The following is a 72,089-nucleotide window of genomic DNA, read 5'->3' on the forward strand; positions in this document are numbered from 1 at the left end:
CATACATACGCGCACCCCGCTACCATTCATTTCTATGGGGCCGACGGAAATAGACAAGCAAGCACTCGGCTATTTTTGTCGGCCCCATAGAAATGAATGGAGGGCGGCTGCGCATGCGCCCTCCACTACTTTCCCCGCTCTGTTCTCCATATAGGTCCTAGCAATATGCCCCCATTGTCTGTGATGGCAAAGACTCTTTAAGCCCTGCCACATTTCCTGCGAAGTCCCATCCCTTTCAGCCTAGCTTCAAACCTTGTCAAGCATGTCGAGAAAAAGTGTACAGACTAGTGTTGAGTGAAGTTTGGAAAAATACAATTCGGCTGCTTTGCCAAATTTCACAAAGAAATTTGCTTTGTGATGAATTACTTCGTCATGAAGCGCATTTGTTTGTAAGTAGCAGGCGCAATGATGGGGGGCGGCGAATGCACCTTCCCCCATCATTGAACCCCTCAGATGCCGCATTCACAATCCGTGTAGTGGACACCGCTGTCTCTGCAGCTCCGCTCTGATGGCTTTAGGACCACAACAGTTTTGTAGAAAAACACTTTTGCTTTGCCACAATTATTAAAACTGCAGCAAAAAAAATGAAAAAAAAATGACTAATCAGCAACGTACTTTTCACAAAATGCTTCATAACCTACGGATTTCCCAGCCTCTCGTAATGTTGGAGCTTATTATCTATGGTGAGGGTGCAGCATTAACCATGACTTGACATGGCCTCCACTGCTACGCTTCTTCTGCACTTGTTTTCCTTTTTTTGGTTGGCCTGGTTTTCACATTACATTACAGCTGATAGCAATACTGCATCTTATCTCTACACAACATATGCGAACAGTGCACTTGGGTGAGATCATTAGTGCTGGTGCTTATGTCAGAATGACAGATCTCATAGAGAGCACTGGGATCTCCACATCTTCCACAGGCCGAAGCCATGAAGGTGCATTTGATGTTGTTGACAGCCTGGGCCATCAGTAAGCAGCATTTCTTATTCATCTATTGTCTTCTGTTGTCTTCCTCTATACTGTCTCTATATTTACGGTAAAGCAGCCCAACAGGAGGAACATCTAGTGAGGAATATCAGCCCTTCTGGACATAGGAAAGTTCTCTTTAGGAGATACACAGGAATCTTCCCTTTTCCAATAGAATAGGAAAAGGTGATGTGCACTTTTCGCAAGGTTAAGAACGGGTGGATAGTCTCTTACATAGGATGTAAGTTCTTACATAGGATGTAGGTTCTGCTCTTTCTCCATCTTCTTGTAAGGTTGAGTTTCTGCAACTTTTTTAGCCCAAGGACCCACACAAAATAAAAATAAAAAGATACAGAAGAATCCACCAGGAGTGATAAATTGTGAATTGGTCATGGATCTTTTGTGTGATCTTCTACCTGTGTCATATTTCTTCTTCTATATACAAGAGGAGATTTATCAAGGAAGTTGCAGCAGTTTTCTGGCAATTTTTTTTTGTGTGCAAGCAATATTTGTATCAAAATTTGCAACTTTAAAAAAATAATAATCGCTGTTGCCACTTTTTGGACAGGTTTGGATTATACGCGCATTGCATTTTAATATTGATGGTCTATCCTCAGGATCGTTTGAACACCCCACATCCCTGCGAAAAGCGGTTTCAGAGTTTAGCCGATGCAGGCACTAAACAATTTGTTCCATTGAAGTCAATGGGAGCAGCACTGCAGTTACAAGCTCTATCACATCTATCAAAATGACCTAGGTGGTGGATCCCATTCAAAGTCCAGTGAACCCTGGTTGCTGCCTAGGCTTTGTCTGGTTCTTACTTCTATTTCTTCTTGCTTGCAGCTGGCATTGATGCCAACACAACGTTAGCAAACACAATTGTCACAGAGCACCATACAAGTCATGTTTCACATGCAGGTAAGAGACCTTGTTATGGTTGGCATAATGGTGGAAATGTAATGAGGAGTCAGAAATGTAAGGTCTAACAGATGCTGTAATGTGACTACTGACACTTATCTGGCTGATAGTGTTCATTTTAGGACATGGTCAGAGATCATTGTCAAGTATCAGAATAATGCCAGTGTGACACCTGAACCTGACTCTGACACGTGACCCTGACTATGACATCTGACATCTGACTCTGACACCTGACATTAATCTGATATGTATCCTGTCCCGGAGATGAGTCCAGCGTGAAGGAGCCCAGCACCGCCTCACATCCTCAGAATCTCATTCTTGCTCCCCGACGTCAGAAAGCTAGAGCGCCCTAATCTCGCGATGCGCGAGCTAGCGCATGCTCAGTTCCTTCCGTGAGGCTGATGCCAGCACAGGGAAGGAACACTATGAGGACACTGCGCATGTGCTAGTTCTCGCATTGCGAGATTACGGCTCTCTAGCTTTCTGACGTCGGGGAGCAAGGAGGAGATTCTGAGGATGTGGGGAGGTGCTGGGCTCCTTCACGCTGGACTCATCTCCGGGACAGGACACATATCAGGTTAATTTGTATATGTATAAAATTGTTTTTTTTTTACACAATAAAAGCACACAGAGCTATGGGGACTGGGTATTGCGGATGTGCTAGCGGCCATCTAGCAACCCATGTCCTCAACTCTATACCCCAAATCCTGGTGACAGGTTCCCTTTAGGACTAGCATATGAAACACAGTGGTCTTCTCTTACCCTATAGCTTGTTCATTCATCATCTTATGCCCCAGACTGACTCCAGGAGAATGTGGATGAATTTACTCCACCCACTTGATCATCATAGAGCAAGCTTACCTAGATAGCCATGGGCCCCGTTCAAAGTCCAGTGGACCCTGGTATCTGCCCAGGCTTTGTCTGGTCCTTACTTCTATTTTTTGTTGCTTGCAGCTGGCACTGATGCCGACACAACATTAACAAAAACCATTGTCACAGAACACCATACAAGTCATGTTTCACATGCAGGTAAGAGACATTGTTATGGCTGGCATAATGGTGGAAATGTAATTAGGAGTCAGAAATGTAAGGTCTAACAGACACTGTAATGTGACTACTGCCACTTATCTGGCTGTCAGTAGATGAGACTGCGTGCACCCCTATTATACATAGTAACATAGTACATAAGGCTGAATAAAGACATCTGTCCATCCAGTTCGGCCTATCATCCTGCAAGTTGATCCAGAGAAAGGCAAAAAAAAAACCTGTGAGGTAAAAGCCAATTTTCCCCACTTTAGGGGAAAAAAATTCCTTAGTGACTCCAATCAGGCAACAGAATAAGGGCGTAATCCGTGATGCGGCATGTACACGGCCGATGCCTGTATATTGCAGACCCGCCGTATGCGGGCCACAATACGGCCACGGAGGGAACACGGTTGTGTGCATTAGCCCTAACTCCCTGGATCAGCAACCCCTCTCTAGTAGCTATAGCCTGTAATATTATTACGCTCCAGAAATACATCCAGGCCCCTCTTGAATTCCTTTATTGTACTCACCATCACCACCTCCTCAGGCAGAGAGCTCCATAGTCTCACTGCTCTTACCGTAAAGAATCCTCTTCTATGTTTGTGTACAAACCTCCTTTCCTCCAGACGCAGAGGATGTCCCCTCGTCACAGCCCTGGGGATAAATAGATGACGGGATAGATCTCTGTACTGACCCCTGATATATTTATACATAGTAATTAGATCTCCCCTCAGTCGTCTTTTTTCTAAAGTGAATAACCCTAATTTTGATAATCTTTCAGGGTACTGTAGTTGCCTCATTCCAGTTATTACTTTAGTTGCCCTCCTCTGGACTCTCTCCAGCTCTGCTATGTCTGCCTTGTTCACAGGAGCCCAGAACTGTACACAGTACTCCACGTGTGGTCTGACTAGTGATTTGTAAAGTGGTAGGACTATGTTTTCATCACAGGCATCTATGCCCCTTTTGATGCAAACCATTATATTATTGGCCTTGGCAGCAGCTGCCTGACACTGTTTTTTACTGCTTAGTTTGCTGTTCACTAAAATTCCTAAGTCCTTCTCCGTGTCAGTGTTACAGAGTGTTTTACCATTTAGTATGTACGGGTGACTTGCATTATTCCTTCCCATGTGCATAACCTTATATTTGTCAGTGTTAAACCTCATCTGCCACGTCTCTGCCCAAGCCTCCAATCTATCCAGATCCATCTGTAGCAGTAAAGTGTCCTCTTCCGTGTCAATTACTTTACACAGTTTAGTGGCATCTGCAAAAAATTATATTTTACTATGCAAGCCTTCTACAAGATCATTAATAAATATATTGAAGAGAATCGGGCCCAATACTGACCCCTGAGGTACCCCACTAGTGACAGTGACCCAAATCTGAATGTGTACCATTAATAACCACCCTCTGTTTTCTATCACTGAGCCAGTTACTTACCCACTTACAGACGTTTTCTCCCAGTCCGAGCATTCTCATTTTATATACTAACCTTTTATGTGGTACAGTGTCAAATGCTTTGGAGAAGTCCAGATATACGACATCCATTTATTCGCTGCTGTCAAGTCTAGAACTTACCTCCTCATAGAAACTGATTAAATTAGTTTGACATGACCGATCCCTGACGAAGCCATGCTGATACAGATATTAAACTTACCGACCTATTGTTTCCAGGCTCTGTTTTTGGACCCCTTTTGAATATTGGCACCAGATTTGCTATGCGCCAATCCTGTGGAACACAGGTATAGAGTCATTAAATATCAGAAATAAGGTTCTGGCTATGACATTACTAAATTCTCTTAGGATACGGGGGTGTATTCTATCTGGTCCCGGCCATTTGTCTATTTTAATCTTTTTAAGACGCCGCTGTACTTCTTTCTGGGTCAGACACGGCACTTTTAATAGAGAATTTACTTTTACATTCTGCATTTCATCTGACAGTTTATTTTCCTCAGTGAATATAGGTTACTAGTGTTGAGTGAGCATGCTCGGCCGAACACTAGTGTTCAGCCGAATACCGCGTGTGCTCGAGCACAATGCTCGAGTCTCCTCCCCGCACATTTGCAGTCAATAAACGTGCAGGTAAGTACTGCCATTCACTGTAGTGCCGTAGCCATGTTGGCTGCTGGCATTACAGTGATTGGGTGGCCGGAACGCGTCATCGGGTGCTATATAGCACCCGATGACACGAGTTCGGCTCAATATTAGTCAGGGAGAGCCGGAGAGCAGAAGGGAGAGAGATTATAGGGATTTAAATAGCAATATTTTAGTTTTTATACTTGTTATAGACCCAAAAGTCCTTTTAAGGACTCTTGTATGTGGCAGCAATATCTATTTTTAATGCAACATGCACTAAAATTGCTAAAACTTGTTAGAGACCCAAAAGTCATTTTAAGGACTATAGTTGTATCAATATATTTTAAGTGCAACATGCGCTAAATAGCTTGCAATTGTTTGGCCGCTGCAGACAGCGACATTATCTGCGCTAAATCTCCTGTTTAACGTGTGCGCAGCCTAAAAATATCAGTGACATCCAGTGTACTTTTTCCGTAGACGGAGTCTGCTGCGGACAGTTACATTACCTGCATTACATCTCCTGTATAACGTTTGCGTATCAGAAATATCACTGACATTGTCTATTTTTTTTGCTGCTGGTGGCAGCGATATTACCTGTGCTACATCTCCTGTATAACGTTTGCCCATCCTAAATATCAGTGACATTAATTCAGTGTAATTTTCTATTAGCCGGTTGTGACAGCGACATTACTTGCGCTATACCTCCTGTATAATGTTTGGGCATCCTAAATATCAGTGACTTTCATTCAGTATCATTTTGTATTAGGCGGTGGTGACAGTGACATTATTTGCGCTATACCTCCTGTTTAACGTGTAAGGGACGTGGAAGTGGCCGTGCTGCTGATGGTGCACGTGGCCCTGTGTGCTGTGAAACTGTGCCTGCTGCCAGAGCACAAGAACCACACTCATCCACGATACCTAGCTTCATGTCCCAGTTTGCAGGGCGGCACAGGACACCACTCTTGAAGTCAGACCAGTGCGACTAGGTGGTCGGTTGGATTGCAGCAGATAATGCTTCCAGTCGGTTAAGCACCACCCTGTCTTCCACAAAGTCCAGTCTCAGTAGCCAAGAGTCTGGTCAACAGAATCCTCACCCTGATACTCCTTTCACTCACCATGGAGAGTCTTGGCAAACAAGTGATCCCACACTCGGATATTCCGAGGAGCTCTTTTCATCGCCATTCCTTAATTCGGTCCTTTCGCCAAGCCCGCTTGAAGAGGGACATGAGGAGATCTTGTGCCCTGATTCCCAAACTCTGGAGAATCTAGTCAGAAGAAGATGACGGTGGTGAACGGCAATTAGTGTTTCATGAGGTGGATGATGATGATGATGATGAGACACAGTTGCCAATAAGTCAACCACAATAAGTGTCTCAAGAGGTTCCTGATGAGGATGAGACACAGTTGTCAATAACTGAGATTGTTGTTAGGTCAACAAGTCAGGAGGATGACCAGAGTGAGGAAGTGGAAGAGGAGGTGCTGGACGATGAAGTCACTGATCCAACCTGGGAAGGTGGCAAGCTGAGCGAGGGCAGCAGTACAGAGGGGGAGAGATCTGCATCACCGCAACAAGCTGGAAGAGGCAGTGGGGTGGCACAAGGGAGAAGGTGGGCCACACCAAACAGGCCCGCAACTGTTCCCCGGAGCTCCCCCTTGCGGAAATTTCCCTTGCCAAGGGGTAGGTGTTCCGCAATCTGGCACTTTTTTTAGGAAAGTCGGACGATAAAAGAATTGTCATTTGTAACCTGTGCCGTACCAAAATGAGCAGGGGCGTGAACACTAGCAAACTCACCACCACCAGAATGATCTGCCACATGGCATCAACGCACCCTAATAGGTGGGCCGAACGCCTGGGTCCACAACCAGTGTCTGCGGGTTACACCACTGCCTCCTTTTCCCCTGTGTTACATGCTGGCCAATCCCCTGTCCAAGACGCAGGCCCGGATGCCTCCCGCCATGCACCTGGACCTTTGCAAGCACCATCAGCTAGCACATACACTTCTGTATCCCAGCGCAGCGTACAGATGTCTATATCCCAGGCCTTTGAACTTAAGCACAAATACCCAGCCACCCACCCACAGTCCATAGCACTAAATGCCCACCCTTCCAAATTGCTGGCCCTGGAAATGTTGCCATTTAGGCTTGTGGACACTGAGGCTTTCCGCAGCCTGATGGCGGCGGCTGTCCTGTGGTACTCTGTCCCCAGCCGCCAATATTTTTCATGGTGTGCAGTCCGAGCCTTACACCAGCATGTGTCCCGTAACATCACCCGTGCCCTGACCAACTCAGTTATTGCGAAGGTCCACTTAACGACTGAAACATGAACAAGTGTTTTTGGCTAGGGACGCTACATTTCCCTGACGGCACACTGGGTGAACGCTGTGAAGGCCGGGAGCGAGTCGTACCCTGGGATGGCACAGGTGCTACCGACCACAAGGATTGTGGGCCCTACTTCCATCAGGTTTTCCGCTGCCACCTACGTTAGTGGCTGCAACCCCCCTTCTTCTCCTCCGCCTCCTCCTCTGATTTATCATCTTGTAGCACCAGTCAGCCATCAGTCAGTAGCTGGAAGCAGTGTAGCACTGCAGTGGGGAAGCGGCAACAGGCCGTGCTTAAACTTATTTGCTTAGGTGACAAACAGCACACTACTGCAGAGCTGTGGCAGGGGATAAGGGACCAGACTGAGCTGTGGCTCTCGCCAATCAACCTACAACCAGGCATGGTTGTGTCTGATAAAGGCCGTAACTTGGTGGTGGCTTTGGAGCTCGGCCAGCTCACACACATACCATGCCTAGCCCACATGTTCAACCTAGTGGTGCAGCGTTTTCTCTGAACCCCAATTTATACAAATATATGTATTGGACAAATCAGTGTTCACCATGATGAATGGGTATGTGCAGGCACTCTTATCAGACCACATTTAAAGAGAACCTTTCATGGGTCCAGACTTTGTTAACTATTTAGCAGGACATGTAGAGCGGCGCCCAGGGATCTCCCTGCACTTAATATTATATCTGGGCGCTGCTCCGTTCGCCCGCTGTGGCCCTGTTACCGTCTGCTGAGCTGTATGCTAATTACTACTATCTTCGCACAAGGGAGGAGACATCAGCTTCTGTCCCTGGGCGTTCCTTCTCCCTGCGCTGCGTTCTGCGCGGCGATTGGACAGCGCTACAGCCAGGAAGAAGGAACACCCAGGGATAGAAGCTCATGTCTCCTCCCTTGTGCGAACATAGTAGTAATTAGCATACAGCTCAGCAGACGGTAACGGGGCCACAGCGGGCGAACGGAGCAGCGTCCAGATATAATATTAAGTGCAGGGAGATCCTTGGGCGCCGCTCTACATGTCCTGCTAAATAGTTATCAAAGTCCGGACCCATGAAAGGTCCTCATTAACCGCCTCCGGACTGCCTAACGCAGGATTGCGGTCCGGAGGCGGTCGATTCATTCTTCCTTGACGCGCACACAGGAGCGCACGTTTACAGGAACGGCAGGTAAACGAGTGCATCTACAGCCTGCCAGCGGCGATCGTTCGCTGGCAGGCTGTAGATGCGATTTTTTAACCCTTGAAAGGTATACCAGACACTGTTTTGTTAACAGCGTCTGATATACCTGCTACCTGGTCCTCTAGTGGTCCCTTTTGCTTGGATCGACCACCAGAGGACACAGGTAGCTCTGTAAGTAGCACCAAACACCACTACACTACACCCCCCACCCCCTGCCACTTATTAACCCCTGATCACCCTATATAGACTCCCTGATCACCCCCCTGTCATTGATCACCCCCCTGTAAGGCTCCACGGATCTGCAAAACACATACAGACGTCTGAATGGAGCCTTACAGGGGGGTGATCACCCCATATAGACTCCCTGATCACCCCCCTGTCATTGATCACCCCCCTGTAAGGCTCCATTCAGACGTCCGTATGTGTTTTGCGGAATTTTTTTTTGTTGTTGTTTTTTCTTACAAAGTCTCATATTCCACTAACTTGTGACAAAAAATAAAATCTCACATGAACTCACCATACCCCTCACGGAATCCAAATGCGTAAAAATTTTTAGGCATTTGGATTCCAGACTTCTTCTCACGCTTTAGGGCCCCTAAAATGCCAGGGCAGTATAAATACCCCACAAGTGACCCCATTTTGGAAAGAAGAGACCCCAAGGTATTCCGTGAGGGGCATGGCGAGTTCCTAGAATATATTTTTTTTTTACACAAGTTAGGGGAAAATTATTATTTTATTTATTTTTTTCTCTTACAAAATAATTTTCCGCTTACTTGTGTAAAAAAAAATATATTCGAGGAACTCGCCATGCCCCTCACGGAATACCTTGGGGTGTCTTCTTTCCAAAATGGGGTCACTTGTTGGGTATTTATACTGCCCTGGTATTTTAGGGGCCCTAAAGCATGAGAAGAAGTCTGGAATCCAAATGCCTAAAAATGCCCTCCCAAAAGGTACTCATTGGAATTTGGGCCCCTTTGCGCACCTAGGATGCAAAAAAGTGTCACAGATGTGGTATCGCTGTACTCGGGAGAAGTTGGGGAATGTGTTTTGGGGTGTATTTTTACATATACCCAAACTTTGTGTGAGAAATATCTCTGTCAAATGACAACCTTGTATAAAAAAAATGGGAAAAGTTGTCTTTTAGAGAGATATTTCTCTCACCCAGCATGGGTATATGTAAAAAGACACCCCAAGACACATTGCCCTACTTCTCCTGAGTACAGCGATACCACATGTGTGACACTTTTTTGCAGACAAGATGTGCAAAGGGGCCAAAAGTCCAATGAGTACTTTCAGGATTTCACAGGGCATTTTTACGAATTTGGATTCCAAAGTACTTCTCAAGCTTTAGGGCCCCTAAAATGCCAGGCAGTATGAATACCCCACATGTGACCACATTTTGGAAAGAAGACACCCCAAGGTATTCCGTGAGGGGTATGGTTAGTTCATGTAAAATTTTATTTTTTGTCACAAGTTAGTGGAATATGAGACTTTGTAAAAAAAAAAAAAAAAAAAAAAAAAAAATCATTTTCCGCTAACTTGTGACAAAAAATAAAATCTTCCATGAACTCACTATGCCCATCAGTGAATACCTTAGGGTGTCTACTTTCCGAAATGGGGTCATTTGTGGGGGGTTTCTACTGTTTGGGCATTGTAGAACCTCAGGAAACATGACAGGTGCTCAGAAAGTCAGAGCTGCTTCAAAATGCGGAAATTAACATTTTTGCACCATAGTTTGTAAACGCTATAACTTTTACCCAAAGCAATATATATATACACTTATTGCATTTTTAAATCAAAGACATGTAGAACAATACATTTAGAGAAAAATTTATATAGAAATGTAGTTTTAATTGAAAAATTTTACAACCGAAAGTGAAAAATGAAGTTTTTTCGTTAAATTTCGATTAATAACAAAAAAAAGTAAAAATGTCAGCAGCAATGAAATACCACCAAATGAAAGCTCTATTAGTGAGAAGAAAAGGAGGTAAAATTCATTTGGGTGGTAAGTTGTATGACCGAGCAATAAACGGTGAAAGTAGTGTAGTGCAGAATCGTAAAAAGTGGTCTGGTCATTAAGGGGGTTTAAGCTAGGGAGGCTGAGGTGGTTAAAGGGCTTTTCCAGGATTACTATGGTTTTTAACAGATATCATATAGTTGCTTCCCTCATGTACATCTTCCCCATGGTTTTTTCAATTTAGACCTTCTTGACCTGTTTTCACCATGAAAACCAATCCCTCTGGTTTGTTTCCATCCTGTATGTAGCACTTCATGTTGCTGCATCCAACCAAACCCATGATGCACTTCTCCTTTCTCTGCCACAGGTACAGCCCCGCCCAGCTAGTTTATAGCCCCTCCCTCCCAGCTAGTCACATAGACTCCTCCATACCTCCCAACTTTTACAAAACCCAAGGGGAGACGTCACCAGCTGCACACCTAACGTGTTGGGCAAACATTTTTGGACAATAAGTCACAGCTCTAACTCCACCCAATGTCTATGTATACATGCCCCGATCCTGCCCATTTCCTTTAGTGCCCCCACAGTAGATATACCCCCCTTAGTACTCCAACTCAGGATTGCCCTCTTAGTGCCCCCACACAATAGATATGCCCTTTGACTGCCCCCAAATAGTAGATACACCCCCTTAGTGCCTCCACACACAGTAGCTATTCCCCTTTAGCGCCCCTTAGTAGTGCTGGCCCCTGTATTCTCAATAAAATAAGAAAAATAACACCTAGCCACGTTCCCCAGCGAATGTAGCTCATCCTGCTCTCCCCTGCAGCAGGCCTAATGAAGTGACATCATCGTGCCTGCTGTGCTGAGTGCAAGACCGCAGAGGCCGGGAGTTGGTCATTGTTTCTTGGCCTTGGCGCTCTGTTATTCCACCCACCAGGCGCGATGACGTCACCGCACCAAGCCTGCTGGGGACACATCGGCTGCCAGTTGAATGGCGGAGCGGGGAGATGTTGGCTCCCTGCTTCACCATTCTGTTCAACTGCCTTTGTGTCCTCAGGATGCAGAGACAGTTGAGAGTGGGACATGCCACCACCATTCCGGCACTGCAGGACAGCCAATGAAATCTAGGAATGTTCTGCTAGATCTGGGGGTGTTGGGAGGTATGAGTCCCCTATCACTGACAATTTTTCTGGTTCAACATGCCCAAGGAAATAACATCACAGGGAATAAGAAAGAGCAGCATGGACATGGTCATGTGATCACAGCCTAGAACAGATGATAGGAGCAATAAAGGTAAAAGAAATGCATTACATATTATTTTAAAGGATGTTGATGCAAACCAGAAAACCCCTTTAAGGGTAGAGGGAAGCCACATAGATAATCTGAATAACTAGGTAAGGATGGAGCAGAATATTACCATGACAGGACAACATAAGATTTATGGTGAAGGGTAAAGATGGGCGAATCGAATCCACGAAGTGGAATTCGATCCGAATTTAAAGATAAATTCGATTTGCCTCAAGACGAATTTTCTCATGCTTCGTGTCAGCGAATCGATTTAACAAAAAAACTCAAACTTACCTCCTCCATCTTGATTGAAGATCTTGGCCGAAATCCTGTGCGTTGTGATGTACCACGCCGGCCGGCTTGATGATGTAATCTTGCACCGCACGAGATTTTGCTCCAGATCTTCAAGCAAGATGGCGGCAGTGTGGCCCGTTGCCTGCAAACAGCGGCTGTAAGTTTGATAAAAATTTTTTAAAATATATTAAAGGGGTTGTCTGGGTTCAGAGCTGAACCCGGACATACCCATAATTTCACCCAGGCAGCCCCTCTGATGTTAGCATCGGAGCATCTCATGCTCCGATGCGCTCCCGTGCCCTGCGCTAGATCGCGCAGGGCACGGGCTCTTTTGTTTACAATAACACACTTCCTTCTCCAGGGGATGCACAGGTGAGTAATTCGGGTGTGGTTGTCAAATTAGGAGACTATAAAAACTCAGCAGTGTGAGCAGCACAGCCTCTTTGATTCCAGAGGGGAAACAAACCAGGCTGCTGTAGTGAGCTGCATCTATATTTATTTATATAAGGAGCTATATAACGCGAGTTTGACCGCGACGCGTGGTTGATTAAGTGTGGTTGCGTAAGTGTGACTTAAGATTAAGTGACTTTAGATTCAGGGACTTCAGTGGGGGACTGTAATTAGCCAGTTTCTTAGTACTACATTATATTGTATTTTTTGCTTTGCTGGTGTAATCCCCATTTAGTATGTGTTGCACAATTGACAATGCAGTCCAGTGCACATCTTGCATGATGTATGCAGTCCTGGAACAGGAGTTCAAGGGTGCATATCTTTGTTCAAGATGTGAGCAAATTACCAGTTTGGAATCGCTAATCGAGTCTCTAAACGGGCAAATTGCAACACTGAGAGGCATTGACAATTTGCAAAAGAGTTTGCTTCTCACCGAGCAAGCACTCTTTGGGGTAGATGAGGGGGAGGGTGACAGAGAGGAGGCTGAGGAAAGTGAGGTAGCTAGCTGGGTAACATTAAGAAAGCGGGGTAGAGGGAAGAGTGTCAGGGAGGCTAGCCCTGATCTGACACACCCCAACAAGTTTGCACGTTTGGCAGATGAGGGGGATGTCAGTCCAGGGATGGCACTGCCGCAGCCAGACACTTCCTCTGCCAGTCAGGGGAATGTCAGCTCCGGTAAGCAGGGGCCCAGGAGAGCAGGGCAGGCCAGACAGGTGCTGGTAGTGGGAGACTCAATTATTAGGGGAACAGATAGGGAAATCTGTCACAAAGACCGTAATCGCCGAACAGTGTGCTGTCTTCCTGGCGCTAGAGTTCGACACATCGCGGATCGGGTTGACAGATTACTGGGAGGGGCTGGAGAAGATCCAGCGGTCATGGTCCATATCGGAACCAATGACAAAGTTAGAGGTAGGTGGAGAGTCCTTAAAAATGATTTCAGGGATTTAGGTCAAAAGCTGAGGGCAAGGACCTCAAAGGTAGTATTTTCCGAAATACTACCTGTACCACGGGCCACACAAGAGAGGCAGCGGGAGATTAGGGAAATTAACAAGTGGCTCAAAAACTGGTGTAGGAAGGAGGGGTTTGGGTTCCTGGAGAACTGGGCCGACTTCTCTGTCGGCTACAGGCTCTATCGTAGGGACGGGCTGCACCTCAATGGGGAAGGGGCAGCTGTGTTGGGGAGGAAGATGGCTAGAAGGTTGGAGGAGTGTTTAAACTAGGGACTGGGGGGGAGGAAAATTACATTATAGGAGGGGAAGATAGTGCAGATAGGGACTGGGGGAGGGTAATTATGTTATAGAATGGGAAGATAGTGCAGATAGAGACCGGGGGCAAGGTAGTGAGACTGGGGGAGGAATGGAAGGAGGGACTAGAACAGTTCAGAAGGAAAGGTGTAGAGTAAAAAATATACATAAACCTCTCAAATGTATGTATACTAATGCCAGAAGCCTGACTAATAAAACTGGTGAACTGGAATTAGTGATGTGTGAGGAGGACTATGACATAGTGGGAATAACTGAGTCATGGCTGGATGATAGCTATGACTGGGCAGTTAATGTGCAGGGTTACAGTCTGTTTAGAAAAGATTGTCAAAATTGGAGAGGGGGAGGGGTCTGCCTTTATGTGAAGTCCGGTCTAAAGACCACACTCCGTGAAGATATAAGTGAGGGACATGAACATGTGGAGTCACTGTGGGTAGAGATACATGGCGCTAAAAACAATAATAAATTACTAATAGGAGTTTACTATAAACCACCTAACATACCAGAGTCCACAGAAAATCTACTACTAAACGAGATAGACGAGGCGGCAAATCATAATGAGGTGGTTATTATGGGGGACTTCAACTACCCAGATATAGACTGGGAAACTGAAACTTGTATATCTCATAAAGGAAACAGGTTCTTGGCAATAACTAAAGACAATTACCTCTCCCAACTGGTTCAGGACCCGACTAGAGGGACGGCCATACTGGACTTAGTATTAACCAATAGGCCTGACAGAACAACAGACGTGCAGGTTGGGGGACACCTGGGAAATAGTGACCACAAAGTAATAACCTTCCAATTATCATTCAAAAGAGTGTTTCTACAGGGAGGAACAAAAATACCAAACTTCAAAAAAGCTAAATTTAGCCAACTAAGAGAGGCCATAGGCCTAACTAAATGGGATAAAGTCCTCACAAATAAAAATACAGCCACAAAATGGGATATCTTTAAAAGCATCCTAAAATCTCATTGTGAGAGGTACATACCGTATGGGAATAAAAGGTTAAGGAACAAAAAGAAACCAATGTGGATAAACAGAACTGTAAAGAAAGCAATAAATGACAAAAAGAAAGCATATAAAACACTAAAACAGGAGGGTAGCACGGAAGCACTAAAAAACTATAAGGAAAAAAATAGAACATGCAAAAAACAAATAAAAGCGGCCAAACTAGAGACCGAGAGATTAATTGCCAAAGAGAGTAAAACTAACCCTAAAATGTTCTTCAATTATATAAATGTTAAAAAGTATAAATCTGAAGGTGTCGGCCCGTTAAAGAGTAATGAGGGGGAAGTCGCAGAGAGCGACGAGGAGAAAGCAAAGCTGTTAAATATTTTTTTCTCCAATGTATTCACTGAGGAAAATAAACTGTCAGATGACATGCCGAATGTTGAAATAAATTCCCCATTAAAAGTGTCCTGTCTGACCCAGGAAGAAGTGCAACAGCGACTTAGAAAGATTAAAATAGACAAATCGCCAGGACCGGATGGCATACACCCCCGTATCCTAAGGGAATTAAGTAATGTCATAGCCAGACCCTTATTTCTGATATTTGCAGATTCTATATTGACAGGGAATGTCCCACAGGATTGGCGCATGGCAAATGTGGTGCCAATATTCAAAAAGGGTCCAAAAACAGAGCCTGGAAACTATAGGCCGGTAAGTTTGACATCTGTTGTGGGTAAACTGTTTGAAGGTTTTCTGAGAGATGCTATGTTAGAGCATCTTAACGGAAATAAGCAAATAATGCCATATCAGCATGACTTTGTGAGGGATCGATCATGTCAAACAAATTTAATCAGTTTCTATGAGGAGGTAAGTTCTAGTCTTGACAGCGGCGAATCAATGGATGTCGTGTATCTGGACTTCTCCAAGGCATTTGACACTGTACCACATAAAAGGTTAGTATATAAAATGAGAATGCTCGGACTGGGAGAAAACGTCTGTATGTGGGTAAGTAACTGGCTCAATGATAGAAAACAGAGGGTGGTTATTAATGGTAAATACTCAGATTGGGTCACTGTCACTAGTGGGGTACCTCAGGGGTCAGTATTAGGCCCTATTCTCTTCAATATATTTATTAATGATCTTGTAGAAGGCTTGCATAGTAAAATATCAATTTTTGCAGATGACACTAAACTGTGTAAAGTAATTAACACTGAAGAGGACAGTATACTGCTACAGAGGGATCTGGATAGATTGGAGGCTTGGGCAGATAAGTGGCAGATGAGGTTTAACACTGACAAATGTAAAGTTATGCACATGGGAAGGAATAATGCAAGTCACCCGTACTTATTAAATGCTAAAACACTCGGTAACACTGACATGGAAAAAGATCTAGGAATTTTAATAAACAGCAAACTAAGCTGCAAAAAACAGTGTCAGGCAGCTGCTGCCAAGGCCAATAAGATAATGGGTTGCATCAAAAGGGGCATAGATGCCCGTGATGAGAACATAGTCCTACCACTTTACAAATCATTAGTCAGACCACACATGGAGTACTGTGTACAGTTCTGGGCTCCAGTGAACAAAGCAGACATAGCAGAGCTGGAGAGGGTCCAGAGGAGGGCAACTAAAGTAATAACTGGAATGGGGCAACTACAGTACCCTGAAAGATTAACAAAATTAGGGTTATTCACTTTAGAAAAAAGACGACTGAGAGGAGATCTAATTACTATGTATAAATATATCAGGGGTCAGTACAGAGATCTATCCCGTCATCTATTTATTCCCAGGACGGTGACTGTGACGAGGGGACATCCTCTGCGTCTGGAGGAAAGAAGGTTTGTACACAAACATAGAAGAGGATTCTTTACGGTAAGAGCAGTGAGACTATGGAACTCTCTGCCTGAGGAGGTGGTGATGGTGAGTACAATAAAGGAATTCAAAAGGGGCCTGGATGTATTTCTGGAGCGTAATAATATTACAGGCTATAGCTACTAGAGAGGGGTCGTTGATCCAGGGATTTATTCTGATTGCCTGATTGGAGTCGGGAAGGAATTTTTATTCCCCTAAAGTGAGGAAAATTGGCTTCTACCTCACAGGGGTTTTTTGCCTTCCTCTGGATCAACTTGCAGGATGACAGGCCGAACTGGATGGACAAATGTCTTTTTTCGGCCTTATGTACTATGTTACTATGTTACACTGCCGGGCGGAAGCCGCTTTATTGGCTAGGGAAGTGCTAAAGCCAGCCCATCAGTGCCGGTGACGTCATCGGGCTTCCTGGCAGCCCCATGGAGAGCCCGGTACGTCACCGGAACTCCGGAAAATGCCTTTGCCCTGCATGAACTGCTCCGATGCTCAAGTCAGGGGGGCTGCCTGGGTGAAAATGGAGGTATGTCCGGGTTCAGCTCTGAACACGGACAACCCCTTTAATGTCACACTGTTTTTACACTCAGATACTGCAATCATCTGAGGGGTACAATGATGGGGGGCGGCGCTATCGCTGCTCCCTCTCATTGCACCTGCTGCTTACAAATAAATGCACTTTGTGACAAAATTATTTGTCACGATGTGAATTTTTTTGTAAAATTCAACGAATCAGCCAAATCTAACTTTTCAGAAATTCACTTATCTCTAGTGAAGGGTAAAGTCTTTGATATTATTGTACAGCGTATTTCGTTCTAAAATAATCTTACTGTACTCCTGTGCACATGTGCCAATTCATGCTAGGTCGTGTGAACTTGTATAAAAATGCCTAGTCATTTTCTGCTTCTACTTTTAGTTTTCAGATGTCTTATCATGACCTATGATCAGACCTTGGACGTCACTGTAGGATATTAAGAAAATAGAACTGTAACAAATAAAAAATCGCCATCAATATCTCTATTAAAAATGCTGGAAATTCATGGAGTTTGCTTTATAAGTGTTAAAACAATGTTGGTGCATCTCAGATCCTAAACTGCGCCTTTATCTGAGCTGGCATATATTTCAGCTATAATCTATACCAGTTTCCTGATGTAAAATATGATGAATATGCCGGGCCCCCATTGCCTGGCCCCCTCCTGTCCCCATTTAAAAAAAATATATATTGGTGTGTGTGGTGCACAAGAAGGAAAAGTCTCAGTTTTTGCCATTTTCACTTCCAAAAGTTGGAAAAAATTTACATTGCCACTTTTTAAAAATAAAATGGGTTAACAGCCCATGATACGTCAGACAAAAGGAGGACATTTATGAAACCTCTGTACGGCAGAAAGCTGGCATCAAAAAGTTTGCCGGATGGTATACTTACGCAAAATTTAGCAACTTTTTGAAGCTTTAGAGCACCGCTTGCTTATTTCCAAACAGTGGGTGGAGTGGGGCAAGGAGTGGGATGTGCAAGGGCAGCCATAATTGGCCCTTCACAAGTATTATAATCTTTGCTAGGAAACTGGGGTAAATTATACCAGAAAACAACGCGGCAGTTACACGCTCCATCCCCTATACAAGCTATGTAGAAGCTATGTGGTTCCTACGTAGACTTCCGGTGTCAGAGCAACTCTGAAACAGATGTTCAACGAGGGTGGGGTTTGTCGGACCCCGCCAGAGGAAATGCCATCAATATAAAAATACTGGCAACCCCTTTAAGACTAGCGTATGAAACACAGTGGTCTTCTCTTACCCTATAGCTTGTTCATTCATCATCTTATGCCCAAGACTGACTCCAGGAGAATGTGGATGAATTTACTCCACCCTCTACTTGATCATCATAGAGCAAGCTTACCTAGATAGCCATGGGCCCCATTAAAAGTCCAGTGGACCCTGGTATCTGCCCAGGCTTTGTCTGGTCCTTACTTCTATTTTTTGTTGCTTGCAGCTGGCACTGATGCCGACACAACATTAACAAAAACCATTGTCACAGAACACCATACAAGTCATGTTTCACATGCAGGTAAGAGACAGTTTTGCTGCTGGCATAATGGTGGAAATGTAATTAGGAGTCAGAAATGTAAGGTCTAACAGGCATTGTAATATGACTACTGCCACTTATCTGGCTGTCAGTAGATGAGCATTCTTACCTAGATAGCCATGGGCCCCATTCAAAGTCCAGTGGACCCTGGTATCTGCCCAGGCTTTGTCTGGTCCTTACTTCTATTTTTTGTTGCTTGCAGCTGGCACTGATGCCGACACAACATTAACAAAAACCATTGTCACAGAACACCATACAAGTCATGTTTCACATGCAGGTAAGAGACAGTTTCGCTGCTGGCATAATGGTGAAAATGTAATTAGGAGTCAGAAATGTAAGGTCTAACAGACACTGTAATGTGACTACTGCCACTTATCTGGCTGTCAGTAGATGAGCATTCTTACCTAGATGGCAATGGGCCCCATTCAAAGTCCAGTAGCCCCTGGTATCTGCCCAGGCTTTGCCTGGTCATTATGTCTATTTCTTCTTGCCTTGCAGATGGCATTGATGCCGACACAACATCAACAAAAACCATTGTCACAGAACACCATACAAGTCATGGTATAGAAGCAGGTAAGAGACATTTTCATGGCTGGCATGATGGTGAAAATGTAATTAGGAGTCAGAAATGTATGTTCTAACAGACATTGTATTGTGACTACTGCCACTTATCTGGCTGTTCCTGCAGAGTTTTTGCAGGGTTCAGTGCATGTGTCTAACATGTTTTTCCAGCTCGTCACAGGTTGATGCATCTGGCAAGCAGCTTTCATTAGTTTATTGTGTATAATATGACTGTTCATGTCCTGGTTGTAAAGGTTCTGGTGGCTCCCTGAAAATAGGTATAATTCGACCTGTGCACGCTGGGCACCATTATCAGTTGTGGGTGACACACCAGTAGAGCATGAGAAGACATAGGTAGGTGTTTTTCACTGGTCAATAAGGATATACATGTAGGTAATGGACGGAATGGCTCGGCTGCTGATTTGAGAGATCTATCTTGATTGGCCGCAGGAGTGAGGGTTGCAATTTACTGTGGGCGCAGTCAGTTCTAGTTACAGCATTAGTTGGAACAATTCACTTATTGTGGTACTATAGTATTCCAGATGGTAGAAGGCCACTATGTGTGCTCATAATATTCTCCCTCTTTAAAAGGAAAAGAGACTAATCTTCCTATGGGAGGCCATAAGGAAACATCAGAGGCTCATGGTAAGTGTTATCAATTGTTTTACTCTTATTATATTCATGTCCACTGCGATTTTGTTACTCGTACAGTATGTCCTAGATGTTAATTTTGGAAAGATGCCAATACTAATGCAGCCTCATCGATTGGGATTATTACATGAATTTATGATACTATCAAAATGTGTGTAGACAAAAGTGTAGTAGTGTAGACCCATTTGAATTGGTACAGGTTAAACCCAGGAACATGGCCTAAGAGGTCCTGGCATTCAGGGGAACTGTAACTCTTACTGCAGGATATTCCAAGCTGGAGGCTCCAACCAAGAGCAGTGTTCCTGGCATGTCAGAACCCGGCGCCAGCAGTATGACCCATAGTCAGAGGTGAGACTGTAGAATAGTATGCGATAGGGGTCAGCAGCTCCAATCTTGACTTGAAAGTCCAAAAGCATGTTTACCTAGATAGCTAAAGACCATTTTCCAAGTCCAGTGGCCCCTGGCATCTGCCCCAGATTTTGCCAGGTCCTTACGTCTATTTCTTCCTGCTTACAGTGGCCATAGATGCCCACACACCAGGTGTAAAACACGTCAGCATCAAACCACTTACTGGACATGTTTTTGATACTACAGGTAAGGGTCAGTTTCATTGTCAGTATGGAAAATGTAATTAGGATTCCAGAATTGAGAGGTATCGGGGCAAATGTATTAATCCTGTCAAAAATGTAGACAGTGCAAACGTGCGCCAAAATCAGGGAACTTAAAGTGGCCCTGGAAAAAAACCTTAAAGTTGCCCCTTTCTTGAAGGTAGGTCAAAATTGACCGAAGGCGGGGCAACACAAGTAGGCAGGGCCAACATAAGTAGGCAGCGAAACTGAAGTAGGTGGGGTTAGAAATACACAAAAATCACAAATACAACATAATGTAGACAAATACAACGTCATATATTTATGGCAGACCTTGGGGCTTTTGTTGGACCTCCTACCACCACCATAAAGCATCGGACCCCTGCAATCACATTGTGGTGGACAGATGAACTTCCTCACACTTTAGATGCAGAGGTCTCTATGGACAGCTGCATCTAAAGGGATAAAACAGCCGGAGATTACATGTATTGGTATTAAATTAGTGCCCCAGTGCGAGACTTTTTTCAATAGCCAGGACATTGGGACTCAAGTGTGTATTGCATTGCAGTCTTTATAAGAAGTCCCTTGAATGACCGCCATAAATTGTTTTAAAAATACAGTGTTCGTATTCACTATGAGTGGTCGATCAGATTCAGATTTCTTTACACAATGTTATGGAATGTGTGAAATCATTAAAGGGGTTCTTGCAACCCCAAACCAAAGTTAATAAGTTACAGGAATGGCTGCAGCTGTCCACTTGACCATAGATGGAACCTCACACTTCCAGTCCACTGGGGACCAGAAGCAGCAGAGATGGGACTCTCGGTGCTAGAACAGAACTGCTTTCAATAACCTTTTTTTTCTTTTTACTTTATTTTACCCACATTAGCGGTGGTAATACATTTTGGTTTAGGGGTCTGACAACCCCTTTAATATTATTGCGACTGATCCTTATATTTTTGGGTTAATCGTTTAGGTGCAAAACAATAGTGCAGACAATATTGGATCATTAACTCATTTAAACCACGTGTCATTTGTAACAAGATTATTAAAATTGCATTTTCACTTATTGTCCGGCATTTCCCTTTAAGAATGTTGTACTGTAGTATTTCAGTATCATTATGTTATAGGAGTTGACAATGTATGCTCTGTCTACTTATTCTTAAAAAGCAATAGATAATGCTCTTCCTCCAGAAGACCCTAAGAAAGATACTTCAGAGCCTCATGGTAAGTCTTAAACATCATTCTAGTCTAATTACAGTATATCCATGTTTGCTGCTATTTTGTAGAATTTTGAGTGGATGGCAACTTTTAAAAATTTGGTTCCTTGGAGGTTTGCAGTGCCAATTTTTGTTCATAGACAACATGGCTTTTTTTGTGACACAGCATCACCTCAATGTAGATGATTGGGCTTGCTAACATCCGGGGCTGCTTTCTAGGAGGTACTGTCTTTGGCAACACCCAAGAGATTTGTCAATTCTTCCAGGAGTCTACAACATCTCCTCGTTTTCTGAGAGCCTCCCAATCGTGGGAGGTGCTGCCTGGCTTTGTCAGTTTTAACTTATTCCATTCAAAATGACAATATAGACACTAACGATACATTGAAAAAAAAAAAACACCATGCCTAATCAATAGAGAAACATGTGGTGGCACCAGAATTGACCTAGTCTGGTTGAATAATGAAAGTTGGTTCCAAAATAAAGTTGGGGTCTATCCTCCTGTAAATGAAGGCACTAACCCTATAGTACCCTATAGATTAGGTGGTGGACCCTATTCCACCCTACCTATCTAAATACAGAGCACCCAACCTGATAAGTGCAACCCCGTCTGGAACCTCACTATAACATACTCAATGTGCCCTACAATATGACTGACTTTCTGGAATTACATTACCTAGTAACTATACTTATTTCATGATCGCATTATATGAACGATTACCTTTGTCTATAATAAACACAATACTTCATATAATTTCCATTTTTATACCTATGTACGTACTGTATATGCTGCTTTGTTACTAATTTCTTTTTAACCTTTTACTTTGTTTAAAATTAATAGAAAAATTTATGAAAATAATTGCCCACTGCTCATGCTCTGACGCTTCGTGGTCTCCACTGGTCTCTCCTTCTCGACACACAGGAAATGACTACTTAACAAATCATCGGCTGCAGAAGTGACTCACATCAGTCAGTGATTGGCTGACTGTTCATTTCCTCTGTGTCAAGCAGGACAGTAGACAGACCAGTGGAGACCTACGAAGTGTTGGACCAGGAGTGGCAGGGGATCTAGTGAACATTGTTTCTTTTTTGTTTTGAACTATTTTTGAGCCTTTGGTAAAAAAAAAAATATATATAATAAAACTAGTCATCAGAAACCCCCTTTAAAGAGGATGCCATGTGAAAAAAAAACGTTATTTTAAATAGAAGCCAACCCAGCGATCAGATGATTGTCCCGGGTCCGGCTTCTCTAGTGACTAACTGTTACTCCTTGGTGACCATTGTCACAGAACACCATACAAGTCATGTTTCACATGCAGGTAAGAGACAGTTTCGCTGCTGGCATAATGGTGAAAATGTAATTAGGAGTCAGAAATGTAAGGTCTAACAGACACTGTAATGTGACTACTGCCACTTATCTGGCTGTCAGTAGATGAGCATTCTTACCTAGATGGCAATGGGCCCCATTCAAAGTCCAGTAGCCCCTGGTATCTGCCCAGGCTTTGCCTGGTCATTATGTCTATTTCTTCTTGCCTTGCAGATGGCATTGATGCCGACACAACATCAACAAAAACCATTGTCACAGAACACCATACAAGTCATGGTATAGAAGCAGGTAAGAGACATTTTCATGGCTGGCATGATGGTGAAAATGTAATTAGGAGTCAGAAATGTATGTTCTAACAGACATTGTATTGTGACTACTGCCACTTATCCATTTTTTCCAGCTCTCATAACCATGCCTATTCTTATTTAACTTTTTAGTTGTTACAGACTCTCTCTCAAAACCAACCATGAAGTACATCCCACTTGGCAAGAATGAAATGCATATAACTTGTTTCTCTAAGTCCAGAGTTCTACCCATCCGGTATCAGCTCTTCCTACATGAGCGCATCCTACAGGAGAAGATTGTTTATAAATCAGAACCTGCAAACTTCACCATGCGAATGACCCCAGGAACTAAAGTTTATCTCATCTGCACTGCAATAAGCCCAAGTGGTGAAAAGTCAAGTAACGAAGTGACGCTACGTGTAGGTACGGATAGGTACATAGTGACTGATTGTTTATCCACTTTGGACACATTCTATTATATTGATCATATATGATAGCATACCCTTGGATAAATGGGTAGAGGCTGGAGTTTGCTTTCTAGAGATAATCCATCCATGTGGAAGCTTTGTAGTACACATTATTCTATGCTTTAAGGTCCATAATCATGGGCTGAAGGTCATCTGAACGAATGTATAAACATTTGTTCTCAATCATTGCCCCATGTAAGCATGTCCACCAATCCAACTGCTCGTTATCCCTTGATAACTTTCATGTGGACATAAAAATCATCATCTGTCTGGAGCACATCGCTGAGCGTGTAATGCTGTGAACGATGATTCTTTTGTTCAACTTGCTATTGTGTTGGTGCTCGTTATTTGTTCATGTAAATGGGTCCTTATACTACTGGTGAATGTACTACAAGGCACTATAGACAGATGACTAGGGCTCATGACAATTTCGGGACCCTTTGTCAAGAAAGACAAGGATGCAAGATTTATCTAAGAGACTTGCTCCTGCCTCCTCCTAAGTAGTTCTTGAGTCAATGAATATCTATTACAAACTGATGGTGGTGGAGCTGTCAAATATTAAAGTGGTTGTCCGGTGTAGCTAGTTTTGGAAAAGGGTTTGGTTGAATAAATATAGGCAGTGATTCTCACCTCATTGGTCTCCATGCTTACTGTATAACCTTTGTCATCTAAATATCTGTAAAGAATAAATCAAGGCAACTGGACGTACTGTAGATTTCTTGAAAACGTTTCACTCGTTCTTCCAACGAGCTTTCTCAATTCTGAGTGATTGTACAAAAAATTCTGGGAATAAATATGTAACTGAATCCACATCTGGTAATTATACCCAGCATTGGGTCAAAGGTGTTGATTCCATTATCATAATTGGAGTCAGTAGGTGATAAAGACTTCCCAGAAAAAGGTGTCAAGACAGCATTATACGTGGCAGACAATAGATGTCTAACCCCCCCACCACTATTCAAGCTTGGCTTCTCCATTTTTACGTAGATGGCCTCCTTTACAGATATATACCATGACCTGGATAAATGAGAACCTTCACAGACATTTGTCATCTAAAGGTCACAATAGAAAGTTTCTATCAAGTAGCTATATAGTACTTGCGCTGCTGGTCCCAGAAGTGAAGTGGGTTGTGTTCACACAGAGAAAACAGAAGTAGTATTGGAACCGCGCTGCTCAGTCAAATAAGACCTTTTCTTTCAGTGCACATATCTACATGGCGAGACACAAGACAAAGATACTTTTGTTGTTTGTTCCACAAACTTCTAGAGGATTCTCTATAGAGTATCATCAAAAATCACACAATAGTGAAGTACCTCCGATGCTTTTAAAATAAAAGTGGTTTTATTATACTCACAAGCATGTTAAAATTGCCGGCATATCATAAAATTTGATGCGTATCACAGCCCGACCCGGGTTTCGCACAAGGCTTCGTCAGGGGCGATATCTAAAGTTCCCCTGCGGTAAGTTTGTTATATCTAAACCATCCCCCAATTCTTGAACTTGCAGAAAGATCCACCCCAAACCACACTTAAAACAAGGGAGTTAACCCCTCCATAGCCTACTTACTTATCCCACATACCTAGAAGATATTAGCTGCATCCCTCTCATAGAAAACATCGATTAACATTTTTTTAAATCAGTATAACGACGTCAATCTAAAACAATGTATAAATATAAAAGAATAAAATACATACAGCATTATTACAACTACCATTTGCTTTATCTTCACGCAACCCATTCATTAAAGGTCACATCTTCTAGTTGGCCAATAGAGACAGGTGATCGTTCTTCATTCACAGTATGGTAACATGTTTAAACAACTGCATAACCCTCCTCCTACACAATAGTAGTCATGTGTCTAAAGCGACCAATGGATACATAGTATTACTCTTCATTCGTAATCTCATCCCTTCTCCGCGTTTCCATATAGAAGGTTGTCCTAGTTCACACCTACAGTTTCTTGACATCCTTCTAAATGCCTACATCGACACTACCAGTTGCCATCATGACCCATGGTTAAAAAATATTCCAAAGGGCCAATTTAGAAGTTTGTCAAGAAACTGTACAGAAGTAATGGATTATAGGGTACAAAGTAAGGTCATACAAGAACGTTTTCTAGAGAAAGGTTATGATGAAAAAAAACTGAAAGAATGTATGGGAAACATCGAGGAAAATAAGAATAAAACAGAGAGTGGAAAAAAGAAAATAGAAAGGGATTTCCGAATCACTTTTATGACGCAATATAATACTGATGTGGGCTATATAAAAAATGCTATAAAAAAAAAATTGGTCTATTCTCAAAAATGACCCAATACTAGGGAAAAACATCCCGGATCGCCCAGACATTGTGTATAAAAAAAAGCTCAGAATTTGCAAATGCACCTAGTAAATAGTTCTATTCCAGCCATTCAAAAGATAAAAAATGTACATAAGTTCACATGGTGCGGTTTTTGTGGTGGGTGTAAATAGGACGAAGCACGCGGAAAGTGTAAAGTCGTCAGCTAATGGGCAGGAGTTCAAGGTGACTGGGGGGTCTATCCTGTGAGAAAGAAGGGGTCATCTACGTTTTGGAGGGCCCTTGTGGCCTCCAATACGTGGGGAGGACATTGATAAAGGTTTGGTCACACACAGCCGTTTCTCTGCACTTCAAGGAATTCCATGAAAAAAATCCTAAAGGTCTTAAGTTTATGGGAATTGAGTCAGTAAAAACATATTGGTGAGGTGGTGATCTTGATGCGCAGATCAATAAGCGTGAGGTAGAATGGATATATAAGCTTAACACCGTACAGGCAAAAGGGATAAATATAGAATTTGACCTGAAACCATGTTTGGTCTAATTCCGTTAAAAAGCACTCTACCTCAAATAATAGAAAAATATACCGCAAAAACTTAAATGCTTTAAAGGCGTAACAATGTAATTACCATCAGTCCTTTGGTGTAGCTCTAACCACTATCCAGTGTGCCGATGATATATCGGGCACTGTAGAGAAAATACGTGAGAGATGATGAAGCAAATAGGTGTGAACTAGGACAACCTTCTATATGGAAACGCGGAGAAGGGATAAGATTACGAATGAAGAGTAATACTATGTATCCATTGGTCACTTTAGACACGTGACTACTGTTGTGCAGGAGGAGGGTTATGTAGTTGTAGTTTAAACATGTGACCATACTGTGAATGAAGAACGATCACCTGTCTCTATTGGCCAACTAGAACATGTGACCTTCAATGAATGGGTTGCGTGAAGATAAAGCAAATGGTAGTTGTAATAATGCTGTATGTATTTTATTCTTTTATATTTATACATTGTTTTAGATTGACGTCGTTATACTGATTTGAAAAAATGTTTATTGATGTTTTCTATGAGAGGGATGCAGCCATTATCTTCTAGGTATGTGGGATATGTAAGTAGGCTATGGAGGGGTTAACTCTCTTGTTTTAAGTGTGGTTTGGGGTGGATCTTTCCGCAAGTTCAAGTATTGGGGGATGGTTTAGATATAACAAACTTACCGCAGAGGAACTTTAGATATCAACCCTGACGAAGCCTTGTGCGAAACCCGGGTCGGGCTGTAATATACGCATCAAATTTTATGATATGCCGGCAATTTTAACATGCTTGTGAGTATAATAAAACCACTTTATTTTAAATGCATCGGACGTACTTTACTATTGTGTGATTTTTGATACTCCATAGAGAATCCTCTAGAAGCTTGTGGAACAAACAACGAGAGTATCTTTGTCTTGTGTCTCGCCACGTGGATATGTGCACCAAAAGAAAAGGTCTTATTTGAATGAGCAGCGCGGTTCCAATACTACTTCTCTCAACCTTTGTTATCTGCTTCCTGGTCCTATCAAGGCACACAGGAAATGCCAATCGCTGGGCGCAGTGGTGATCATTGGCTGAGCATTTCCTGTGTATCAAGATGGGACCAGGAAGTAGAGACCATCATGGGACTCAGCATCAGAATGGGAGAGGTGGGAGGATCATTGTGTTGAGTATCACTTCATTTATTATTATTTTCTTCAACTCACTTGGACCCCTTTCCTAAAACTTTTTCCCACTGGATAACCCCTTTAACCCCTTAAGAAATACGGTGTGACATGGTTCAAGGGATTTCCCCATTTTTAAAAAAAGAATGTATAGAGAAGGTATATGACATTGGGTTTCTTGTTGGTGTTGCCACTCTATAGTGTCTGATGCTTAATATGGTTCTTCTTTCTATTCAGATGATTCTGCAGTCCCAGAAAAAGATTCTGAGCCGGATCAAAAAGATCATGATAGTGGACATGAGCATCTCATCTCTCCTCAATATATCCTGACATCAGTGACCCGAGAAGCTCGAGAATGGAACAACTTGGTGCTAATCACCTGTGGTCCCCTTCTCCTTCTAATCTTGGTCATTGTAATTGCTGTTTCATATTTACGTGAGTCCTGTTCCTATTCTGTAGATGTAGCAAATGGAGGCTTAGGAAACTACATGGACACTACTATGAGACACTAGTATAATGTGTGCGTGACCTACTATATGGACATTTTTAGAATGACAATTATTATAGATCTTGGGGTCATTGGTTCTCCTTACAGAGATTCAGCTGGTGCATTTATTAAAAGTGGCATCGTTTTAGCTAAAGCTTAACTAATTTTATTGACATTCACTGAATGCTGCAACAAATTTATCACGTGCCCTAATTAATAAATCTATCCTAACATACATCAATGCTATTAACTTTAACACTGGCTAAAATTATGGCACTTTTTCCAACTGGAGAAAAGACTTCATAAATGTATCTAAAGACATGCCCCACTTTTACAAGCCAACATGCATGGAGCAAGTGGCTCTAAAATATGGCGGAAATGATTATACATATGTTGTGCAGCGTACACAGACGCTATTTCAAAATAAAATGCACAAAAATAATGAATATACATTGATAAATTTTGGCATTGATGAAGAATTTGGCTGAGATGATGACTTCAGAGAAGCTGTTCATACTGTTTTATCTTACTGGATTGTGAAGCTAGGTTTACATGGGCCGATGGAACAGCCGATTGTCGGGAAGGAAGTGTTCCTTCCTGACAGCTGGCTGCTCGTTCAGTGAAGAAGACAACTGTATTTAGTTGCCACAATCTCCTTCACAGTTTGGGTATGAGGGATCGCTATTGTGATCGCTGGTCTCCATACTGCTGCATTGTTTCTGGACAGAAGATGTTTAGCTAGCACAATCTGCTGCCCAGGAACAATGATTGGAGTGCCTGCACAAATTACAGTTTCACCTGATATAGGAGCATTTCACTCGTTCTTCGGTGATCGGTGGCACATTTAGATGGCCAGATTATTGGGAACAAGCGTTTGCAGGAACGGTCATTTCCAATAATCTGACCGATTATTGGTACATGTATATCCACCTTAATTCTGTAAACTATCCATCTGTGAGATTTCTATTTTTTTTGTCTTTAAACCAGGAAGCCAAAAGGAACAACTTATACAAGTCTGAATCCATATTGATTGGCAGCAGGTAAGTGTCTTCTACATCAGCTTATATATTCTTCTGACTATTAAAGGCCAGGGCTGTTCTGCCTGGTGTACAACTGTGTTGCTGCCCACCTCCCCAGATCAGAAGCTTCTCTGTATCTAATTTGGTGAGAGACTGTAACTCCTCCTTTCAGTTAATTTCACAGCCATGCGGCTTTCTCAAGCTTGAGAAAGACCCCTAATAAGATTGAATTTTTTTTTACTGTTTATGTCAATGAAACGCTGAGGAGTTTGATTAACATCTGGAGAGTTACGTTTCTTTCCTAGAATGTTATGAGGGTCTGGAGAACCAGAACATATTTTGAACATACATCCATACCTGTTTTTCATATCAGCGCTTTGCTTCCCCTGTTCCCAACATTATTTCATCCTGGCAGTATGTTTACATGCAGCACTTCCTGTTTTCATCAACTTCCTGTGGGTTTTCTAACTAGTCTCAGTATGCTTTGCTCTGTAATGCTTCTCAAGGCTTGCTCCTTCTAACTTACAAGGAGACGGGGAGTGTGGAGGGTGCTTTGCGACAGCAAAGGAAACAGTGTGGCAGGTGTAGCAAGCCTTGAGAAACTTTACAGAGTGTGCTGGGATTGGTTAGAAAACCTAAAAGGAAGCTGATGAAAACAGGAAGTTTTGCATGTAAACATCCTGCCAGGATTCAGTGATGCTGAGAACAGGGAAAGCAAAGCACTCACATGAATAACTGGTATACAGGGCAAAAATATGCAGTGTTTGGAATAGTCTTCAGAGATAAAAAAGAAAAATTATTATGAAACCTCTTTAAATCTTAAAGTCTTGAACATTTCCTTTTTTTCAGGATCTTTTGAGAACCTCATAGTTACTATTTTGTTGGGACTGAAGATACACATCTCAAGAACTTACAGATCCACAAGGAAAATAACTGCAGAGACACCTCCTCAACACGAAAGTCATTTTTAATGCCATTGCCATTTTTAATGCCATTGCTGCCCAGACAAAACCTTAAGATTTGGGTTAACACTGAGTGGGCAACCACATCAATACCAGAGATAGCTTTTATTCAACTCTTAGTTGGACATGTAGGTTAAATGAAACTTCTAACCACAGGGTTGACTCTTGCTTAAAGAGTAACTAAACATTTGAATATATTTTTGTTAACATGTCCATTTTGTATTTTGAATAGACTCCCCCCCCCCTTCCCTAAAGCGCACCATTCCCTGTGTGCTTAAAATCCACTTTTCTGTACGGAGAACACATTTTATCAATGGGGCCGCAGAGCAGTGAGTACGGGCAGGACCACACATTGCTGCTCCTGCCCGTGCCCCCCGAGGTTGGCTAAATGCTGGTATAGCATTTGGATACCCTGTAACCATGTGCTATGCCAGGATTAGCTGAGCGGAGCGGCTCTCGCCTGTGCCTGCTTCACTAAGAGTCCTGCATGTCAACTTTTAGCTTAGCGAAGCAGATGTCTCCTAATAACTTCGACGGAACCAACACCAACTTAGGGCTTTATTGAGACCGGCGTCTAAAACACCAATCTTAATAAGCCTGTCCACAGGTTGTGCGTTGTATTGCAACTCAGCAGCCAACCCTGGACAACCCCTCTAATTAAAATTTCCATCAAAGTGTGGCAAAATGTTTCCTTAAAAATAGAAATGGTATTATATGCATTATACGCAAAACATACAAGAGATCCCTGTAAGGTGTATGTATGCCTTTCTACATTATATATATTATTTTAATCTTAATAAGTCTGGAGTTTTATGATAGAAACATGACAGAAAACAATGTACGGTGTGACCTGGCGTCTTCAGCTCTCAATGAATATAGCGCATGCTACACTGGCCTCAGTGGTCTACAACGCTGTGTATATGACAGTTACAGAATACACACCAACTGTTAACTAGTCTGGTGGCGATGGGAGGATCAGACTACTGGGTTAGAATGTAGTCTGTAACCACGGAGACACATAGGTCTGCACAGGAGCTGTAGACATAGAAGAGAAGGAGGCGTTTTTCTTTTTTTCCAAATCAAGACTATTTGTTAAGTTGCTTCATTAAATGCACAGGAGCAATTAGAAAAATACTTTGCAAGGTATATGTAACCAATAATCAATGTAACTACAGATATAGCGCAGGTACTAGATGTTTTCTATATGTGGACGTATGAATATGGATTTATACACCATTATATTGCATTTTAATCCTATTAATAAAAGAAAATCTTAAACTTTATGGAATTTTCTGTAATAATTTCATTTTGTACCAGTTTATAATTCGCTATCCTCCTTCTGTACTTGTGGTTTTATATTTTTTTAAGGAGGCACAACATGACAACACTTCACCTCTAGGACATAAAATCACTGTTAAAAGCAAAGCTGCATGAAGGCGGCCATATATCTACAAAGCTCACAGTGCATGGGGTCTTCTAAAATATATATTGATTTAATTTGCACGAAAGTTTCAATTGTGTCACTGCCTGAGAAAATGCTAATAAAAACACTTGCTTTATTCAATCTGATTAAGAACGGGCTAACTGCCCTTCGGGATACCAAATCAGGCAGCAGGGGAAGCGGGAATCCCAGTGCATTTATCAGGGATGATATCATGACTTCCCACCCCCTGCACCCACTCTTGTGCCACCAACTCTGAATGGCAGCTACAAATAAGGGTACAAGAGACGTAAATCTCAGAGTACCAGGCTGAAGCTGACCTCAAAGCAATCCGATCAGCGCACTGAGAGTTAAACAAGGCAGCAGGTACACCGACCACCAGAACAGAAATTGTGCAGAGGATGCAGTGTACATAAAAATCTGAGCAGCAGATCCTGCACCCAAAGCTGGAATGATCCAGAAAAACCACCATCCGCGGTCCTTTACCATTGGTGTCATCCAGATCAGTTGCTTAATTTTATTGATTAATAACCACACTTTTTTAAATCATCGTTATTGGGGATTTGATGTGTTTTTAGTTTTTGTCATTAGATTACCTTTTACTTAAATTTTTTACATTTTATATGAACGAAATTGTTTCTCGCAGTGATCCTGGTAGTGGGGTGCCAATCTCTTCTTATTTTACATTTCATTTGGAAATTGAGGTCTGGAGGAGGAGACACACCATCCAAGATGCTTTTGACTTCCAGTGAGAACTAGTCCATTGTCAGTGATGGTTTGGGAAACCATGTCATCTGCTGGTGTTGGTCCACTGTGTTGTATCCAAATTCAGCATAGCCGTCTTCCAGGAAATTTTAGAGCACTTCCTTCGGTTGACAAGCTTTATGGAGATGCTGATTTCATTTTCCAGCAGGACTTGGCACCTGCCCATGGTGCCAAGAGTACCAATACCTGGTGTAATAACCAACGTTATTACTGTGCATGATTGGCCAGCAAACTCGCCTGACTTAAACTCCATATGAGAAAGATAAGGGACACCAGGCCCAACAATGCAGACAAGCTGAAGGCCAAGATCAAACCAACCTGGGCTTCCATAACATCTCAGCAGTGTCCCAGGCTGATCACCTCCATGCCACGCCGCATTGATGTAGCAATTCATGCAAAAGGAGCCCCAACTAAGTATTGAGTGCATAAACTCTACATACTTTTCAGTAGGCTAACATTTCTGTATTATAAATAATTTTTTTAATTGGTCTTTTATAATATTCTACTTTTGTGAGATCCTGACTTTTGGGTTTTCATTAGCTGTAAGCCATAATCCTCAATATTAAAAAAGACACTTGGACTAGATCCTTCTGTGTATAATGAATCTATGGAATATATGAGTTTCACTTTTTGAATCGAATTACTGAAAGAAATTAACTTTTTGATGAAATTCTAATTTATTGAGATGCACCTGTACAAATGAGACTTGATCAGGTTTAAGGCCCTTACTGGTGCTGACTGCAGCCCCATAACCATCAGACGGCATCTGAGACTGAAGGGCTTCAAAAACAAAAAACGTCTTCAAAGACCTCGTCTTCTTGAACACCACAGAACTGCTCGTTTGGACTTTGCAAGAGAGAACTAAACATGGGACATTCAAAGGTGGAAGAAAGTTTTATTCTCTGATGAGAAAAAATTTAACCTTGATGGTCCTGATGGTTTCCAACGTTACTGGCATGACAAGCAGATCCCACCTGAGATGTTTTCTACGTGCCACAGTGGAGGGGGCGCCATAATGGTCTGGGGTGCTTTTTCCTTTAGTGGAACAATGGAGCTTCAGGAAGTGCAGGGGCGTCAAACGGCCGCTGGCTATGTCCAGATGTTGCAGAGAGCCTTCCTCATAAATGACGGCCCTCGTCTGTGTGGTAACGACTGGGTTTTTCAACAGGACAACGCTACAGTACACAATGCCCGCAGGACAAGGGACTTCTTCCAGGAGAATAACATCACTCTTTTGGCCCATCCTGCATGTTCCCCTGATCTAAATCCAATTGAGAACCTTTGGGGATGGATGGCAAGAGAAGTTTACAAAAATGGACAACAGTTCCAGACAGTAGATGGCCTTCGTGCGGCCGTCTTCACCACTTGGAGAAATGTTCCCACTCACCTCATGGAAACGATTGCATCAAGCATGCCGAAATTAATTTTGGAAGTGAGAAACAATAACGGCGGAGCCACTCATTACTGACTTCATGTTTGGAAGTTGGATTTCTGTTTTGGGGGTGAGGGGGGGGGGGGGGTTAGTTTTTTTTGGGGAGGTGTGGTCCTAAACTTTTGATCAGCTGAAAAACAGCCTGTTTCAGTTTATTCATTGTTTTCATTAAAGTAAATGCTCAAAAAATGTTATGTCTCACTCCCATTTCTTCTTGTTGCATGTTGAAGCTCTACTAGAAACCTTGTAAAGATCCAGCCATGCTAAATATGATTTTTTGCCATTTTTCAAGTGGTCTTAAACTTTTGATCAGGACTGTATTACAAAGCCTACATACAGTATGTGATCTTTCCTTTTCTCTTGCAGGCATGTTAAAGGGGTTCTGTAGTTCATTTAAACTGATGACCTATCCTCTGGATAGATCATCAGCATCTGACCGGCGGGGGTCCAATACCCAGGACCTGTGCCGATTAGCTGTTTGAGAAGCGGCGCTCCAGGAACGCAGTGGCCTTCTCTCAGTTTCCCTTAGGCCCAGTGACGTCACGACTAGTATCACTGGCCTGGGTGGGGCTAAGCTCTGTTCACTTGAACGGAGCTTAGCCGCTCCCAGGCCAGTGATACTAGTCGTGACGTCACTGGGCCTGCGGTAAACAATGAGAAGGCCGCGGCCTTTTCAAACAGCTGATCGGCAGGGGTCCCGGATGTCGGACCCTCGCCTATCAGATGCTGATGATCTATCCAGAGGATAGGTCATCAGTTTAAAAGAACTGCAGAACCTCTTTAAGTTTAAATGCCTGCATTATGAAAAATTAACACTAGATGTCAGTGTTGTATAAGGAATGGTCCATGCTAAGCAGTGGCTGTGTACAGTACATTGTTAGTATAGAAGGAGGGGGGGGGGGGGGGGGGGGTCATATCAGTCATTATTACATTACAATAAATATCCAATTCTATCATACAATAGATGTATTTATTTAATATCTATTGAAAATTGGGATTATAGCCATGAACGTGTTCTAATATAGCTGGCTGACAACCAGTCCATACACAAAGATTCATTAATCATCAAAAGTTACAAAAGCAGCGACTCTTAGTGATAGAAATTCATAAAAAAGTTGCATGAAATAATGACTAAACAAATTGTGGAAAAAATTGAGTAAATAAGACGCTTTGTAACTACGAGGACAATTGTCAGTCTCTCAAATTCATTACCATGCCGCAGTCACACAGCGGAGAAGGCTGCGTATGAGACTATATGGGCATTCACATGCTGAGGTGCTCTCCGTCCTTCTTTTGGCACTGCCTACATAGGAGACGAAATGATTTGTTTATATTGTGCTTTATGTGTGACCCTCACAGAGGTTTTCTGGTCTCTATAGTTATTAGACACACTAGCAGTTGAGATTTTGCCACCTTGTGGTAGTTATGTGGTACTGCATTTATCTTATTATATTTTGAGTTTTTATTACTTTAAAGGTATTATGCCATGATTCACTTAAAAAAAATTAAAATAAAAACATCATATAGTATGCGACAACCTCTATCTAACAAAGCTGGAACCAGTCCTGTACCTCACATGGATCCAGAGATTCCCCCCCATTCATTGCTCCAAGTGTTTTGCTAGATTATCTTCAGGGGGCGTCTTTTTTGCTGCAGTTCTTTCCCTGCAACTGTCACAGCTGCTAACAGAAGAGATGGTTGGTGACAGTTGAAGATTTAATCTGAGCGCGTGCGACCAACTCAGTGAGGTGGATAGAGAAATATGGAAACGTACAAACAGCAGGTGGCGCTATACCAGTGGCGTGCCCAGGGGGGCGGTCCGCCCCGGATGGCGGCTCTCACAGGGGTGCCAGGCCCAGAAGCAATGAGCACTTCCATCAATACAGATGGAAGCGCTCATTGCTGGAGCGCCCACGCCCACATACTGCGGCAGGGCATGGGAGCGCATAGTTCCCTGCCTGCCCCGCCGCCCATCACCGCCATAGGCTTTGGGTCTAGTAGGCCTCAGGCCTATGTGGTAATGAAATCCCGACACAGGTGTGTGCGATGACGTCATTGCCCGTGCCTGTGTCAGGACGCAGCAGCACAGCGAAGTGAGCGTGCCTTCCTTTACGAGTAAGTGCCTGGACATAGTGAGTATTTAGCTTCTAGTTTTTTATTTTATGTGCCAACTTTGGGGGACACAGGAGGACATGTGGGGAAAAAATATTATGGTGGGATACTGTGTGGGGGCAAATTATTATGGGCGGGATTACTATGTGGGGGCAATAATTATGGGAGGGATTACTATGTGGGGGCAATAATTATGGGAGGGATTACTAAGTGGGGGCAAATTACTATATGGGGCAATGTGGGGGAAACTACTGTGTGGAGCAAATTACAATATGGGGGTAGTGGGGGGCTGTGTGGGGGGCACTACCGTATGGGGGCAGTGTGGGGGAAATTACTTTGCGGGCAGATTGGGGGACACAACTGTATGGGGGCAGTGTGGGGGGACACTACTGTATGGGGGCAGTGTGGGGAAAATTACTATATGGGGCAGCGTGGGGGAAATTACTGTGTGGGGGAAATTACTATATGGGGCAGTGTGGGGGAAATTACTGTGTGGAGGAAATTACTATGTGGGGGAAATCACTGTGTGTGGGCAGTGTGGGGGAAATTACTGTGTGGGGGAAATTACTATATGGGGCAGTGTGGGGGAAATTACTGTGTGGAGGAAATTACTATGTGGGGGAAATCACTGTGTGTGGGCAGTGTGGGGGAAATTACTGTGTGGGGGAAAATACTATATGGGGCAGTGTGGGGGAAATTATTATATGGGGCAGTGTGGGGGAAATTACTATATGGGGGCAGTGTGGGGCAAATTACTGTGCGGAGGAAATTACTGTGTGGGGGCATTGTGGGGGAAATTACTATATGGGGGCAGTGTGGTGGAAATTACTGTGTGGGGTAAATTACTGTGTGGGGTAAATTACTGTGTGGCCCTGGGGGCAGTGTGGGGTAAATTACTATATGGGGGCAGTGTGGGGCAAATTACTGTGCGGAGAAAATTACTGTGTGGGGGCAGTGTGGGGGAAATTACTATATGGAGGAAGTGTGGTGGAAATTACTGTGTGGGGGAAATTACTGTGTAGGGGAAATTACTGTGTGGGCCCGGGGGCAGTGTGGGGGAAATTACTGTGTGGGGGAATTACAGTATGGGGGGAATTACTTTGTGGGCCCGGGGGCAGTGTGGGGGGAATTACTATATGGGGGCAGTTTGGGGTAAATTACTATATGGGGGCAGTGTGGGGCAAATTACTGTGTGGAAGAAATTACTGTGTGGGGGCAGTGTGGGGGAATTACTGTATGGGGCAGTGTGGGGGGAATTACTATATGGGGGCAGTGTGGGGTAAATTACTATATGGGGGCAGTGTGGGGCAAATTACAGTATGGGGGCAATGTTGGGGGAATTACTTTGTGGGCCATGGGGCATTGTGGGGGGAATTACTATATGGGGGCAGTGTGGGGTAAATTACTATATGCGGGCAGTGTGGGGGCAAATTACTGTGGGGGAAATTACTGTGGGCCCGGGGGCAGTGTGTGGGAAATTACTATATGGGGGCAGTGTGGGGGAAATTACTATATGGGGGCAGTGTGGGGGAAATCACTATATGGGGGCAGTGTGGGGGCAATTAGTGTGGGGGATATTACTGTGGGCCCCGGGGCAGTGTGGGGGAAATTACTGTGTGGGGGAAATTACTATATGGTGGCAGTGTGGGGGAATTACTGTATGGGGGCAGTGTTGGGGGAATTACTTTGTGGGCCTGGGGGCAGTGTGGGGGGAATTACTATATGGGGGCAGTGTGGGGGGAATTACTATATGGGGCAGTGTGGGGTAAATTACTATATGCGGGCAGTGTGGGGCAAATTACTATATGGGGGCAGTGTGGGGGAAATTATTATACGGGGGCAGTGTAGGGCAAATTACTGTGTGGGGGAAATTACTATATGGGGGCAGTACGGGGCAAATTACTATATGGGGCAGTGTGGGGGAAATGACTGTGTGGGGGCAGCGTTGCTATGGGGGAGGCACTGTAAGGGCAATTCTATTATTTCTGGGGACACTATACAGGGATTACCTGGAGCACAATATCGGGTGTTATTATTACTGGGGGCACTCTAGGGGACATTATAGCTGCTGTGGACACTATAGGGACATTTGGTGTAAATTATCAAACTGGTGTAAACTAGAACTGGCGTAGTTGCCCATAGCAACCAATCAGATTTCACCTTTCATATTTGACAGCTCTTTTGGAAATCCAGTTCTACTTTACACCAGTTTGATAAATGACCCCAATTATGTCTATCAGGGTCACTATTTTTTCAGCAGTATAGTACCTGGGGCATTGGGGGTCACAACGGGCACAGTATTGGGGGTGGCAGCAGGATGACACTGTGGGGACAACAGGATGGGGAGGTTGATGGAAAAATTTAGAAATCTAACGTGTCTGTGTTACAAACTCTGTAGAGACGAGATGCGGCTGAAAGAATTTGTCGGTCTAACGGAAGAGAAGTGTTCTGCATTGGGGAGCATCGGCCTCGGACATGCCACTGCGCTATACAGATAGATTTTATTGAATAACTCCAGAGCTTTACCCCAAAATTTTATTACATGCAATTTCAAAAGCATTCAGATGAAGGTGACGATTTGAAAAAATGTTGAATATTTTTTTGTGGGACAACCCTTTTAACCACCTCAGCATCCCTAGCTTAAACACCCTTAATGACCAGACCACTTTTTACAATTCTACACTACACTACTTTCACAGTTTATTGCTCGGTCATACAACTGACCACCCAAATGAATTTTACCTCCTTTTCTTCTCACTAATAGAGCTTTCATTTGGTGGTATTTCATTGCTGCTGACATTTTTACTTTTTTGTTATTAATCGAAATTTAACGAAATCTTTGCAAAAAAATGAAATTTTTCACTTTCAGTTGTAATTTTTTTTTTAAAAAAACAACGACATCTATATATAAAAAAAAATGGTTGGGGTAAAAGTTATAGCGTTTACAAACTATGGTACAAAAATGTGAATTTCCGCTTTTTGAAGCAGCTCTGACTTTCTGAGCACCTGTCATGTTTCCTGAGGTTCTACAATGCCCAGACAGTAGAAAAACCCCACAAATGACCCCATTTCGGAAAGTAGACACCCTATGGTATTCGCTCATGGGCATAGTGAGTTCATAGAACTTTTTATTTTTTGTCACAAGTTAGTGGAAAATGATGATTTTTTTAAATTTTTTTTTCCTTACAACATCTCATATTTCACTAACTTGTGACAAAAAATAAAAACTTCCATGAACTCACTAAGCCCATCACGAAATACCTTGGGGTGTCTTCTTTCCAAAATGGGGTCACTTGTGGGGTAGTTATACTGCCTTGGCATTTTAGGGGCCCTAATGCGTGAGAACTAGTTTGAAATCAAAAGGTGTAAAAAATGCCCTGTGAAATCCTAAAGATGCTCTTTGGAATGTGGGCCCCTTTGCCCACCTAGGCTGCAAAAAAGTGTCACACATGTGGTATCGCCGTACTCAGGAGAAGTTGGGCAATGTGTTTTGGGGTGTCATTTTACATATACCCATGCTGGGTGAGATAAATATCTCGGTCAAATGCCAACTTTGTATTTTAAAAAAATGGGAAAAGTTGTCTTTTGCCGAGATATTTCTCTCACCCAGCATGGGTATATGTAAAATGCCACCCCAAAACACATTGCCCAACTTCTCCTGAGTACGGCGATACCACATGTGTGACACTTTTTTGCAGCCTAGGTGGGCAAAGGGGCCCACATTCCAAAGAGCACCTTTAGGATTTCACAGGGCATTTTTTTTTACACATTTTGATTTCAAACTACTTCTCAAGCATTAGGGCCCCTAAAATGCCAGGGCAGTATAACTACCCCACAAGTTACCCCAAGGTATTTCGTGATGGGCATAGTGAGTTCATGGAAGTTTTTATTTTTGTCACAAGTTAGTGAAATATGAGACTTTGTAAGGAAAAATAAAATAAAAATAGAAAATCATAATTTTCCGCTAACTTGTGACAAAAAAAAAATTCTAGGAACTCGCCATGCCCCTCGCGGAATACCTTGGGGTGTCTTCTTTCCAAAATGGGGTCACTTGTGGGGTAGTTATACTGCCTGGCATTTTAGGGGCCCTAATGCGTGAGAAGTAGTTTGAAATAAAAATGTGTAAAAAATGCCTTGTGAAATCCTAAAGGTGCTCTTTGGAATGTGGGCCCCTTTGCCACCTAGGCTGCAAAAAAGTGTCACATGTGGTATTGCCGTACTCGGAAGAAGTAGGGCAATGTGTTTTGGGGTGTATTTTTACATATACCCATGCTAGGTGAGAGAAAAATCTCTAAAAGTCAACTTTTCCCATTTATTTATACAAAGTTGTCATTATAGAGAGATATTTCTCTCACCCAGCATGGGTATATGTAAAAATACACCCCATAACACATTGCCCAACTTCTCCTGAGTACGGCGATACCACATGTGTGACACTTTTTTTGCAGTCTAGATGCACAAAGGGGCCCAAATTCCTTTTAGGAGGGCATTTTTAGACATTTGGATCCCAGACTTCTTCTCACGCTTTAGGGCCCCTAAAATCCCAGGGCAGTATAAATACCCCACATGTGACCCCATTTTGAAAATAAGACACCCCAAGGTATTCAATGAGGGACATGGCGAGTTCATATAAGATTTTTTTTGGGGGCACAATTTTTGGGCACAAGTTAGCGGAAATTGATTTTTTTTTTTTTTTCTCACAAAGTCTCCCTTTTTGCTAACTTGGGACAAAAAGTTCAATCTTTCATGGACTCAATATGCCCCTCAGCGAATACCTTGTGGTGTCTTCTTTCCGAAATGGGGTCACAGGTGGGGTATTTATACTGCCCTGGCATTTTAGGGACCCTAAAGCGTGAGAAGAAGTCTGGAATATAAATGTCTAAAAAATTTTACGCATTTGGATTCCGTGAGGGGCATGGTGAGTTCATGTGAATTTTATTTTTTGACACAAGTTAGTGGAATATGAGACTTTGTAAGAAAAAACTAAAAAAAAAAAAACAATTTCCGCTAACTTGTGCCAAAAAAAATGTCTGAATGGAGCCTTACAGGGGGGTGATCAGGGAGTCTATATGGGGTGATCACCACCCTGTCATTGATCACCCCCCTGTAAGGCTCCATTCAGAGGTCTGTATGTGTTTTGCGGATCCACGGATCGGATCTGCAAAACACATACGGACGTCTGAATGGAGCCTTACAGGGGGGTTATCAGGGAGTGTATATGGGGTGATCACCCCCCTGTAAGGCTCCATTCAGACGTCCGTATGTGTTCTGCGGATCCGATCCATAAAACACATACGGACGTCTGAATGGAGCCTTACAGGGGGGTGATCATCCCATATAGACTCCCTGATCACCCCCCTGTAAGGCTCCATTCAGACGTCCGTATGTGTCTTGCGGATCCGTTCCGTGGATCTGCGGATCCGCAAAACACATACAGACGTCTGAATGGAGCCTTACAGGGGGGTGATCCGGGAGTCTATATGGGGTGATCAGGGGTTAATAAGTGAGGGGGGGGGGTGTAGTGTAGTGGTGTTTGGTGCTATTTATTACTGAGCTGCCTGTGTCCTCTGGTGGTCGATCCAAGCAAAAGGGACCACCAGAGGACCAGGTAGCAGGTATATCAGACGCTGTTATCAAAACAGCGTCTAATATACCTGTTAGGGGTTAAAAAAAAAAACGATCGCCGCTGGCAGGCTGTAGATCCACTCGCTTACCGGCCGATCCTGTGTGTGTGCGCGCGCGCGCGTTCACAGGAAATCTCGCGTCTCGCGCGATGACGCGCTGATGCGTCAAGGAGGACTGAATCGACCGCCTCCGGAACGTAATCCTGCGTTAGGCGGTCCGGAGGCGGTTAACTTGTATAAATGTTTTATTATTTTATGGGGGAGATTTATCAAACTGGTGTGAAGTAGAACTGGCTTGGTTACCCACAGCAACCAATCAGATTCCACCTTTCATTTTCCAAGGAGCTGTCAGTAATGAAAGGTGGAAGCTGATTGGTTGCTTTGGGCAACTAAGCCAGTTCTATTTTACACCAGTTTGAAAAATCTTCCCCAATGAATTTTATTACAGTTCATGGACTGGTTGACCTACAGCGGTTCCTTTCCTGGCCACAATCCCAATTTGTGATAAATATGTCATGAACCTGCTGCTCCTGACTCCTGGGTCTCGGGTCATTGACATTTCAGGAGCTTATCTGCCAAATGCAAAATTCATATTTTCCCTATAGAACAGAGGTCTCTTGTGGCTATCTAGCTATTGTGAAACTACAACCCCCAGCATGTATAAAACCTGCAATTCTGTGTCGAGTTTAAAAACATCCTTGTCCCCTCATTCACACATCAGTGTTTGTTCAGTGTTTTTCATCAGTGATTGTGAGCCAAAACCAGGCTCGGGGCAGAAACACAGGTGGAGAGCTTTCCTTATACCTTATGTCTGTGGAGGCTCCAGTCCTGGTTTTGGCTCACCATCACTGATCAAACACTGAATAATGCCTAATACTGTGCCAAAGTTTTAGGCAAAAAGAAAAAATGCTGGAAAGTGCTTCAAAATAAAAGTGTTTATCAGTTAACAAAATGCAAAGTGAATGAACATATAAATCTAAATCCAATCAATCTTTGCTATGACCCCCCTTTGCCTTCAGCATCAGTTCTTCTAGGTCCACTTACACACAGTTCTTAAAGGAACTCGGCAGGGAGGTTGTTCCAAGTATCTTGGAGAACTAACCACAGATCTTCTGAAGGCTTGCTCAGATCCTTCTGTCTCCATGTAATCCCAGACGGACTCCTTGTTCTTCTCTACAGGGAGTCTTTCACCTATACTGACCATTATAGAACACTTACACCATTATCAGCATTATAGTCCCTATATGTGAATGCTACTTACTGTTTAGCTGTCCGTTGCTTATTTTCTTAAAAAAACACTTTTATTCAATATGCAAATTAGGTCTGAAGGTGCCCATGCCCCTCTTCGCTATTCATCTGAAACCCCTCCCCTTTCACCCCTCTGGCCCGCCCTAGCTTCTTCTGATTACCTTCTCCCTTCAGTGTGAAATCCCGCGCCTGCACTGTGCATCCGGATCACCGAGCCTGCGCATAGAATTACCCATTATGGGCATCGGCATCCGAGCGTTTATTGCCCATGCGCCGGCCCCAACATCCCAATCTAGCTGGCGACTGTTCCGCCATTGGTGAAGTCTGCAGGACTAATAATGATGATATAAGGACATGTGGATTTTCTTTCACAGCGTATAGATGAGATTTCTCAAAATCCACTTTCCTCCTGTACAAGCTGCATGCAAATCCAAAGCTTATCTGCTACATATGAACATCCAGGGGTGCACCACCGATGAGGCCAGGTGAGGCGATCTCCTCAGGCAGCAGGAGGTAGGGGCAGACGAAGGGCCATGAGCTGACGGGAAGGGGTTAGGTTAAGAAATTGGCAGGGGGGGGGAGAAAGTGCGCCGTTTCAGTTTTCGCCTCAGGCAGCAGAAAGGCTAGGTGCACCCCTGTGAACATCCCCTTAAAGGGGTCCTCCAATTACACTTATTCCCTATCCACAGGATAAGTGTCTGACTGCTGGGGCTACTGCTGATCACGAGAATGGAGATTACAAGTGCTTGGCTATGTCTGGTGCTCCCATATTGCTCTATGGAATGGCAACATGAGAGAACGCTGGAGTTGTCATCCTTACAATCAGTGGTAGCCCTCCTGCCGACCGGACACATTCGTCTATACAGTATTGATCGTGGCACCTAAACAGGTAAATGCTGCAGCGGTCCGCCTGTCAATCAATGTTCTCCTTATTTGCAGTATGATGTAAAATTGGAAACTTAGTCAAAAATGATCTTCTATAATGTCACAGAGATGTGTGAGGAGATGACATTGGCGTTCATGAGCTTCGGACACAACCAGGCAGGATAATCAATGATTTATAAGACAGTTTATAAAGTATTGGTGACATTCTCAGCATATCTACAGCCTACATGAAGGCAGCAATTCATACGAATAGTCCAGATTCATAGACATTTAGCACACTTCTAATTATAACTTAATATACTACAACATCAGGCAGGCAGAGGGGCAAGAACATGGCTTCCGTCCTCTAATACTGCACTATGGCTACATTCTCATATAAATTTAGGAGTAGAAAATCTTAAGAGGTCAATAATATATACAATTGTACAACTGACCCCAATAGACAAATGCCTGAAGTGACCCTGTGGTAAAGATCAGAAGGGGACACTTCAACAGCTAGCCAGCTCCAAGAAATCCCTAGGGCTATCCTCAGCTTCATCCTCCAGGCTGCTCTGGTTCAATGCGCTGATGACGGGGTGAGTCCATGATGTGGCTTCTGTAACGTGACTGCAAGACAAGAAGAAATTCATTCCATTACGGGAGATAAAATTATAGAAGTGCTACAAAAAATAAATTCTCCTGATGTGTCACAGTGAACGACAACATAACACAACACTGCGATGATTACTGAACAATGTGCACTCCCCCTCACACCGCCTTATCAGCTCTGGCCTATCGAGGCATGGACTTCCAAGACCTCTGAAGGTGTCCTGTGGTATCCGGTGCCAAGACTTTAGCGGCATCCTGCAAGTTGCTTGGTGTGGCCTCCTCGGAATTGTTTTCCAGTACATCCCTCAGACGATCTTCAGATTGCCATCTGGAGAACTTGGAGTTCATGTCATCATCTTGAACTCTGTGATGTTCCTCAGGCCATTCCCGAATAGTTTTTGCAGCGTGGCCGGGGTATTATCAGGCTGAAGATGCTTCTGACATTACAGTATACTGCCTCCATGTACCTGTCTGTAGAGGGATTAGGTAGGTGGTACGCATCACATCCACATGATGCCAGGACCCAAGTTTTTCCAGCAGAACGTTGCCCAGGGCATCACACTGCGTCCGCTGGCTTGGCTTCTTCCATTGCTTACCTGGAGAATAGATGGCACAAAGGACACACACCCTTGGCTGTCCACATGATGTAAAATGTGATTTATCACACCAGGTCGCCTTCTTCCATTGCTCTATGTTCCTGTTCTGAAACTCATGTGTCTGTTATAGGTGCTTTTATTGGTGGACAAGGGTCATCATGACCCTATGGGCACCCATGACACTTACCAATTGTCCTTCCTTGGACCACTTTTGGTAGGTACTAATCACTACATACCAGGAACAACCCTCAAGACTGGCCATTCTGGAGATGCTCTGACATAGTTTTCTCCTGTGTATATTTGTAATGTGCACATTATATCCTTACCCATTTCCAGCCAGATGTGACTCCTACTACTTACTTAATAAAGTACTTGATACCATCGGCTGTGTAAGCTTCTTCCCATCCATAAGGAAGACCTGAGGAGAGATATACTCACATTAATCAGGAATACTCTGAGAATAATGGAGGTAGATTCTGAGGTCTGTTTTGTCCTGTTGCTAAGGCTCTGTTCACACTTCCTTTCAGTTTCTATGCTCAGTTCTGGATCCATCCCAGGGTAGACACCAATGAAACCTGACGGATCCCACTGACTTACAACGGGTCAATGCACCGACAACTATAAAACAAGAAGAACGGCCACTGTCTGGCTCTACTACAAAGCTGGAAATTTTAACCCTTAGGATACCGGATTTTTTTTTCATTTTTCTTCCTTATGTTCCTTGAGCCATAATTTTTTTATATTTCCGTTCACTTAGCCTTATGCGGGCTTATATTTTGTGGGACAAGTTGTACTTTCCAATGCCACCATTAATTATGGCATACGATGCCACCCCCAAAATTCCAAATGGGGTGGAATTGGGTAAAAAACGCAATTCTTCCACCGTTTTACGGGTCTTGTTCGCATAGCGTTCCGTTTGCGGCAAAACTGACCCATGCAGTTCATTCTCTGGGTCGGTACGATTACAACGATACTCCATATGTATAGGTTTTTTATGTCTAAATAGTGTAAAAATAAGTTTAAACTTTGAAAAACTAAATTTTTTTTTTTACATCACCATATCCTGACCCCCATAACTTTTTTATAGTTATATATTTTTTGCGGGACAATCTGTAGTTTTTATTGATACCATTTTGGAGTGTGTGTAACTTTTTTTATCACATTTTGTTACATTTTTGGGGGTAAGAGAAGCAATGAAAAAAATTTCAAATTGCCAATTTTTACGCTTTTTTTCTGTTACACCATTTGCCGTATTGGAGAAACATTTTTATATTTTAATAGTATGGGCGTTTCCGGTCGGGGTGATATTTTTTTATTATACATTTAAACTTTTATATTTTTTATATATATTTAAAAAAAAAATTGTAATGATTTTGATGCTTTTATTTGAGCCAACAAAATCAATTAAATTTTTTTTAATTTTGAACAATCATGTACTTTAAAACTAGACCTATTACTGAGAATTGCTCATTTCTTATGTTGGCCTGCCATCTGGTGGCCAAAATAAGAATTGCGGTTTGAATGTTTTCAGCCTCTTCAGCGAGGCTGAGCACCCCCATTAGCCGCATGGGATGCCGGTAACACTTCCGGAAGCGCGAGCTTCCTGGTTTTTGGGCATTTAGATGCCGTAATCTCACTTGATCACGGCATCTAAAGCCTTTAGTTACCGCGATCAGCATTATTGCCGGTCGTGGTAATTAGCAGCAGGTCTCTGCTGTTTGAACCAGCAGAGATCTGCCAGCCTTGACGCCTGCAGCACGTGCGAGCACGGCCATGTTTGCCTATCGCTGGGTCTCTTCAGAGAAACTCAGCGTATTAGAACAAAGGACCTACTTCTTTGATCACCGCACGGGGGAGCTGGTCTTAACCCAGAAGCACTCACTTTTGGGTTTTTCGCCATTTAGATGCTGTGGTCACCTATGACCACGGCATATAAAGGGTTAAATGCCTTTGATGCATTATTGCCGGTAGCAAACATTAGCCCCGGTCCTCTGCTGTTTGAAATGACAGTGACCCGCCAGCTATGGGACCAGGTGCACGCAGGAGCAGGCGCCACGTTTAAAAACTCTCCCAGTGCTGTATATGTACGGTGCTGGAAGCCTAGGGGTTCAAGGGCATCTGTCACCAGATTTGTACCTATGACACTGGCTGACCTGTTACATGTGCACTTGGCAGCTGAAGGCATCTGTGTTGGTCCCATGTTCACATGTGCCCGCATTGTTGAGAAAAATTTAGTTTTAATATATGCAAATAAGCCTCTAGGAGCAACGGGGCGTTGTTGTTACTCCTAGAAGCGCCGATTTCTGTGCAGCTGCCGCACCCTCTACACTTTGTTTGACAGGGCCAGGCAGTGAAGATGTCATCACACCTGGTCCTGTCAATCAAAGTAGCAGAGCCTATAGGTGTAACAGCAACGCCCCCGTTGCTCCTAGAGGCTCATTTACATATGTTAAAATATAATTTATCTCAGTGATGCGGGCACATATGGACATGGGACCAACACAGATGCCTTAGTGTCACGACCATGGTCATGGTCGTGACTCCTTGGGACCCGCATGCATTTGCCCGCGGTCTGGTATTGTTGTCAACCACAGGTGAGGGCTAGTATCTTGCCTCACGTGTGGTTGCCGCTGGCAACTTGTGGTTGTTGGGCAGTGGAGCAGCCTGAGCTGGTTGCTGGGCGGCTTGCTGTCCATGCATGCGGTTATCTTTGGCAACGTGTGTTTATGTGTGCACTTTCCTTGTCTGGTGTGCACAGGGTTTATTGTGCGTATTCCCCTTTTAGTTGCTGTCTTCCCTTCCCTGGTGTTGGAAGGGTTAAACTTCCTTCCTAGTCTGTGTGCACTGGGTGTGTCTGTGTGTGGGTGTGGCTACAGGGGCTATAAAGCCTCAGTTAAGACCCTATGTCTGAGGGGTACTCCAGCCTTGTAGTAAGCTGGAGGCACTCTCCTGGTCCCATATACCATCTGCCAGTGAGGGCCACCCTTGTGGTCATAAATTGTTATACAATATGTTTATGTGATGTTAAGTTTATGTCTATGTGATGTTCAGTTGATATTTTCCTTTTGTTATTTGGTGCAGCTATGGATCTGGGTTCCTGTGTGTGGATGTGTGTTTGCTGGGTTCATTTAATATTGTGTGGAGATCAGCTTGCCAGCACAGGGATCCAGTCAGCAAGGCTGTGGCAGGTAGGTGGAACTAGTTCAGTTCACCTGCCATATCCATAGGACTGTTTGTGTTCCCCTTTTCCCTGTAGCTTGGCCAGTGAGACTCCTGTTCCTCCGTGTCCAGAAGGAACAGGTTGTCTTACCCTGCTCCTAGTTTAGGGCCACCCTGAGGGCTAGCAGGGACTTCAAGGTTCCGGAGTATGAGCCCTCCTACCATCAGGGTCGGCTCATACAGCTAGGAGTCGGGGTCAGATTAGGGATGCGATTAGGAGGTGACCTGCTCCCTATTTCTGTTGTTCTGGCTGAGTATCCATTAACATCTTCTGGCATCGCACGGCTGAGGGTTTTCCCCATCCTCAGCCGTGACACTTCAGCTGCCAAGCGCACATGCAACAGGTCAACCAGTGTCATAGGTACAAAACGGCTGACAGATGCCCATTTAGGTATTTTTTCCTTCCTGAAGAGCTTATGGAGCATGTTCTGCTAATGTGGTCAACCAAGAGAACTAGAAACCTGAGCGACTACCCTAGTGAGAACAGGGACTTCATGCAAACTGACTCAACTGAAGTTGTAATGTAGGGATTTGACATTATGAGAATTACAAAAGACTCACAATCCGCTTCTATTAGTGACCGGACAAATACTGACAGCTCCTTGGCTTCTGCTGCTAAAGCCGCCATGACGCCCAGTCTATTCTTCCCCAGAGTTTTTACTTGAGAAGCCAACATTGGCGCATGATCACTGCGAGAAGGAATCAGAGAGAGGAAAGCAAAGTAAGGCACAAATTATACAGAAAATTGATTTTCATAAAGCATTAGATGGTTTGTATAAGAGTCATCATACATGGTAGTCGCCCACTATTAGCCAGACCACAAATAGTAAGTAACATACGCATGTGGCCTAAAAGTGGTCACCGCTGTTGCCTTGCTGCTTTAGGGTCTTGGCTTGGAGTCTGACCAAGGTTCTTGGGTTCTGATGGGTTAATATTGTGTGTATAAGACATGTTTATGATGAGCCCCAGAGGACAAGGACTGAAAAAGGTTGACAATAAGAAAAAATAAAGGGGAAATCCATGCATTTTTGGGAAAGTCAATGCCATGGAGCTCTTGAGCCGTCACTCACTAGAGAACAGAAGGGCTGAGTATTTATTCCCCCTGCATTAACACGAGTAGTATGGCCACTGGTACCCAACAGTGGACTGCAGATAACCAGATGAACCGAGGGACTGGCAGGAGGGACATTGGGCAGGCACACTTGGGATGATGCTGCACATTTAGGTTCTTTGATGAAGTTTTGGAATATAAACGAGCCACAAATTCTTACCAAAGACTTAATGTGGAGCCTGAATTGTCTACCAGCGCCTCCTGCGTATTCTGCAGGGGAAGAAATACAGTATAGCATTAGGCACATATATAAAAAAAATTAATGTCCTGGTTGCCTTGTCACAAGGAAGTATCAGTATGATACTCAGGGTAAGACACATAGGTGAGGGCCAAAGCAGGGAAAATACTGACACTTCTGTATTTCTCCATATGAAGAGCACAGGCAGATTTCTGAATAAGAAGCCGATATCAGCCGCCATAGTCTAGTGTGTAATAAAAGTAATTGCACAGTGGAAAACGACCGAAAAGATTAAATTGTCAGCCCAACCTACCAATAACAGCATGACTGGCCGACCATCTGTGTATGGGGGTCTCCCAACTCCCTCCTCTGAAAGCAGATGTCAGGAAACAGAAGGATCAGGCTCTTGTATTTCAACATGCCCAATCCTTTTGTTCTTGGACAGATGAGCCACTACCAGGTAGGGAGCACAGAAGCAATAGGTGTTGGCTAAATGAGCGTCCAGCCACCAGGGACCTAATGGGCATGGCCAGCCTAAGGCCTCTTTTACACGTCAGTGAATTTGCGTATATGCCGTAGGTGTTCTCTATGGACAGCGCACTTTGGTCCGTGAGGCAGACAAAACATTTCTACTGAAGTCTATGGGTCTGGTAAAACAACTGACACATTCGGAAGGCATCCGTGTTCTGTCAGTCATTTTTGTGGACCATTGGTAGGAGATGCTAGATTAGCCTAGCAGTGTCCATAGAATATGGATGACACATGGAGAGCAAAAAATGGACACAAAGATCCTTCAAGGATGACCCAGTAACCATCTTGTCAGCACTAATGTGTGAAAGAGGCCTAACTCGGAGAGTGACAGTAATTATGGCCGCATCACTTTTGCAAAAAAGCTATTTTATGTGAGTGATAGTGTAAGTGTGACAAGTCCAACTCTCATTTACCACAGCCTAAGGACGTTGAAATCTCACTGGTAACCCCTACAGTTTGCCCCAGCACTCATTTTGATATCACCTACCCACCCATGTGCTATGGGAGCGAGCTGAACAATGCTGCCATTATAACGGCTCGCTGGCACTCAGCAGCATCCTGTTTATGTGCCCACACTGAGGAGCCTGAATGCGAGCTCTTCATCAGAACATGCTAGCACCAAAAGATAGCCGTATGGCAATTACCTCCACAAACTGCAGCAGCTTCAATGTAGACATTTCAAACGCCTTTCGTGCGGTTTCCGACTTGCGGAGCTGACAATCAAGGACTGTGATCCTGCGTTTCAAATCCTGAATGCAGTCCTATGCAAGAGAAGAAAGGGGAGTTCTGTACTGCAATATCACAAGATGATACAGTAACTTAAAGGGGTTGTCTCACCTCTATCTCGCTAGTATATGCCACCAATGTCAGATAGGTGCAGGTCCCACCTATCTCTAGAAAGGAGCACCCATAGTGAAGGAGAACACACTGTGCATGCACGGCTGTAGTCCCATAGAAATAAATGGTGAGAGCACCAAGTGTGGCCATCGCTCCGCTCACTTCTATGAAACCACTAGAAATGCCGGACCAGCTATTTTTGGCATTTTCATAAAAATGAATGGAGGGCAGCCGCACATGCACAAATTGCTTTTCTTCAGTTTAGGCACTGCGTTCTCAGAGGAGACCTGACACTGGTAGCATATCCTAGCAATATGGAGTGAAGACAACCTCATTAAAGAGGCTATTCAGCTTGGCAAAATTTTGGGGTGTAAAAAAATAAAAAATAATAATAATGGTGAGTCACCATTGCGGCCAGTGACAGTCAGCTTCTGCCATTTCCGGTGTGATGAGCCTGGACCAGGAAGTGGAAACCATAGGGGATGTTGTAGGCAGAGGAACAGGAGTGCATTTTTACACCATTGTCAGCACTTTACTTACTATTTTTCCTTGCTGGACAACCCCTTTAAACACTTAGGCCATCATTTGTTGTATGCTATGCCACTTTTTAGTGTAATTATGTTGTAGATTTTGTTGCAAAGGTGTTTTGTGACAAAATCTGTGACTTTTCCCCCGCACACGCCACTTTTGCAAGGTGGCGGCAAAAGAGGGCGTGGAGTGGGTGGGGAAGTGGCCGAGCCTGCCGGCCCGTCTCATTCATCATTTTGCCACAACAGTTTATGGCGTGGAAAATAGACTTAAACTATGCCAGCAAGGCCTGCGCCTCTACATAACTTTGGCGCATCCACCAGCAGCACAGAGGGATTAAGACTTATGTATAATCGACAGTCTTAGTAAATGCCCCCTTTCAGCTGTAATGTAAAATGTTCTACCATTCCATATAAATAACTGTGCATTATCAAAGAAACTCAATAGCTTTATATTAATAAGAGCCCTGAGGGATCACAATGCTGGGGTTAAAAGTGCGACAATAAATGTAGTCCCCGATTTCCAGTGCGTGATAAATGCGAATACATTAATTCAGGTCACTATCATCACAACTATACCTCTGTTATGGATATTGCAGTTTCCAATCGGCAGAAAATGAAGCTTGTCCTAATTAGCCTTGCAAGTGCCTGGCGGGGCATGGGGTTGTCGGGTTCAGAGCTGAACCCGGACATAAACCCTTCTTCACCCAGGCAGCCCCTCTGAGTTGAGCATCGGTTGCCCTGCCCTGAATTGTGCAGGACAAGGGCTTTTTCAGCAGATCCGGGGACGTGCCGGGTCTCACTATGGGAATGCTAGGTGGAGGCTTCCGCCTAGCAGTGAGCCCGGTGACGTCACTGACAATAATGGGTGGGTTTTAGCGCTGTCCCAGCCTGTAAAACAGGCTAGGGCAGCGCTAAAGCCCGGCCATTAGTGCCAGTGATGTCACCGGGGAACACTGCTAGGCAGAAGCCTCCACCTAGCAGTGTAAAAATATAAACAAAACAGCCCTTGTCCTGTGCAATGGAGCGCAAGGCAAGGAGAGCATGAAATGCTCCTGATGCTTCACTTAGAGGGGCTGCCTGGGTGAAGAAGGAGATACGTCCGGGTTGAGCTCTGAACCCGGACAACCCCTTTAATGGTTGCAGGACCTCTAGCAGGTGCCCAAGCCCACCTACATCAAGCCTGTCTGTAAGTTCTCAGTGCTGCCGCTTGCGCCTTCAGGTCCACTCCCTCCTCTGCGTAGTCAGGATCTGTACAAAACTCCACCTGTCTGGTCATCATGTGTCTTACCGGAATGTGCAGAGCAGCAGAGTTTTCTGCAGATTGTGACGTCGCAGATGAGGGCGCAAGGGGCTGCACTGGGAACTTGAGAAGAGGCAGGCTTGGGCACTTGCTAATGGCAGGTTTTGGGCTCCTGCCACCAATAATCATGCCCTGCCAGGCACTTGGAGGGCTAATTAGCATATAAAAAAAATCATTTTCTGCCAATAAGAAACTGTGATATCCATAACAAAGGTATAGTGGTGATGATGTTAAACTGGACTAGAGTGCATTACCATTTGTTACATAGAGGGGATAGATGCCCTTTACAAACAATCCCATTGCCAGGGATGTGCGGCTGTCGATTTCGGGGGCACAACTACCGTACTGGAGCTTACATGAGCCGGACCAGAATGATCGGAGAGTTGGGCTTTGAGCTCCATGACTTCAGCTTCCAGAAGATGGATAACTTCTTCATAGTCCACCTCCATGCCGCGTGCTTGTTTCTGCGCCACTTCTGCTAGGTGAATTCTGTTCCGAAGCGCTCTGGTCTCATCAATGGCCGCCTTGGCTTCCTATACAGGACAAACAACTTAATACATTAGTAAAAAATAAAGAGAAGAGGTTAATAATAAAGGGTCACTTCCTACATTTTTTCAATTACATATTGAATTTTCTATTTAATTTTATTATTTTTTAATAAGAAACAGGTGGACGGTTTTCTAGATATAATTTTTTGAAGTCTCTCCATGTACTTCCTGTCCTTGCTCTTTAACTTCCTCTTTTGACTTTTAGCAGACACTTAACTCTCTCAGCCAGGCCATCACTGCGGCCAGAGAGAGGGACCCCCTTTGTAATGACACAAAGCACCATACATTACACCGATAAGTGCAATGCTCTTAAGTGGCCATATTTATCAAGGCATCTCCAGAGAATAGAGATGTCCTGCTGTCATCCTAATTCTACTATTTTACCATTACACTAGCAGCAACAGTAGACTGACAATGGGTTACCCATCTACATAGGAATTGTATATCTGTGTTGACAATATTTAATGTTCAAGATTAGAGCACTGCTGAAATTGAAAAAGAAAAAAAAAAAAAAAAAGAAGACACAATTCTTAAAAAAGTTCAAAAATTCCCTGTTTCTGACCAAAGTGTCCCTTTAAGTCACCTCAAGTGGTATTACTACCCACTGAATTTTATAGATTCATAGATGTTAGGATGGTCTTCTATGAGGATTTGGGAGTATCTTCTTCATCAGCCCGGGCACTGTGGTGAGACCACACATTCGTCTTCAGGTTATCTCTAGGGTGGTTTTGGAGATGTGGGCAGAATACTGGGTGGGGGTTAAGGTGGCGTAGACCTTTAAAAATACGCTGTGGTGCATATATCCATGTGTTCACAACTGAGGCTCCAGAACAGCAGCCGCCGTCCATTATTATAAATAGATAATTGCATGGAAATCAAGCAGGAACAAACAAGCTGTCCAAACACCAAAAAACGACTGCACGGATGACATGGAAACCATGCACTTTCATGCACCGACATCCCTACTGCGTCCATGCTGCCGTGTACCTAGCCCTGGTCGTCTTTCAGGGTTTTGGGGAGGTTAGGTGACAACGCCTCTGGATGCTGCCATGATGACCATATTGGTTGTCAGAGAGATTACCCAGAATCAGCTATAGTGAAGAAAAAGCTGAAAAGAATAGGAGGAAACCTCAATGATATTTATTTCTTATTTAAAATTTTGGGAACCCATTCCAGGTTCCCCCATCTCATAATACCTACCTACCTTTTGCACATTACAAAGCTCGGCAGAAAGCTGACCGTTGCGCCTTTCAGATTCTAAGAGCTGCTCCTGAGAAAAGGGAGAACACGATTTATGTTGAGTACCATTAACAAAATCTCTATTAGGCCTCATGCACACAGCCATATTTCCGGTCAGCGTCCGACCTGCATTTTTTGCGGATCTCAATCAGACCCATTAATTTTGACAGGGCCTTCGTTCGGCCGTTAGGTAAATGAAAGAACATCTCCTATTATTGCGGACAAGTTAGGCATTTCTATAATGGGAACCGAGGAAAGTGCAGGATGCACAAGGCCGATATCATTGTTACTGGTCGCACATCTCCCCGTGTAGAAAAGTAAATGTGCTGCTGACAATATGCAAATGTATGGAGACCCCATACAGAGTGCATCGGCCTGTGCAAAACAGAGGGGTGGTCCACACTGGTGATTAGACTGGTAAAGTTTTTGCTGGTTTACCACTTACCTGCAGAATTCGAATCTGGTCATATAGTTCATCCTTGTCTCTCCTCGGGTGATTTAGGTCATCTGCATCAGACAGAATAATTGAACGGGCCTAAAATATAAAAATGTTCCTGAAAACGTAGGTTCTTTTTTTCCCCAATAATTATCTCCTTTCCCACAATCCCCAAGAACATGAACTTTAGGACTCCATATAGAAACTCAGTAAAGACGGTGCTTTATTAAAGCTGTATGAAGGCGACATCTACATGTGATGCTTCGGTCAAAAGACCTTTATCAAACACTTTTGCCACTGCTGGTACAGATGAGAAATAAAAGGTGCGGCGGAGGGGTGAATAACCACCAAGCTAAGGCGCCTTCTCAGAGATTAGTCATCCCTCCGCTGCACCATGTGATTCTCCTCTGCAGCAGTACTTGATAAAGGCCTTTTGGGCAAAAAGTCACAGGTAGATGTCGCCTTCATTGAACTTTAATAAAGCATTGTATCTACCGCGCCTCTATAGGAAGTCCTCAAGTTCATGTCTGTATGGTATGTAATGGGTTGGGACCCTAACCGAGGCACCCAAATCCATAGCTCTGAGCGCTGTGAAACCTTCCATAATCCCCTGGATCATCTCTCACCAAATCTGGTGAGTCAGGTCAGACGTGGCCAATATCATTAATGAGCTGCCCACAATATCTGACCATGCTTATAAAGAAGTAAGCCTTTATCAGCTACTCACTGGATAGGTAATAGATACTAGGTTGGTGGGGGTTCAACCCTTAAGATGTCCCCAGTGATCAACAGAAAAAAGACCCCCCCAGCGGCAAGAGGAGTTTGAATGGAGCGGAAGTCAAGTGCGCTCTCCTTATAGCTCCATTCAAAGTCTAATGCACTGATTGCAGCTGGGAGGAAAGAGGTCCCCCGTCCAGAATCTGCATCTTCCCATTAGGTAAATATAGGGGAAGATGCTACAAAGAGGATCACTCGCTCTGGAAGATCTATCATGTCAGCGCATTACATGGACAGTACACAGATTTCATAAGAACTGTGTAATACTTCATTTCCCTTGCGGTGGAGCTGCAGGGAAAGTGAACATTTGCTCTCCGGTTCCAGCATGGATAACATCAACAGGGAAGAAACCTTCTACCATAAAGGAAGTCCATCAAGGCACAGCGATACCGCAAAAAAGACACGTTACCTGACTTGTGACGTCATCTACAGAGCGTGTGTCATCAGGGTCATCCGTCATTATGTACGGTCCAAAATCGGAATCTTCTAACTGCAGCTTCAACATCTCTTTGGCCGCTTGAACAAAGTCTACCACACAGAGGAAAACGGCAGGAGAGTAACACGTAACCCACATAAGACTCATCTAGGTGAAGATACAACTATAGATCACATGTGGTAGTACCAGAATAAGAAAATAAAATATTAATCATGGCATATGAGTAATAATGTCCGACTCCGTAAAAAGTGTCAGACAAAATAGCACAGCTTTATTGATGGACATCACGTGGATCCCATTATACTCAAAGGGGACTGTCGGGCGTCACGGGTGCCCCTCGTGTTATGGAACAGAAGAATGGAATGCCTGATGTGAACTGGTCACCAGTCTCCACTCCTCTCACATCTCCTCAACCTGGAAATGTCTGGGAACAGCTGATGACAAGTTCTCTTTAAAAAAAACTTACGATCTGGAGAGGGGAAGCCCCAAATCAATGTCTGCAAAGCCAAAGTTTTAGGCGAGTGTGGAAAAAATGCTGCAAAGTAAGGCCTGTGGCACATGACCGCATGGCTTTTTCAGTATTTTGCGATCCGCAAAAAATACGGATGATGTCCGTGTGCATTCCGTCTTTTTGCGGAACGGAACAGCTGGCCCCTGATAGAGCAGTACTATCCTTGTCCGTAATGCGGACAAGAATAGGACATGTTCTATCTTTAAACAGAACGGAAACTGAATGCATACAGAGCACATTAAGTTTTTTTGTGGACCCACTGAAATGAATGGTTCCCTATACGGACCAAAAAACATTTGTGTACAAGAGGCCTAAGAATGCTTTCAGAAATAGAAGTGTTAATAGCAAAAATGTATTCTGCAGCAGGACAACGACCCCAAACATCCAGCCAATGTCATCAGGAACTATCTTCAGTAGGGTTGAGGGAATAGAAGTATATGAAGTGGACTTCGATCTGAAATTCTGTGAAAATTCGATTCGCAGCGAAGTCGAATCTCCTTGTGCTTCCCTGAAATGGCGTAAAAAAAAAAAAAAAGATACTCACCTTATCCATTTGAGCGTGAAGAAGCCGCTGTGGCCATCTTGATTGAAGATCCTGCGCTGAAATCTACACTGGCCAGCGCATAGATCTACATGCGGGATCTTCAATCAAGATGGCTGCGGTGGCCTCTTCACGCTCAAATGAATAAGGAGAGCATTATTATTTTTTTTTAACTGATTAACCCCTGAAAGACCTCATTTTTAATCTCAGATGCCGCGATCAGCGATGAACGCGATGAGGGGTTCTATGATAGGGAGAAGTGCAATCGCCGTTCCCCATGGTTGGGCATGTGAAGAGAAGAGAGCTGTGGATGTAGGGCAATATGCATTAACGTGCAAACTTTCACTAGTGCAAGTCTTCCGGTTCTACGCTGTGTGATGTAGGAGCCCACCTGGGTGAGGTGGCTTTGATGCAGCAGGAGGCCTCACACAATCTGATCACAACGTGCACAAGTCACTGCAGACTCTCATCTGTCATGTACTATAAAGGAACTACCTCCAAAACACACTGTCTGGTGGGCATCCAGGTCCATGTGGCTTCTCATCAGCTGCTTCTGTTCCTCGGTCAGGGTAATACCAAGATACCCGAGAGCCTAGGCACAAAAAAAAATTAAAAATAAACGACATAATGATGTGCCTGTCGAGGCCATGTCACATAGAATATAGGTTATAATATCACGTGACCTCTATAATAATCCAATAAGCAGAGGTGGGTATAGCTGCCCACAAAAATCAAGTAACAAACCTATGTGTACGGGCACATGTGGCGGCTTTTTGTGCATGAAAATCTGCAATGAATCTGCACCTAAGGCTGTAAACTGCAGATTCTGTTGGGGAACTTTTTCACGGCGTGTGGATGAGATTCTTTTAAAATATCATCCACGTTGCTGCCACTGCAGACCTCCCACACAAATCCACTGTGGAAAATCCGCAATCTACACGCCACATGTGGCTGTACCCCAAGGGTATGTTCACACGGCGGATTTTGCAGAGGGAAAAGCCGCCACATATTCCGCAGAAGAAACTTTCAGGGCCTCTGTCTGGACCCCACACTAAGAAGGGACGTGTCCCTTCTTGGCGCGGTTGCTGTTTTCAAACACTGGCCGCGTGAACGGCAGCATGGGAGGCGCAGCTGGCGGAATTTTCGGACAGAATCCAAACTAAAATTCTGGCGGCAAAAGACGCTGTTTAAAGGTGCCCTTAAAGTGCATGCAGTATGCTACTGTGCGCCATGTGTCCAGTCATTCATGAGCCGGGAGCGTACCCTATTAGCCATAACTGACGGCCCTCTCTCTGTCAGCATGGAAAGGAAGCAGGCTGCTAATTATAGCTGGTGGGTGATGGAGGGCTCCCAGGGGATGAAGGCGCTAGACAGTAGCTGCAATGATAGTGGGTTAAATGGGTATTCCCATCTGGGACATTGATGGCATGTCGCCAGGATACCAACAGGACACCTGAAGTGATGAGAGAGCAGCTGCACCTGCGCGGCCGCCCTCAGCTATTTCTGACAGTCACATAGCGGTGAACAGAGAGGTGGCTGCACTTGCGCAGTGCACTCTCCATTTACCACTAAGGGACTTGCGAAAATAGCTGAGCACGCTTACCCTGCCATTTTCAGAAATTTCATAGCAATGAATGGAGAATATGCTGCGCTCTCCTTCACTATAGGGGTCCCATTCTCTAGACAGGAGTGTGTCCCAGGGGTGCGACCCACACCTATCCGACACTGACGACAGACATATCCTAGCGATATGCCATCAATCTCCCGGATGGGCCAACCCCTTTGATAACACTCACTTACCATCTCTAGTTTTTCTACTTTGAGTCGGACCCCAGAAGTGAGAGAAATCGGCCTTTGCTGGTTGCGTCCGTGAAGAGGAACTGTAGATACAATCGGGGTGTGCGTTACTAAAAGTAGCATGTTACTTCTTCTTCCAGATTTCATTTTCATCTGCAGAATGTTTGTGGACTACATGCCAAAGTCAACATACATCCGTGTGAACGGACCCTAATGCAGCAGGAACTTCTGCATCTGGAAATCGGTTCCATTCGCCTAGAAGGGCTTGTTTCTGTACCACGCACATGCATTTCTATAAGAACTGCAGACATGGCGTGGCACAGCAGTGGTTGCCTCTAACATGTCACAGCTTATCGGGTGTCCAACTTCTCTCAATGTACCTTAGAAGGGGTTTTTCCAGACTTTTATACTGATGACCTATCCTAACTTTCCTAGGCCAGTGACAACATGTTCATCGGTCACGTGACCTAGGAGCAGCTCAGCCCTATAGAAGTGAATGGGTCTGAGCTGCAATACCAAGCACAGCCACTATACATGGTTGGTGAGCAGTAAGAAGGTTGCAGTGCTACTTCTCAAACAGCTGATCGGCTGGGATCCCGGGTGTCGGACCCCCACCGATTAGATACTAATGATCTATCCAGAGGCTAGGTCATCAAGTCTGGGAAAACTCCTTTGAACTGAACGCACGCTGCGGCCATAGAAGGCCAATCTGGTCTGATTTTACAGGTTGATGACGTGGCTCCATTACTTGGCACTCGTCTTGGCGCTCACAGACTTTCTTTACCGTCGCCTTTTATCCACCTTTTCTAAATCAATGCCTGCATCTTGTAAAGCCCATATTACGTTGTGTTCTGTAGAGGATGGAAGTAAAAGTAAAGCATTATAATAGTGAGAAGGTTACCTGACACACACGCGTCCGACCTACTCCCATCTGTACGCCGCTCCGTTATACATCCACTGTGGCTCTGCTCAGATAGAGTACAGAAGGAAAGCGTAATAATTACTATAAATGTAAAAAAGCAAATACTCCCAAGACCACTCTAAGGCCAGGTTCACACGAGCGTGTTCGGTCCAGGAATCATGCTCGGTGTGATGTTTGCATTTCCCGGACCGAACACTGCTCCTCCGACCCAAACTCATAGCATCATAATGGTGGAGCTGCTGGATTTCAACATGCCTGATCCTTTATTCTCATGGGAGACAAGCTGCCACCAGAGGCATCTTTTAGTGGCTTACTCCCCTAAGGTGTAGGCCACCTTAAAGGGAAACTGTCACATTGCACATAGTGTCTGAGCTGCAGGCAGCAGGTTATAGAGCAGGAGGAGCTGAGCAGATTGATGTATAGTTTTATGGGTGCAAATTCAGTATAACATGTAAATTATCCATTTAAATCCCTCCTCATTCTGGGCTGTGAAGTCCAGGAGGCGGTCCTATCAGTGATTGACAGCCTGCCCTCTATGACTGTGTATACAGAGATAGCTGTCAATCACTGATAGGACCGCCTCCTGGACTTCACAGCCCAGAAGAATCAGGGATTTAGATGAATTAAATACAAGTTATACTGAATGTTTTCCCACAAAATTATATATCAATCTGCTCAGCTCCTCCTGCTCTATAACCTGCTGCCTGCAGCTCAGACACCATGTTCAATGTGACACGTTCCCTTTAATTGGGTTATCCAGGATTTTGATTCCGAAGGCCTATCCTTAGAAAAGGCCATCAATATCAGATTGGTAGGGGTCCACCCCTCCGCATCCCCCACCAAATCAGGTGTCACCTGGAACTACACAGCGCCATCCATTGTGTAGTGGACAGAGATGGTCATTGCATTACATTGAAGTGAATGGTAACCAGCTCCGTCTGCTACACAACGTGTGGTTCTGGTTGCTGAGCTGATCATGGGGATGAGGGGTGTCGAATACGGAGCAGGCGGTCCTGGCAGCTGTTTCAGACACAGTTTATTCAGTCTAATGCATTTTTGGGGATCCCATGTTTGGCCTCCTGTGTGCGACACCTGCAGATCTCTGCGCCACATCACAAGAGCACGTAGACCGCGGGGGGACAGTACTTACAGGTAGGTCACAGCTAGTGGCGTCTGGTGTAGAAGACGTCTTTGCTGCAGATAATACAGCGTCATGGTGTTCTCCTTCGGGTCTGATAAAGGAGATATCCCAAAAGGAGCCTTTCCTGCAGTGATAAAACACATCCGTCAGCACAAGCTGCCCATACACAGCAGCACAGGTGGTTGGCCGACCCCTCGTACGCGGTACATGCACATGCGTGCCTCTGTAGTAAATGGGGGGGCAGAAGTAAGCCACTGCCAAACCCTGGGGGCAAAAGACTGTGCATGTGAAAACCAACCGCCTGAGCCTTCTCTCCCCTCTGTTGTTTAGCCCAAACCGGAAATAGATTCCAATACGTAGATTTTTTTCATTAGATATTGGGACAGTATAGCAAAAATCAGCAGAACGAACTGGTCAATGTTTAAAGGGAACCTGTCACCTCAAAAACGCACAAAAAAACGCCAGCATTACCTTATAGTAGCCCCCAGACTGTTAATAATCATGTGTTTGATCCGGTAATCTGATGCTCCATAGATTCAAAAAACTATGTTTTAAGCACCATCTTGCCGGTCAGCGGCTTCCTAGCTTCTAGTCAAGGTAAGCACGCCCCCTAACCGTCCCCTCTTTTATTAGATTGACAGCCTGCAGTGCGGCTGGGACCGCCTAAGTCTTGCGCATGCACGGTGCGCTCCTTGGTTAAGCGTGATGCTGTCTCCAGCTGCCGCTGTTAGCCGGGATTCAGCGGCGCACCGCGCATGCGCGAGACTTATGCGATCCCGGTCGCACTGCAGGATGTCAATCACACACCAGGGGACGTGCTTACCTTGACTTGAAGCTAGGAAGCCGCTGCCCCCTTGACTTCAAGCTGACCGGCAAGATGGCGCTGATGGCGCTTAAAACATTGTTTTTTTTCCAATCTATGGAGCATCAGATTACCGGATGAAACTCGTGATTAATAACAGCCTGGGGGCTACTATAAGGTAATGGTTGCGGTTTTATATGCGTTTTTTAAGGTGATGGGTTCCCTTTAAAGGGGCTAGCGCATCATACACAACCCCTTTAATAAAGGAGCTGCCTTCGAAGATCCCCTGGTGAACCTGCAGCCAACCAGACATATTATCGTGTTACACGGCGGCCATTGGGATGAATGGCCGACCCAAAATCTGACCACTTAGAGAAGGCACAGCGGCACGCTACCTTAATTTTACTCTATTTAATATGCTTTTGGCCTCCTGGCACGAGACGCCAACCAGCGGTTCCTTATTCACAGAGAGGAGCTGGTCTCCGGGTCTTAATCGTCCATCCTAAAAGAGACAAAAGGTATGAACGACCTTGTGATGACCAGAAATAGGGAGGGGGGGGGGGGGGGTCGTAGAGAGTTGTGCGTCTACGATGCAGATGGTCAGAGGAGGGAAAAATCTGCACACGTCCAAGTTCTGCATTGTCAACCACTATACCAAACAGGAGCACTAGGGGGCGACACTTCATGGCGAAGCTGCTGGAGTATTTCGGACGCTGACCTTGTGACAGTCTCCGCCAGGAATAAGATGCTTAATCTGGATTAAGGGTCCTTCGGTTGTGCTAACGCCTTTCATGAGGCTCAGGCCCAGACCGGTTTCTCTCTTCACGGCGATAATCTGGATCGTGTCCTCGCTTAAAAGAGAAACAAAAATGATTCCACCCTGTACAGCCAAGCGGTTACGACAAATATCCGCAAAAGAGTTTCTGCAGCATCTCTGTCAAGGGCCCTGGAACGTCACCCCCAAAAAAAAGGAAATTAAGAATCAGTGAATTGCATCCTTGAGGGATTTTCCAGGAGAAGAATTTTGAGAGCCTATCCTTGGGATAAGGTTATTAATATCTGATCAGTGGGGGTCCGACTCCTGGCACCCCAGCCGATTCGCTGTTTGAAGGGTCTGCCGGTGAGCATTGTGGCTTCCTCCTAGGCCGGCGATGTCAGATTCAGTGATCACATGACCTGTTCTGTTCAAGTGAATGGGCCAGGGTTGCAATACCATGTACAGCCACTATAGAATGTATGGCGCTGTGCTTGGCAATCTTTGAGGAGGCCATAGCGCTCACCAATTACAGACTTTGACCAGGGCATCCGAGCGGATTATTCCTGAGGCGCTGCACCCTTTGATTGTTATAGAAGCCTCTGAACGCTCTGAGGCCTGTCATAGTGAAGTTCCTATAAGGCCCTGCCTGTGGTAGAGCTGCCTAGGAACATATTGAATCTCCCATAGGCTGCAATGTTAAATCATTGCAGTCTATGGGAAAAACGATCCGACCATCACATATTAAAGTCTCCTAGGGGATCTAAAAATGAGTGATAAATAAGTCAAAAAAATAAAGTTTATGAAAATATATTCAAAAAAAATAACAAAAATTCTAATTATCCCCCCCCCCCCCCAAGTTTTTATTTTTAAGTATTACAAAAAACTGGTGGACTTGTGTTGCTTTCCCAATTCAGCCCCAATTGTAATTGTTTCCAGCTTCCCACCATATCATATGTAATAGTAAATTGTGACATTAGAAAGCGCAACTTGTACCACAAAAAACAAGGCCTTATACGTCTGTGAACTAAAAAATAAAAAAGTTACTGCTCCGGGAAGGCAGTGAAAAAGTAAAAGTAAAAAAAAAAAGAAAAAGAAAAAAAAAGGGGATCAGGAAGGGGTTAAAGATGTTGACAAGTATTTTGACATTGATGACCTACCATGAATATCAGATCGGGAAAGGGGTCCAATACCCCACATCCGTGCCGACCAGCTGTTTGGGGGTAGTTCTGCTGCCAGAATCGTGCGGTGGACAGAGCCGGTTACTGCAGCATTCACTTCAGTGGGAGCAGAGCTGCACTCGCCAGCAACATCAAACAGCTGATCGGTGGAAGGGTCAGACCCCCTCCAGTCTGATACTGACGTCCTATACTGGGGATAGGCCATGGACGCATCAAAATACCAGAAAACCCCTAGGTGGGTAGAGGGTTCGGGGGGCAGAAGTCAGCAACCTCCAGCTGTTGTCAACCTACAACTCCCAGCAGGCACACTTGCTTGGCTGTGCTCAGAACCTCCAAACAAGTGACTTTAGCATGCTGGGAGTTGTAGTTGCTGACACCTGAGCTTGTTGGCATTCATCAGGAGGGGTGAGGAAAAACGTATTTAACCTGTACCTGGCAGCAGAGTAGATCATCTCTTACCTTATATCGACGGCGTCTGCCATGATGGCGCCTAGACGTAAAAAGAGAAGAAAGACAACATCACTGATATACCGCCGTCTATAGCACCTGGGCAGGGCTTATACTCCGCTGGAGAAACCCGAGTGGAACCATAAGGGGGCGTTCACACCGCAGTCTCCTTTAAGGGGATTTTCTGCATCCAAATCCTTTTGTGTTACTTCCGGATTCTGATGTGGATCAGCCAATGGACTAGAATAAGCCGTGCTCTAGATGTTTTTGTAGGACGGACATAGAGATTCGGACAGCGCGCGCTGCACTGTCCGCAAAACACACACATATAGGAGTGCATGATGCCTAAGAGTGCGTTCACATGCGGCAGACGTTCCGACACTGTCCCATTCCTCTGCATGGAGCTTGCACATCTCCGTTTAGATTTTTGGGGAATTTCTGCTATCCAGGTCAATTCTTCTTGAAATCTGGAGCAGGATGGAGGCCCGACTCCTGGCACGCCCCCGCGGATCGGCTGTGGTGAGTATTGCAGCCTTCTCACAGTTCACCAAGTACATTGCTCCCCTCTCCCCTGGCCGATCTGACACTGGGCATGGAGAAACAGTGGCCTAAACAACCGCCCCAACCCCCAGCATGTATTGAGAGGGGGGTCAGGAGTAAAAAGGGGTTGTGGTGGGACAAGCAGACTGTGGTGAGAATCCAGAAGGATGGCGCCAGCTGGCCAGACCTGCCACCATAGATAGGACATGACTCAAGAACCCCCAAAGCTGCTACAAAAGAAGAGGGGTGTAGGAGGGCGTGGTCTGACACACAGAGGACCTGGAGAAGGCGTGGCCTGGCACTACAGGCGAGATGGGGTTTTGGGGTGAGCTCCAGCTTCCCAGACATGTAACTTTCCCTCCATGTCTAGGAGCAGTAATGAGACGCAGCCGCCGTCCTGTTCACACTCACCTCTCCGTCAGACGCCGCTCTCAGCCGAACTCTCCGGAGATGGCCGAGTGCGGGGCAGACGGAGAGCGAGCAGTGAAGTATCGCGGGATTTCCCAGCACGACACCACGTGACCTGCACTCCGCGGCGCCTCTGTGATGTCACTGTGGAGTCTGTGGAGGGTCGGCTGCCGGGGCACCGGCTGGTGGGGGGCGCTGCGGGAGCCGGCGAGATGTTGTCTCCGGGGGTCCCGGGGCTTCAAGAGCCAAAACCACGAGCAGCAAGACTGGAGAAGCCGCAACAAAACCGTGCTGACCTACGTGACCGCTACGGTCGTGGGAATGGTGGGCATGTCCTATGCGGCTGTGCCCCTGTACCGCCTGTACTGCCAGGTACATACTGTATACCTGCTATATACCCCTGTACTGCCAGGTACATACTGTATACCCGCTATATACCCCTGTACTGCCAGGTACATACTGTATACCCGCTATATACCCCTGTACTGCCAGGTACATACTGTATACCCGCTATATACCCCTGTACTGCCAGGTACATACTGTATACCCGCTATATACCGCCTGTACTGCCAGGTACATACTGTATACCCGCTATATACCCCTGTACTGCCAGGTACATACTGTATACCCGCTATATACCGCCTGTACTGCCAGGTACATACTGTATACCCGCTATATACCGCCTGTACTGCCAGGTACATACTGTATACCCGCTATATACCCCTGTACTGCCAGGTACATACTGTATACCCGCTATATACCCCTGTACTGCCAGGTACATACTGTATACCCGCTATATACCCCTGTACTGCCAGGTACATACTGTATACCCGCTATATACCCCTGTACTGCCAGGTACATACTGTATACCCGCTATATACCCCTGTACTGCCAGGTACATACTGTATACCCGCTATATACCCCTGTACTGCCAGGTACATACTGTATACCTGCTATATACCCCTGTACTGCCAGGTACATACTGTATACCCGCTATATACCGCCTGGTACATACTGTATACCCGCTATATACCCCTGTACTGCCAGGTACATACTGTATACCCGCTATATACCCCTGTACTGCCAGGTACATATTGTATACCCGCTATATACCCCTGTACTGCCAGGTACCTACTGTATACCCGCTATATACCCCTGTACTGCCAGGTACATACTGTATACCCGCTATATACCCCTGTACTGCCAGGTACATACTGTATACCCGCTATATACCCCTGTACTGCCAGGTACATACTGTATACCCGCTATATACCCCTGTACTGCCAGGTACATACTGTATACCCGCTATATACCCCTGTACTGCCAGGTACATACTGTATACCCGCTATATACCCCTGTACTGCCAGGTACATACTGTATACCCGCTATATACCCCTGTACTGCCAGGTACATACTGTATACCCGCTATATACCCCTGTACTGCCAGGTACATACTGTCTACCCGCTATATACCGCCAGGTACATACTGTATACCCGCTATATACCGCCTGTACTGCCAGGTACATACTGTATACCCGCTATATACCCCTGTACTGCCAGGTACATACTGTCTACCCGCTATATACCGCCAGGTACATACTGTATACCCGCTATATACCGCCTGTACTGCCAGGTACATACTGTATACCCGCTATTTACCCCTGTACTGCCAGGTACATACTGTATACCCGCTATATACCCCTGTACTGCCAGGTACATACTGTATACCCCCTATATACCCCTGTACTGCCAGGTACATACTGTATACCCGCTATATACCCCTGTACTGCCAGGTACATACTGTATACCCGCTATATACCCCTGTACTGCCAGGTACATACTGTATACCCGCTATATACCCCTGTACTGCCAGGTACATACTGTATACCCGCTATATACCCCTGTACTGCCAGGTACATACTGTATACCCGCTATATACCCCTGTACTGCCAGGTACATACTGTATACCCGCTATATACCCCTGTACTGCCAGGTACATACTGTATACCTGCTATATACCCCTGTACTGCCAGGTACATACTGTATACCCGCTATATACCCCTGTACTGCCAGGTACATACTGTATACCTGCTATATACCCCTGTACTGCCAGGTACATACTGTATACCCGCTATATACCGCCTGGTACATACTGTATACCCGCTATATACCCCTGTACTGCCAGGTACATACTGTATACCCGCTATATACCCCTGTACTGCCAGGTAAATATTGTATACCCGCTATATACCCCTGTACTGCCAGGTACCTACTGTATACCCGCTATATACCCCTGTACTGCCAGGTACATACTGTATACCCGCTATATACCCCTGTACTGCCAGGTACATACTGTATACCCGCTATATACCCCTGTACTGCCAGGTACATACTGTATACCCGCTATATACCCCTGTACTGCCAGGTACATACTGTATACCCACTATATACCACTGTACTGCCAGGTACATACTGTATACCCGCTATATACCCCTGTACTGCCAGGTACATACTGTATACCCGCTATATACCCCTGTACTGCCAGGTACATACTGTATACCCGCTATATACCCCTGTACTGCCAGGTACATACTGTATACCCGCTATATACCCCTGTACTGCCAGGTACATACTGTATACCCGCTATATACCCCTGTACTGCCAGGTACATACTGTATACCCGCTATATACCGCCAGGTACATACTGTATACCCGCTATATACCGCCTGTACTGCCAGGTACATACTGTATACCCGCTATATACCCCTGTACTGCCAGGTACATACTGTATACCCCCTATATACCCCTGTACTGCCAGGTACATACTGTATACCCCCTATATACCCCTGTACTGCCAGGTACATACTGTATACCCGCTATATACCCCTGTACTGCCAGGTACATACTGTATACCCGCTATATACCCCTGTACTGCCAGGTACATACTGTATACCCGCTATATACCCCTGTACTGCCAGGTACATACTGTATACCCGCTATATACCCCTGTACTGCCAGGTACATACTGTATACCCCCTATACTGCCCCTATATACCGCCTGTACTGCCAGGTACATACTTTATACCCGCTATATACCCCTGTACTGCCAGGTACATACTGTATACCCGCTATATACCCCTGTACTGCCAGGTACATACTGTATACCCGCTATATACCCCTGTACTGCCAGGTACATACTGTATACCCGCTATATACCCCTGTACTGCCAGGTACATACTGTATACCCGCTATATACCCCTGTACTGCCAGGTACATACTGTATACCCGCTATATACCCCTGTACTGCCAGGTACATACTGTATACCCGCTATATACCCCTGTACTGCCAGGTACATACTGTATACCCGCTATATACCCCTGTACTGCCAGGTACATACTGTATACCCGCTATATACCCCTGTACTGCCAGGTACATACTGTATACCCGCTATATACCCCTGTACTGCCAGGTACATACTGTATACCCGCTATATACCCCTGTACTGCCAGGTACATACTGTATACCCGCTATATACCCCTGTACTGCCAGGTACATACTGTATACCCGCTATATACCCCTGTACTGCCAGGTACATACTGTATACCCGCTATATACCCCTGTACTGCCAGGTACATACTGTATACCCGCTATATACCCCTGTACTGCCAGGTACATACTGTATACCCGCTATATACCCCTGTACTGCCAGGTACATACTGTATACCCGCTTATACCCCTGTACTGCCAGGTAATACTGTATACCCTATATACCCCTGTACTGCCAGGTACATACTGTATACCCGCTATATACCCCTGTACTGCCAGGTACATACTGTATACCCGCTATATACCCCTGTACTGCCAGGTACATACTGTATACCCGCTATATACCCCTGTACTGCCAGGTACATACTGTATACCCGCTATATACCCCTGTACTGCCAGGTACATACTGTATACCCGCTATATACCCCTGTACTGCCAGGTACATACTGTATACCCGCTATATACCCCTGTACTGCCAGGTACATACTGTATACCTGCTATATACCCCTGTACTGCCAGGTACATACTGTATACCCGCTATATACCCGTACTGCCAGGTACATACTGTATACCCGCTATATACCCCTGTACTGCCAGGTACATACTGTATACCCGCTATATACCCCTGTACTGCCAGGTACATATTGTATACCCGCTATATACCCCTGTACTGCCAGGTACCTACTGTATACCCGCTATATACCCCTGTACTGCCAGGTACATACTGTATACCCGCTATATACCCCTGTACTGCCAGGTACATACTGTATACCCGCTATATACCCCTGTACTGCCAGGTACATACTGTATACCCGCTATATACCCCTGTACTGCCAGGTACATACTGTATACCCGCTATATACCCCTGTACTGCCAGGTACATACTGTATACCCGCTATATACCCCTGTACTGCCAGGTACATACTGTATACCCGCTATATACCCCTGTACTGCCAGGTACATACTGTATACCCGCTATATACCCCTGTACTGCCAGGTACATACTGTCTACCCGCTATATACCGCCAGGTACATACTGTATACCCGCTATATACCGCCTGTACTGCCAGGTACATACTGTATACCCGCTATATACCCCTGTACTGCCAGGTACATACTGTCTACCCGCTATATACCGCCAGGTACATACTGTATACCCGCTATATACCTACGCCAGGTACATACTGTATACCCGCTATATACCCTGTACTGGCCAGGTACATACTGTATACCCGCTATATACCCCTGTACTGCCAGGTACATACTGTATACCCGCTATATACCCCTGTACTGCCAGGTACATACTGTATACCCGCTATATACCCCTGTACTGCCAGGTACATACTGTATACCCGCTATATACCCCTGTACTGCCAGGTACATACTGTATACCCGCTATATACCCCTGTACTGCCAGGTACATACTGTATACCCGCTATATACCCCTGTACTGCCAGGTACATACTGTATACCCGCTATATACCCCTGTACTGCCAGGTACATACTGTATACCCGCTATATACCCCTGTACTGCCAGGTACATACTGTATACCCGCTATATACCCCTGTACTGCCAGGTACATACTGTATACCTGCTATATACCCCTGTACTGCCAGGTACATACTGTATACCCGCTATATACCCCTGTACTGCCAGGTACATACTGTATACCCGCTATATACCCCTGTACTGCCAGGTACATACTGTATACCCGCTATATACCCCTGTACTGCCAGGTACATACTGTATACCCGCTATATACCCCTGTACTGCCAGGTACATACTGTATACCCGCTATATACCCCTGTACTGCCAGTACATACTGTATACCCGCTATATACCCTGTACTGCCAGGTACATACTGTATACCCGCTATATACCCCTGTACTGCCAGGTACATACTGTATACCCGCTATATACCCCTGTACTGCCAGGTACATACTGTATACCCGCTATATACCCCTGTACTGCCAGGTACATACTGTATACCCGCTATATACCCCTGTACTGCCAGGTACATACTGTATACCCGCTATATACCCCTGTACTGCCAGGTACATACTGTATACCCCGCTATATACCCCTGTACTGCCAGGTACATACTGTATACCCGCTATATACCCCTGTACTGCCAGGTACATACTGTATACCCGCTATATACCCCTGTACTGCCAGGTACATACTGTATACCCGCTATATACCCCTGTACTGCCAGGTACATACTGTATACCCGCTATATACCCCTGTACTGCCAGGTACATACTGTATACCCGCTATATACCCCTGTACTGCCAGGTACATACTGTATACCCGCTATATACCCCTGTACTGCCAGGTACATACTGTATACCCGCTATATACCCCTGTACTGCCAGGTACATACTGTATACCCGCTATATACCCCTGTACTGCCAGGTACATACTGTATACCCGCTATATACCCCTGTACTGCCAGGTACATACTGTATACCCGCTATATACCCCTGTACTGCCAGGTACATACTGTATACCCGCTATATACCCCTGTACTGCCAGGTACATACTGTATACCCGCTATATACCCCTGTACTGCCAGGTACATACTGTATACCCGCTATATACCCCTGTACTGCCAGGTACATACTGTATACCCGCTATATACCCCTGTACTGCCAGGTACATACTGTATACCCGCTATATACCCCTGTACTGCCAGGTACATACTGTATACCCGCTATATACCCCTGTACTGCCAGGTACATACTGTATACCGCTATATACCCTGTACTGCCAGGTAATACTGTATACCCGCTATATACCCGTACTGCCAGGTACATACTTTATACCCGCTATATACCCCTGTACTGCCAGGTACATACTGTATACCCGCTATATACCCCTGTACTGCCAGGTACATACTGTATACCCGCTATATACCCCTGTACTGCCAGGTACATACTGTATACCCGCTATATACCCCTGTACTGCCAGGTACATACTGTATACCCGCTATATACCCCTGTACTGCCAGGTACATACTGTATACCCGCTATATACCCCTGTACTGCCAGGTACATACTGTATACCCGCTATATACCCCTGTACTGCCAGGTACATACTGTATACCCGCTATATACCCCTGTACTGCCAGGTACATACTGTATACCGCTATATACCCCTGTACTGCCAGGTACATACTGTATACCCGCTATATACCCCTGTACTGCCAGGTACATACTGTATACCCGCTATATACCCCTGTACTGCCAGGTACATACTGTATACCCGCTATATACCCCTGTACTGCCAGGTACATACTGTATACCCCCTATATACCCCTGTACTGCCAGGTACATACTGTATACCCGCTATATACCCCTGTACTGCCAGGTACATACTGTATACCGCTATATACCCCTGTACTGCCAGGTACATACTGTATACCGCTATATACCCCTGTACTGCCAGGTACATACTTTATACCCGCTATATACCCCTGTAC

The 72,089-nt window shown here is 44.7% G+C and overlaps 3 protein-coding genes across 9 annotated transcripts in view; 2 read left to right on the forward strand and 1 right to left on the reverse strand.

Annotated features, from left to right (window-relative positions):
- Window positions 1-814: 814 nt before the first annotated feature.
- On the forward strand, window positions 815-31,466 carry LOC122940015 (hyphal wall protein 2-like). Of its 6 annotated transcripts, XM_044296306.1 has the most exons (14): window positions 816-971; window positions 1,812-1,886; window positions 2,841-2,915; window positions 18,538-18,612; window positions 18,833-18,907; window positions 19,129-19,203; window positions 19,783-19,836; window positions 20,359-20,436; window positions 21,600-21,656; window positions 23,187-23,261; window positions 23,411-23,680; window positions 27,953-28,150; window positions 29,190-29,242; window positions 30,071-31,466. In XM_044296306.1, the coding sequence occupies exons 1-13, from the start codon at window positions 932-934 to the stop codon at window positions 29,219-29,221; spliced, it is 1,179 nt and encodes a 392-aa protein (XP_044152241.1). In that variant the 5' UTR covers window positions 816-931; the 3' UTR covers window positions 29,222-29,242; window positions 30,071-31,466. The 6 variants fall into 6 exon arrangements, 5 of the variants coding, with proteins under 5 accessions (XP_044152244.1, XP_044152241.1, XP_044152243.1 ...); XR_006390226.1 differs by lacking the exon at window positions 30,071-31,466 and having other exon boundaries at window positions 815-971; window positions 23,411-23,676; XM_044296308.1 differs by lacking the exon at window positions 20,359-20,436.
- Window positions 31,467-43,847: 12,381 nt separating this feature from the next.
- On the reverse strand, window positions 43,848-65,157 carry STXBP4 (syntaxin binding protein 4). The gene is made up of 17 exons (XM_044297253.1): window positions 65,064-65,157; window positions 64,125-64,155; window positions 62,449-62,581; window positions 62,126-62,232; window positions 60,938-61,052; window positions 59,767-59,830; window positions 58,869-58,948; window positions 57,564-57,660; window positions 55,990-56,108; window positions 54,813-54,902; window positions 54,333-54,398; window positions 52,937-53,113; window positions 50,558-50,674; window positions 49,365-49,414; window positions 48,655-48,782; window positions 45,235-45,292; window positions 43,848-44,296 (listed from the first exon to the last, which is right to left on the reverse strand). Exons 2-17 carry the CDS (start codon window positions 64,145-64,147, stop codon window positions 44,179-44,181), a joined length of 1,542 nt encoding a protein of 513 aa, XP_044153188.1. The 5' UTR covers window positions 64,148-64,155; window positions 65,064-65,157; the 3' UTR covers window positions 43,848-44,178.
- A 24-nt stretch (window positions 65,158-65,181) lies between these two features.
- Window positions 65,182-72,089, forward strand: part of LOC122940609 (cytochrome c oxidase assembly protein COX11, mitochondrial) — a 17,303-nt gene continuing 10,395 nt past the window's right edge. For both annotated transcript variants that reach the window (XM_044297254.1, XM_044297255.1), the window contains exon 1: window positions 65,182-65,432. In XM_044297254.1, the coding sequence (XP_044153189.1) occupies window positions 65,199-65,432 (234 nt within the window). In that variant the 5' untranslated portion in view covers window positions 65,182-65,198. The remainder of the gene's footprint in view (window positions 65,433-72,089) is intronic.

The sequence above is a fragment of the Bufo gargarizans genome, chromosome 6 (assembly GCF_014858855.1).
Source record: "Bufo gargarizans isolate SCDJY-AF-19 chromosome 6, ASM1485885v1, whole genome shotgun sequence".
NCBI classification, from domain to species: Eukaryota; Metazoa; Chordata; class Amphibia; order Anura; family Bufonidae; genus Bufo; species Bufo gargarizans.

Excerpts from the sequence above, each read along its gene's own strand:
- LOC122940015 (XM_044296306.1), top strand. The coding sequence starts at position 932 with ATGAAGGTGCATTTGATGTTGTTGACAGCCTGGGCCATCA. Across the intron at positions 972-1,811 it reads GTTGACAGCCTGGGCCATCA|CTGGCATTGATGCCAACACA; the intron begins GTAAGCAGCATT and ends TCTTGCTTGCAG. Across the intron at positions 21,657-23,186 it reads AGATACTTCAGAGCCTCATG|ATGGCATTGATGCCGACACA; the intron begins GTAAGTCTTAAA and ends CTTGCCTTGCAG.
- STXBP4 (XM_044297253.1), bottom strand. The coding sequence starts at position 64,147 with ATGGCAGACGCCGTCGATATAAG. Across the intron at positions 58,949-59,766 it reads GTCGGACGCGTGTGTGTCAG|TTCCTCTTCACGGACGCAAC; the intron begins GTAACCTTCTCA and ends TTGTATCTACAG. Across the intron at positions 44,297-45,234 it reads GGTATCAAGTACTTTATTAA|TCACGTTACAGAAGCCACAT; the intron begins GTAAGTAGTAGG and ends CTTGTCTTGCAG.